Genomic DNA, 72,089 nt, shown 5'->3' on the forward strand with positions numbered 1-72,089 from the left:
GTAGGCATTGTAATTATGCTGGTCATTGAAACTGCACTGCCTATTATATTGCCATATTTGATCATGTCATGAATATTTACAAAGTAATAAACTAATATTTACTAATATGACTTAAGTACAGCAAGTTTTTCAGCTAAACATGTCTATTTCTGGAAATTCAAAATGGTGGGCCTGGAGAAGATCCTCCTTTACATATATGAAAAGTGCAGCCCCCTGAAAAGACCAGTCACCATTACCGCTAGGCCATGGCTGCCATGTCAACAGGTCAGGACTGATTTTTGGATGCAGGCAACATGTCTTCAGACTTGTAGAGTTGGTTCAGAAGTAGAGTAGAGTAGAGTAGAGTAGAGTAGAGTAGAGTAGAGTTGGTTCAGAAGTAGAAGAGAGTAGAGTTGGTTCAGAAGTAGAGTAGAGTAGAATAGAGTAGAGAAGTAAACTGTTTTTGAGCTCCCTGGGTTCACATCAGTCACCTATTTAGTGTTGTATTAGTTAAGCGAGGTAGGCCTAATCATTACACCACATCTGTACATAGGGTAGGATAAATAAAAAAGTGGTTGTTACTGTAAGTTAAATTGTGTTTTAATAGGCAACAGTTTAGCTCTTGTTAAGTGTGTTTGTAGTTCATGATTAATTTGATCGTTGTGTTGTCAAAGCAAGTACTAAATAAAAAAAAATATTGATTGGAGCATAAATGTGAAATGTGCTTGATTTCAGACTTGCTTTATTGTGTTGTACTCTATGTATGTATACAGGGGCGACACTAGGGTCAGCTGGGACCCCAGGCAAATATTCAAAAGAATGAACATTTGAACCAAAATCACAACTATATAATAGTAAAGTGTGGGCTGTTATTCACTTATCTAGGGGCTTGGGGGGCCCAAACAGCTGCCTGCTTAGCCTGGTGACAAGATGCACCTCTGTGTGTATAAGTACAACAGCTTCCGTTTCATTTATTTCATTTCATTTATTGTTTATTTGACAGGGACAGTGCACAAAATACAATTGAGCCAGATTATAGCCACAAGGCTAATTTTCATCTGTAGTCCCTGGACAGGAATTGGTGTTAAGCTAAAAAATAGGATTAAAAGGAATAATAATACAAGAATATGACAACAATACAATTAAAAGGTGCACAATGTGCAAATAGGCCCACAATATTACATGGCCAAGAAGGCATATCTAGTTAAAAGAATACACCAAAGAAACAAAAAACAACATATGTTCACTGCAATAACCAGTTATACAGATGGATCACAGCCAATTAAGCCGTTTACGATCCAATTCCAATGCCAAATTCAGTTTTTAACACTGCGACTAACACCCCGGCAGGCTCTCAAACATTATAGATTTATTGCGTCCTTATTATGAGAGTCTGTGTTTGTCGCATTTGGATGTGAGCAGTGGAAAATGTAAATATACAATTCTGTCTATCATGCATGGCTAGTACGTATATGGCTATTCAAATCAAAATACTCTCAAAGGAGACAGGTGTGCCTAATGACTTTTTTCCAGCCCATTATCTGCTGGCATAGTGTGATCCACATCACAGGAAGTTGGAGACAAATAGGTAAGGAGGAACACTATTGTTTGGGATTTTTTCACAATTATCTTTAATACTACTTTTATCTTGTGAATATTTGTTCATATCATTGCATTTTCAGGGTAATATTAATTTGAATTAAAAAAACTAGTTTGTTTGGATCGTTTTTGGCAATAATCAATGGAGGAATTGAACTGCCTTGCTATTGATCTGCAAACTGTCAGTGCTCTTCTAACCCTTTCATGTGCACAATCTAAAGGTGATACTGTACAATAGGTACAGTTATCACATTTCCATTTTAGAAAGGCATATTAAAACTAAAATAAAGATTTTTTTCCCCCAAATGTTACATTGGAAGTTCTTTATTTTAAGTGCAGTTACACTATACCCTTGTGCACCAAATATTAAGAGATTGATCAAATTGTGAGATGCATCACGTTTAAGACTGAAACTCAATAACTCCAAATATATAGTATATATTATCAAGTAGGCTACATTCAAAGTTGCCTGTAATACCCTATAATAGGCCTTTGAATAAAAGCATTAGATAAATGTTATTTAAAAGCTTTCCATAGTAAAGATAGTATTCCATAACACAGACAGTGATATTGTGACTACACCATTTTAGGTGACAAAAAAATGACCATGAGCCCTGCACCTTCAAACATCACCAGCCCCACCAACAGCACCGACTTTGACTACTACTGCACTGGGATGCCCGTTGGCACTTATATTTGGGCAGCCTTCAGCATTGCCTCTGCATGTGTGGGTGCGCCTGCCAGTCTGTGGCTCCTGTGGGTGCTCATTCAGAGACAGCGCAGCAGCAGCAGCAGCACGGGAAGTTCATCCAACAACGTCTACATGCTCAACCTCACCGTCATGGACCTGATCTACAACATTTTCAGACCTCCAGATGTACTCAATTTCTTTGTCTGGCACGAGTTCCAGTTTTTTATGGTTACCTATTTTTTTGAGGGTTTCAATTTTATTGGACGTCCTGTGTTCATGGCCTGTAGTTGTGTGGACTGCTACATGGCTGTGGTGCACCCCACTAAGTACATGAAGATAAGCAGGTCCAGATACAGGGAAACGGTGTCTACCCTAGTCTGGGTTTTGACGATGGCATATTGCCTGCTGTTTATTTTTGTTCAAAACTCCCTGAAGACCTGGCAGTGGGATATCCCGTGCATCTTGGCAATTTCCACCATTGCATTTTGTGACATTGTTGTCTTGTACACTCTGAGGAAGCCGGATCCTTCTGGTAGAACTGACGTCCATCCACAGAAGCAGAGGGCCCTGCAGACCATCACCAACAGCTTTGTCATGACCCTGGTGTCCTACCTCCCCACATTGCTTATTCAAATGGTAATACCAATTGGTGTGCAGGAAGTGTATTGCCAAATCTATATACCCTCCTCGATTTCCTGCATGCTTGGAAGCACCCTCCTGCCCATACTACACTTGAGGAATCTGGGAATCCTGAATGAACTAAGGGCTTGTCATAGCATCTGATGTACTGTACGGTTCAGCAAAGGCAAAAACAAAACCGATTATATTGCCAATGAAAACATAATGAGCAAGTCACATGACCACTAATTGTTTACTATGTCATCTAATATATTTTTCTTTAACTTTTCTTTGTATTTGGTCATATGATTTTTCCTGGTCTTGTCAAATGAAGACAGTTATTTGAAATTCCATTAACCAGCTGTAATTGCATTGCATTGCAATCTATTTTATTATATTGGCAAGCCTTTATTTGCAGTTTTCACATTTGGTAGCCCTTCTGCTACTGTTGTGAAGGTTCCTCAAAGAAACCTTAGCTGTTTTCGTGGGGGAACCCAAAAGGTTACCTGAGGAACCCCAAAGGTTCTCTGAGGAATGCAGGGCCAAATAATATTTGTGGTGCGTGTGTTTCTGTCCACCAGAGGGCGGCAGTGTGCTTTCTGTGTGTTTTTTCTAGTTGTTGTTGTTGTTATTACTATGGTTGTTGTTGTTATTGTTATTATTATAGTGCATCATTTAAACATTTTTGTCTCAAATAACCTATTCTGTGAAAATAAAGAGAAATGTCCACCCACTGCTCCTGTGTTTTTTTGTTTTGTTTTTTTCAAGTGAGCGCTTTCAAGCTAGTCGCTCTTCATCAGACTTGAGTTAAGATAGACACACGTCATACTTAAAGGTAAAATGGATCACATGATACATCAAATAGCCTATTCCACATAATGATACAGTGCGTACACAAGAAGCTGTGTCGGACAGTAGAATTGCTGACAGTAAAATTGCTATTTGCTTTGCAGTTTTCTAAATAAAGTTACTTTGGATAGGCTAGAGAATAATTAAGGGTTAAATAAATTAATTTTACTTTTGCACTCTTTGCGCAATGTGATGGCAGTCCAATAAAGAGGTAGTATATCTTAGTTTGTGTGTGCTGAAATGTTTACTTCATCGACTTTGGAGCTTTGGACATGGTGGTAATATAAATAAATAATGAGAAGCAGTTTGTGAATGCTATTTTTCTTCCTTAAAGGGGTATGCCACTATTTTGGGGCTTAATACAGTTAAAATCGTTGGCTGGGGTTTATAAAGGTGGTTAAGTGTCTTATTTTTCATGTTAAGCGTTGTCTTGCTTTAAGACAAGTTAAAAGAGGGAAAATGTCGCTAAGCTAGTGAAAGTCAATGGATATCATTGACTTTCACTAGCTTAGCGACATGCTCCCTCTTTTAACTTCTTAAAGCAAGACAACAGCTTACATGAAAAATAAGACACTTTACCACCTTTACAAAACCTGGCCAACGATTTTAACTGTATTAAGCCCCAAAATAGTGGCATACCCCTTTAAGCTTTGGGTCCAGCCATGGCTCTAACGGCTGGGCACTGGACTGCAAACCCTGGTTTGATTACCGGCCCGGGTCATTTCCTGATTCTTCCCCATCTCTCTCTCCCACCTCACTTCCTGTCTCTCCTCCACTGTCCTATCTGAAAAATGCAGAGTAGAGTAGAGTGTTTTTTTATTAATCCCGAAGGAAATTCAAGTGTCTTTCAGCTTACATAAATACACAATTTCAAACATACACAAAAAACTTATAGTACACATAATTGAATATTACAGTAAAAGTGTACTGCCACACACGCTCTCCCTCTCACACATACACACATGCTCTCTTTCTCTCCCCCCCACACACACACATTGTCCCACCCACACCCACACAAGTTCCTTTTAGTGTATCATGTTGCATACATACACACTCGCAAAAAGTCAAGATAAACGTGTTAAGTAAACATAAAAGAGCCAAAGTAGTCCTAATTATTGTGCATTCTAGAAGTCCCTCAGTTCAATTTAAAAAAAAAACAGATTTCCCGAGTTCTCCGGAACTCGAAAAGTACTTGCATTGCTCTTGACCTCACTTGTAGCAACGCCAAAGGTGTTGCGTCACTAGGAGGGCGCTGCCTGGCTACTATTTTGCTTGCCGTAGCCCCATAATGCCCCCGTAGTACCTACCGTGGCACGGTGTCATAGCCATTGAAAGTTAACTACTATAGTACTACACTACTATGACAGTGCATGGGGCCTTTAGTAATACATTACGACTTGGTCATTGCCATTCTGGTAACAGCTAATTTATAATGCCGTGTCTTAAGGGGTTAAAGAAGCTGGCTGATGCATCAGGTGAAGTGGGACCACCATTGCATCACGATTTATTTACAGGTTAAGTCACAGACTTTCTTGGTCAGCGAAGCTAAATACAAGATAGAAAAGGGGAGCACTGGCCCTGCCGTGGCAAACCGGTAGGGCACTCGCCACCCATGCGGCCAACTTGCATTCGATTCCCGGCCCGGGTCATTTGCAGACCCCTTCCCGTCTCTCTCCCAATTTGCTTCCTGTCCACCTCTCGAACCATCCTGTCAAATAAAGTCATAAAAGACCCCCAAAAAAGAAAAGGGAGCTCTATTTGCAGGGTCTTGCATAACACACCAGAGAAGTTATATAAGGCAACTAGGAAGGGGCATCAGCTGACCTTACGATACTCATGAACGGCGTGACGTTTTCCATGTGCGTTACGTCCATTTGTGGGGGAAAACAACCCATGCAAGTCAATTGGTGATGTTGGGGTTTAATAAATGAAAGATACGGACCTGTAGACTAGCGTTGTTCACGCGCAACATGCCGGAAACGTGTTGTGTTGCCTGCTGTTCAAATAATATAGCCAAACAGCCGTGGTTGAAGCATGGAATGTGTTCATTTAGGCTAGCCGATGTTGCATGTACTGTAAGTCAATGAGACATTCGGTTTGTTTTCACCCACAAAGGGGCGTAACATAAATTTAAGAGGAAAGTACCCGGATAGCCGTTCATGAGTATACAGGGGGACAATAGGGCACCAAAAGATCATATGAGCGTGTGAAGTGTGCAAGCAAAAAAAAAAAAAAAAAAAAGAGGAATGATGGATTGAATAGGCAAATTAAATACAGCATCATCGCAAGTAGCATATGCACTGTTTTGTGCGCATTCCGTAGATTCTCCGTATATTACACTTGAGCTAAATTCCAATTCCAAGGTAGCAAGGTTGTTGTTTTTTTTTGGTGAAACTCATACAGGGGCATAGCAGATCAATTACCGAGGCACATGCCCCTGTAAAATAGGTGTAACGACGCCCCTGCAACTGGGGTCAACATATGGGCCTGAAGTGGAAAATGTATGTACATTCAAGCCTTTCACACCTGGCTATTCAAATCAACCAGCAATTTATTCTGCTCAGATAGCAGGGGTGCATCACATTGTCATCTGAACGCAGTTAGAAGCAACAGGTAATGGAGTCTTTTTACCGTCAGATTTTTACATTTATATTTTTCACAGTTATTTTTTGACAAACGTACTCTACGTTTATTTGCGTATTTTAGCAATGGATATTGCATTTTAGAGATATTGAGATATGGTCATATTTAAGTGTTTGCTTGTTATTGGCTTACTCAAAACATTATGAACAGCTGTAATCAAATACATGTATTTTAGTGTGATTCAAAGTCTGCTTTGATTCGCTATTGACAATAATCAATAAGGGAACTGAGCTACCTTAGTGTAGCTTTGCTCACTCCCCTAATTCAGGCTTTTTACAGGACAGTTGTATTTACAGCACTGACGCTATATTTATTATCTAAAGATGTCTCTCTCATGGTTAACTGCTGCTGTCAGCCAATTCCTCTGGAACATTAGCAGCAGGGAGTAATTTAATTCAAATGTGATTCCAATATGTGCCATGTAATGAATAAATAGTCTATAGTCTATAGACCAGTGTTTCTCAAACTTTTCCTGCCATTCCCCCCTTCAGATGAAGGGTGTCTGTCTGCGCCCGCCTCGAGCAAAATGGTTACGAAAATACAAATAAATAGGCCTTCGTAAAGTTTATTAGAGCCTAATATACACGTATATGGCCTATGATGTTCTCTAAATATTAGTGAATAAATAAATATATTGTGATTGTAAAGTGAATGTGTTGACTTAATGGCAAAGCAGAAAAGTATTAAAAAAAGAAAAACCTTCTGACTTCACGAGCCCCCCCCTCCAATATCTCCGCGCCCCCCAAGGGGGGCTTCCGCCCCACTTTGAGAAACACTGCTGTAGACAATGGGTAGGCACTATTCACCTCCTACTTAAATATGATTTTCTAGCTAAGAAGGGCATTGCTTACTGTAGGCCAGTGGTTCTCAAAGTGGGTCGCAAGCCCCCCTGCGGGGGCGCGGAAGCATCGCAGGGGGGGCGTGTGACATCTGATTTTGAGTTTTTTCTCCCAAGGAAAAGTTTTCCTGAATTTGAATAGTATAGGAAATGAACACACGTCCCTCTTTGTTTTATGTCACCAGTCACCTTTCCGTTGATTCTGCGCAGCGCAGCGATCGTTTGGGGGGGGGCTTGGAAGCATTCAGACCCTCCGAAGAGGGGAATGATGGGAAAAGTTTGAGAACCACTGCTGTAGGCCTACCTGCTACTGTATTTGCTGATTACTGTCCAGGGCCACAGAATCAGAAAGAAAATAAAGCTTGCCAAATTCCAGCAGATAACCAGAGCACTCTTAAAATGATTCTATGTATATTCTAAAATAGTGCACAGTACATGTAGGAAACTAAACCCAGGCATGTAGATTAATTGTAAACAGTGTTGCCAGATTGTGAGGTTACATCGCCCAATTGGGCTGCTTAGGATAGCCGCCTGCAGGTAAAAACTGGAAAAATCGGCCATTTGGCGTTTCTTTCTCCAGTTTTATGCCCTTAGAAATCAATGCAATTTGTTGAAATTGGGCGGAATTTAGCGGCTCCAGGCAGTTTTGAGCACATTTTGGACGGGATTCGATCAGACACATCTGGCAACACTGATTGTAAGTTGTCCTTTGGGGTTCACCAAAATGATCAATATTAATTTTGGGTGACGCTGCAACCCCATTTTTAGGGTGCCAAAATGTCCACGACTCCTGTGTCCTCCAACATCACCAGCGCCACCAACAGCACGGGAGGAGGCATTGACTTGTACTGCACTGAGATGCCTGCTGGTACCATGGTTTGGGCTGCCTTCAGTGTAATCTGTGTATGTGTGGGCGTGCCTGCCAGTGTCTGGGTGCTCTGGGTGCTCATGCAGAGAAGACGCAGTAGCAGCACTGGAGGTTCACCCAACGACATCTACATGCTCAACCTCACCGCCATAGACCTGCTCGTTAATGTCATCAGACTTCCACGTGTACTCGATGCCCTTGTCTGGCACGACGTGGCGTTTTTAGGGGTTCTGTATTTCTTTGACGGGTTCAACTTTAAGGGCCGTCCTCTGTTCATGGCCTGTAGCTGTGTGGACTGCTACATGGCTGTGGTTCACCCCATTAGGTACATGAGGATAAGCAAGTCCAGATACAGACTAGTTGTCTCTGTGGTTGTCTGGTTTTTAATTTTGACGTATAGCTTGTTGGTATACTTTGCTAAAGCATTCATACCCGACTATGTCTTCAGCATCCCATCTATCTTGTCAATTTCCACCATCACCATTTGTGACATTGTTATCCTGCACACTCTGAGAAAGCCAGATCCTTCCGGAAAGACCGAGGTCCACCCCCAGAAGCAGAGGGCCCTGCAGACCATCATCAACAGCTTCGTCATGACCCTGGTGTCCTATCTTCCCATGGAGCTTGTTCTATTGATTAATGGATCATTTGCTACACAAGAATTGTACTGCCACGTGTATATGCCCTCTTTGATATTCCCCACGCTTGGAAGCACCATCCTGCCATTGCTGCTCTTGAGGAATCTGGGGAGCTTGAATAACCTAAGGTGTGGTTGTATCTGAAATGGGGCTGGGCAGACGAAAACAAAAACAAAAAACTTAAAAATGCACTCAAAGAGTACAGAACTCCGTCAAGGAAGCTGTTTCATAGAATATTTGACTTCTTTTTCAGGAGTTAGAAACTGGAATGTCAAAATTCGCCCTATCCCGAATCTTTCAAAAAATTCCTGGATCCGGATCATGATCCGGATCACTAAGAAAATGTAATCACTTTTTCCTTTTGTCATTCCCAACAACTCCACAAAGTTTAATTCAAATCCGTTCATAACATTTTGAGTTATCCTGCTGACAGACAGTCAAACCAACGCAACTGAATATACAACCTCCTTGGCGGAGAGGAAAAACAGAAAACAAGAATGCAGTCGTTGATCTGTGTTGTACATCTCAACAGCGTTGTTGCTGACTAATGTGGCCATTGCTATGAGAATACTCATAGAATACATTACTGACTATGCCACTCTCATTTACCATGGTGAGAGAACCTGAACATTCAGAACTTGATTTTACTTCCCTGCAATAGGTCAACATAAATTATACAATTGTCATACAATCAAGAGCTTGTATTTTCTTTTAATTTGTTATTCTTCAAAAGCAATTATGCATGGGCTCAAGCTAAATGTGCAAAGTTGACAATAGGGAAGCATAAACAGCAATAGGATGAATAATGGATGAATCGAAGGATGAGGAAGAAGAAGCAAAATCAACAAAATGGAAAAACAGCTCATTCATTTTTTTTGTTCTTAAAAAACAAAAACAAATAACCACTTGTTTTATGTATTTCATCAGTGCTCTCAGTGCTATTCTAATTGAGTGTATACAGTCTGTATAATTCTTACTCTTTGCATTGTAAGTTCCATAATAATGCTACTTTTGGTAGAGAATAATTTTGCCTGAAATAAATAGGAATATGAATGGGACTATTAAATTATTTTCATGATGTAAACATTGATTCTAATTCTAATTAAAAAAAAAAGTTGTCCCTTAATCTGTGTGGTGCAAAGTTTGTTCCAAATGGTTTTCAAATGACAACTGAATTGTTCTCATTCAGTTGTGATTCTCATTCACTCTGGCTATATTAATCAAAAGTGGTACAGATCCGTGTGCAGTACCGTGGCTGATATGGTAGGCATACGTTTACCACTCGGCCGACCCGGGTAAGATTCCCGGTTTGGGTCCTTTGCCGGTCCTTCCCCGTCTCTCTCTTAATTTTGAGCCCTGCATACTACGACACAACCCAACAACAGTGATTGGTTAAATAAAAATTAAATTAAATTAAAAATTAAAAATCAGCAGATAGACCATCCATTCCACCATAGTAGAAAAATTATGTCATTGATCATACACTGTTGGGTGTTCCAGTAGAGGGGAAGAACACTTTTGAAGTACGCAAATGCACATAAAAGTGAACATAAATCAATACGGTGTGTGTATGTGTGCGCACACCAGTATTTTCACATCATTTTTGTCATCACTCCTACTAAGTTGTCAGGCTAGTTTGCATGGCCAAAGCGAACACCTGTTTCATCTCAGTTTAGGCAGCGACGCGAGGGGTGCGGAGGTAATACAGTACATAACATAAATTGACTTTCAATCTGTCATACACAGTATGACACTAGACTAGGTAAGCCTGCACTTGGCTTCACATACACACAGGAGGAGACAGAGTGAGTGCTGGTGTCATTATTAGCAGCCAGTCACGTAAGACGACCATTTAATTTAAACCCAATCTGTACATTCATAACACCAACATCCTGCTATGGATGATGCAGACAGTGTCTTCAATGCGACCTGCATCGTTAACAGCACTTGCCACGTCGTCCTTGACTTCTTCTGCCGAGAACACTCTGAGGTCACAATGGCCGTGTACATCCTATGCCTACCCATGGCCTGTATGGGTATTGCAGCCTGCGCGTGGCTCCTGTGGGTGCTTGTCCGGAGGCAGAAAGCCAGCAGCAGAACTAATGACATCTACATGCTCAACCTCACAGTCATGGACCTGATCTACTCCACCTACTCAATACCCTCCAAGCTCAACTACCTCCTCTGGCAGAATAGCAGTGCGATGAGGGCGGGCAAGTTTTTTAAGGGCTTCGGGATGTACGGAAGACCCCTGGTCATGGCCTGCATCTGTGTCGACTGCTACCTGGCTGTGGTTCACCCCATCACCTACCTGAGACTGAAGCAGACTCGCTACAAGCAGGTGATTGTTTATTTTCTTTTTTTGGTTACACCTTATAGATGGGGTTTTTTGTTTATCAACTCGGTGTTGTGAGGAGGGGAAAGACACTGGCAGCCAATCATGTGATCTATTCTTTTGACCGAAAGCGGTTTCCAACAATCAGAGGTTGAGTTGTGCGCAGCTAGTTTCGAGCAGTCAGGAGAAAACGAACATTTAGAGCCCATGTATTCCAAGGTCCCTGTTACATGAATTAGCAACACTTTAGAGCAGTGGTGGTCTTCAAATATTTTTCCCCAAGGGCCAAATTATGTTGTGCTCATGAAGCTAAGGGCCCAACAAAGCACCCGACCATATGGCCACAGATAGCATAGCATACATGTTTTACCATTTGTTCCAGTCTCACTTCCCTCTTCACTATCCCATCTGCATTAAAACACGGGGTGTTCACTCATGGAACTAGCTACTAGCCACAACTAGCTAACCCTAATCCTACCTAAGTGCAAAATGAATGGGTGTCAATGGAGTTTTCTACTATGATAATTTTTGTGATTTTTAAAATAATTTTTTGCCCTGCACTATTAATATCCAGTTCGCAGGTGGAAATAATAAGACCTCATATGAGTAGCGTTTCGATTATTTTGCGCCACTAGATTATTATATACTGGGTCACAAAGCTCAATTTTTATGAGGCCAAACCCATAAACATTAGCGGGATGTTAGCGGTACAGGTCGAAATCTTCTTCCCTGCTGTAAAACTACACACCTGAAAGATTTGTCAATACAGCCTATTGGTAAACACCACCCATAGTGCTTACCAGGAATGTTTTGTTGATGAGATTTGTGACTGGAAATAGCAGTAGCAATGTATTTAGCATATGGGCTCCCTTTTCCATTCCATACATTGTCCCACATGAAGGACTTACCAACGCTCGCCAACTAGTGGACACTCCATAGGAACTGCAGTATGCATGCAAAGCTAACTGGCTACAATGGGAACCAATCAGTGTGAACATTCTCCCTGTATTCTAATTTGTCTGATTAAAGGCAAAAAAGCCCATAAAAATATCTAAAGGAAGCTCTTCTGTCTCTGAACGGCTCTATTTCTCTGTGTCTGAACTCTTGTCATGTCTGCTATTCTGGCCATCTTTCAGTCCAGTGGTTCCCAACCTATGGGTCGGGACCCCCCTTATGGGTCGCCAAAGATCCACAGGGGGTCGCGGAGCCCTCTTGATTTCAAGGGGTTTCGTTTTAAATATATATAGCCCATGTTGAATAAAAGACAAAGCATTGAACTAATAAATGCATAGACGCAACAAATTGTAAGTGCTACATTAAACATTTATTCTATATTTGACCAAAGACGAATTGAGGAATAAAATAACTAAAATTAGTTTTCGCAGGAAACAGAGGGCATCTTGTGACTCCGTCTCGTGAGGGCGCTCGCGTGGTTGGGTCACCAAAGCTTACAATAGTAAAAACATGGGTCCCTTAAGAAAAAGGTTGGGAACCACTGCTCCAGTCCGTGTGTCTTTAGCTCTATTCAGACAGACCATTACTGTAGGTCTGTTATTCTATGATTTAACCCATTGATGCCTGATGTTGCGTTGCGCCCTGGCGCCTGGAGCTGCATTACGCAACATTCAGGCTCACAAGATTTGAGACAACTTTGTTTGAGATGAATGAAAACATTGAATGAATGGCCACAGATAGCATACCATACATGTTTTACCATTTGTTCCAGTCTCAGATTTAAATGCCATGCTGGTTCTGGCCCGTGGGCCTAGCCTCGCGCGCCATCCTACGTACTTCCGCCAAGAGACTTGGCTCTGTACTACGTCTGGCAACTGTTTTCTGTGGAGCAATGTTGGCCGGCAGGATCTGGCTGGCCAACCCTCCCCAAAAAACAGCCAATAAGCGAAGAGACAGATTGGTGGGAGCGAAAGGGGGAGGGCGCTTGTGACGATGATGTAAACGCCTGCGCTATGTTGTTGAGTAACTGTCGGCGATTGGGTGAGAGCTGTCCAATCCAGGGGGGCAGGATTTGGCTGGTTAGCTTCGCCGATTAGCAAGGCACTTCCTCGTCGCCATTTTCACAAATTCGCTCATTTCCGACGCCACTTCGCTCATGGTGATTGGTGGGTGCGCGAGTTTAGTGTTGGGCACACAGACCTACAGTAGGTCTGTGGTTGGGCACCTCCATACATCCAATGCCTGTCTTCCATATAGCTTTCTGGTCAACTTTACTTCAGTCAGTAACGTGGCACGTAATTGGCTGAGTAAACTGGTGTTGGAAATGAGGTCCATGAATCTCCATTTTGGAAGCTGAAAAATTCTTTCGATTTTGGCTGAATTCACTAGCCTATCATTTCCCATTGAAATGAATGGGGGCAGGACTTGTTCACTGTCTCCAGGTCTTATAATACCTCCATGGTCCAATCATTTCTAACCAGAACTGAGTGCAAACTTCCCACCTCCTGCAATCGCGTCAAACAATCTCCAGACCATGAATACGAAATGAAATGGTAGTATTATGGGATGATCAGGACCAGGTTAACGCGGGCCGCCATTTGGAGATCACTGCTTTAGAGATTTGTAACAGAAGGCACCTGCACTGTAATAGGGCTATGGTTAGGCTGAGGCTCAAACAGACCCGCTACAGACAGGTGGTTATTTATTTTCATTTTCTTTTCCACCAGTACAATACCAGGTTTGTTTTATTGTCATTATCTTCTAATGAAAGGGATGTTTGTATTTGTTTGCGCATATGTTGCTGGCTGTTATTATGCCTTCAAATACCTATATTTCTGTTCTCACTTTATTTATATGATCAATGATAGGCCTACTGTATGTAATATTGTGGACAGTATGTGAAACTCTAGTGTCTAGTTTGTTTCCCAACCATTTCCCGTCACCTCTCCTGTCACTATCAAATAAGGGCATCAAAAAAGCCCAAGAAATACTTACATAAAAAACACATGTTGAATTTGAAACTATAATATTTGACATATCCAAACAGGTGTGCTGTGCGCTGGTGTGGGTGTCTATCTGTGTGTTCTACCTGACATTGGACCCCCAGCTCTCCGAGTTGCCGATGTCTGCATTCCCTGGCCTCCTCGCCGTCCTCGCCATCGCCGTCTGCGATCTCGCCGTTCTGCGCGCTCTGAGGAAGCCGGATCCTTCCGGAAAGACCGAGGCCCACCCGCAGAAGCAGAGAGCCATGCAGACCGTCACCAACAGCTTTGTCGTGACCATGGTGTCCTACCTTGCCCCGCTGCTGTTGCTGGCCATCTCACCGCTATTACCTCTCAGCGCACAAGAGAAGCTGTGCTACGTGAAGAAGCCTGCTCTCTTTGGCGCCACTCTGGGCTCTGTCGTCATGCCCCTGCTCCATCTTGGCAACCTGGGAAAGCTGAAACCGCTCTGGGAGTACGTCAGGAAGCGCTTCACTGAAGGGTGCTGTGGCGCAGAGCGCTAAGCCAGAGATACTGTTGCTAAGGGGAGATAGAACACTCGGCGGCCATATTGGCTATGCGTCGGGGCTTCTAATTCAGATTAGTAAGACTTTTGTGAATGGGGAGTAAATGGGGAAATCAAAAGTGGGACAACTGAACGGTACAAATCTCATATGGTTGGAATCACGGTGAAAATCAAATTGAAATGACTATCTTAGAATTACCGTATACATGACAGTAACGCTATAAAATACAGTTTTAATTGAGGCAAAACTTGAACTGCGCAGAGATGATTGGATCAATGACGGCGCAGCTCAGCAACCGATTGGCTCTTGTTGTAGGCGGTAGGCGGTAGATAAGCTGGCATTCGACGTTTTGGCGTTGCGATTTGACACCGTTTATTCCTATGGAGACATTCGTCAGTGTTCTATCTCCTTGTTAGACCATCTCTGGCTAAGCCCCACACATACATATGGGCTTCCCTTTAGGGGAAACAGTCAACAGGGGGCGTTTTGAGTCAGTTTTGGGTCAAATCCACCATTCTGGAATGAACAGGCAGTCACGTACGCCACTCTGGAATGTACAGTAGCCATAGGAAAGAACGTGGATCTAACGCTAGGCTAGGCATAATATGGCTAGCTACTTTGGCAACTTTAGCCTTATAGATACTAACTTCTGCACTGATTGTGCCGGAAAAACTCGAGATGGTATAAGCATTCATAACTGAAGAATTTCCAATAGCTACATGAATATATTTTTACCATATTGTGTAGAAATCCAGTATACATTCCCAATGCATTCCAATGTAATTTGTCCGATGTTCATTCCAGAATGGCGGTCATGCCAGAAAATCATGGGGCCGAATGTTGCTATGGACGTTGTATTGGCCTTCGCTCCTTGTTAGAACCACCTTCTTTGACGCAGGTTCAAATCCGACCTGGGTCGTTTCCCAGCCCTATCCCATCTCTCTCTCCACACTCCACACCTGTCGCTCTTCAATATCCTATCTGCATTAAAGGCAAAAAAGCCCATAAACATATCTAAAGGAAGCTCTTTTGTGTCTGAACGGTTCTATTCCTCTGTGTCTGAACTCTTGTAATGTCTGCAATTCTGGCCATCTGCCAGTCTGTGTGTATTTAATTTGTCCCTCTTCAGACAGACAATTAGGTTTGTTATTCTCTGATTTAATTCAGCAATAGCCCTTGTTGCCATTAGCCTGGGCGAAAGCGACAGTCTGGCAAAAGCCAAGAGGAATCCGTCTTCGTGGAGGGTGGAGTGGTCTTATCCTACTCTGACATTTAAATTCATTGGCGTTCCGAATTCAAATTAAAACCCATATTGTGCTTTATTAGCATGACTGTTATGATATAGCCTCGCAAAAGCATACAAAAAACAAAACAAAAGTGTGAAAATAGTTACCCTAACCAATCAGTAAAGGACTTTGCGGGTGAGTTCCGTGTCACCACTGTCAGCTGTTTGCTGATTGGCTTAACACTGAGAGAACCGAGCTCGAGGCTTTTGCCAGACGATGTACGGAATGTCTATTTATGTTTTTATACAGTGAGACGAAAGGCTTTTTTCATGCTAGCATGACAATAAAGATTATTCTATTCTATTCTATTTACACACTTAAAATGGCTGTAGGAAGGCCAAGCAGCACTATATAAGGCAAAATAAAATATTGCATTTAATGTCAGCTGGGCCTGTATTTTGAACACTTTTTCACAGTAGTTAATACACACACACTACACAGTCTCATGTGATGATTATTCTGTTTTACATTTGAAAAAACCTGATGTGATGCTCACAGCATGCCCTAAAATGTGTAAAAAGTCACAATCAAAAATCTATTAATGAGTTTTGGGGCAGCCATAGCTTAATGGTTAGGTATCTTGTCTAAAGATCAGAGAGTTGCAGGATGAAATCCCACATCAACCCCACCCTCTCTCTACACCTCCAACCATGGCTGAAGTGCCTTTGAGCATTGCTCCAAGGACTTTAAAGGTGGGGTTGCAGGTATGACATCACGTTGGGGGAACTCCCCCAGGATTCTAAGGTTCTACATAGACTCCTATGAGCCTGCAGAACCCCCAACGTGATGTCATAATAGTACATTTTCTTAAAATGGTTAACCTGCAACCCCACCTTTAACCAATGCCCTTTAACTAATTACAAGTCTCTAAGTGTAATGTAATGTAATGGTATGAGGATAATTTCATTGTAACAAGTGAAGAGCTCTTTTCCAAAATGAGATATATCCATTTTACAGAATGTTGGGAAATTGACATTTTTGTATTGGGCAGTCCATTGAAATGCATTGCAAAATTTATTTTTTATAAAGGTTTACTATAAAAGTATGTTCTCAAAACATTTGAATGGCAAGAATTCACAGATGATAGGACTTCTTAACAGTCAATTCCAATATTAAAATGCAAAAAGTCAAAAATGGTGGATATAGCGTTTTGGAAAATAACTCTTCAAGTGCAACCAAAACAACAACCTTGTTGCACTTGTGAGAGTGGACAAGGCATTTCCAGGCCAAGTCAGGTCAAGTCAATTCGGCTTTATTGTCAATTTCTTTACATGCACTAGTGGTCATACAAAGAATTTAAATTACGTTTCTTACTTTCCCATAGCAGACATAGACATACTTTAGGTATAGACATAGACAGTTTAGACATAGACCAGGGGTGTCAAACTCAAATTGATTGAGGGCCAGAATCAAAATCTGGAACGAAGTTGCAGGCCAAACTCAATTACAGCGTGGAAACATACAGTGTGGAACCATACACAGAGTGGTCAGCAGCGCGCTAAGCCCCCCACATTTGGGCTTGCATGCCCACCCACGGGGACCCCGGTTCGAGTCTGGCCAGGGTCACTTCCCGATCCTCCCCTGTCTCTCTGTCCCATTCGCTTCCTGTCACCATCTTCGACTGTCCTGTAAAATAAAGGCATAAAAGCCCCTAAAAATATATTTAAAAAAAAAAAAAAGAGTGGTCACCGGGCAGGTTTCTGTGCCAACCTAAGTGCCCTACCAACACCCAGATCCAACATCCAATCGCCGTACCTGGCAAATGAAAATTATGCTGCTGTGCACAGTCATCATGTGGATTTGGCTAAATGACAGGGCACAGATTGGCATGCAAAAGTTATTTCTATTTAAAAAAAAACACCACTGACTAGGTGTCACAGCCATTCTGCGACAGTATATCCAACAAGGTGATACTTCTGCAGCCTTTTCTATTACAGTACGCCAGAGACCTCAGAGCATCCAAATAATCCTCCAGTGAACATTCTTTGTGTAAGCCAGAAGAGCTATTTAACTTTTTAAAATTGTATTTTTTGTTATCAATGGCAAAAGGAAAAATAGCAATCGCTCTGAAATATTTGTGTATCTCTGTTTTTGGGCTATCTTTAGTCAAAAATATTTGGAAACAAAATCCATTTTCTCAGTACACCTTTTCATAACTCTTTCTAATTCTGTTTTTAAGTAATGTTATGTTTCAATTTTGTGCATGTTATTTAGAATTGACATTTAATTTAACTGTGTTTTCTGTCCAGAACAAATTCACAAGCCATGGCAGCCAACTCTTCCCTAAGTAATGGCATCAGCATTATGAACACAACTGAAGGTTTTGACCTCTTTTGTAAAAAGCTGATTGCGGGTCCTATCATTTGGGCTGTCTTCAGCGTCCCCTCTGCATGTGTGGGTGTGCCTGCCAGCGTGTGGCTGCTGGTGGTGCTCATTCAGAGACAGCGTAATGGCAATGGTTCATCCAACTACGTCTACATGCTCAACCTCACCATCATGGACCTGACTTACAATGTTTTCAAACTTCCAGATGTAGTCAATTTCTTCGCCGGTCGTGACCCACTGTTTCATGGACTTAGCTATTTTGTTGAAGTGCTTAACTTTATTGGACGTCCTTTGTTCATGGCCTGTGTTTGTGTGGACTGCTACATGGCTGTGGTTCACCCCATTAGGTACATGAAGATTAGCAAGTCCATGTACAGAGTAGTTGTCTGCGCTCTGGTCTGGGTGGTGACCCTGGTGCTTGGCCTGATGCTTACTTTTGACAAATTGGAAAAAACCTCTGGGTATACCCCAAGTGCCTTGGCAATTCTCACCATCACCTTTTGTGATGCTGTCATCCTCCGCACCCTGAGGAAGCCGGATCCTTCTGGAAGGACTGACGTCCATCCACAGAAGCAGAAGGCCCTGCAGACCATCATCAACAGCTTCATCATGACCCTGGTGTCCTACCTCCCCACGATGCTTGTTCAAATGGTTAAGAATGTAATTCCCCTTAGTGAGCAAGACATTTACTGTGATATTTATATACCCGCTTTGATTTTCTCCATGCTTGGAAGCTCCATTCTGCCCTTGCTTTATTTGAAAAATTTGGGGCACTTCAATAACGTAAGGTTTTGTAATTGTGTCGGAAGAAAGGTGTAAACCCCAGAAAAAAAAAAAAGAACACACACAACAAAAAACAAAGAGAGAATGGCTATGCCTACTACGTACTTGCGGCAGTGGTTACTTTATGTCTCTTGTTATCAGGCTACATTGTATATCTTCATATATGTACATTTCAACTTGAACTGTGTATTACGGGCCCTGTCCAGTGGGGAACCGATTCTGAATAGCTAATCCTTCTTTTCCAAGTTTGTGAACAACTGAAAGAATGGCTATTCTGCATACTGGTGTCTGACTGTCATTATTTGTTTTTGTGCTTTATGTTTGATGCAATTATTGAATAAATATAAATGACTTTTGAATTCTTTGTTTGATTTAAACATTTATGACAGTCTAATTGGTGCAATGTTTATTCCAATAATGTTTGTGATAAGTTTCTCATTTTCAGAACATTTCAGTCATTAGGTGAAAAGAATTAAGAATTAAGAATTAATTAACTAAGTCCACCAGTGTGCGGTGATCCTTCTTTTCTTACTATGGATTACTGATAACTGCACTTCACCAGCACCTGGAACCTGGCTGTGCATAGGTGTTCCAGATCTTTGGTGAAAAGAATTACTTTGATACATTGACTGCCAAAAATATACTTGTATGGTTTTGGTTCCGATGCGTTGATCTAGTACCCTTCCACCCTTTGTTCTTCTAAGGCCCTCAATACGCTTGCCGCAAGCTTTAATTAATGCACACGCGTGCAACCGACTGCACAAACTTGCTTTAGAAGCAGTAGACCAACACGCACAATACTGGTGGTGTCATCCAGGGGGCAGAGAGATAGCAGCATTGCGCTCTGTAAATTGGAAGCACAAACTGTTAGGAAAACAAAACAATAAGCTGTCCCACCAGGAAATCGCGGGCATTTTCTCAAAAAATCGCGATCTGAATTGCCAGATGGTGCACGAGGATTTCCAGAAAATCGCGCTAAAAGTTGTGGAGCTTCTTACTCTGTTGTTGCGATTTTGTTGCGGCATGAAGTGAAAGGTGCGTTTTTTGTTGCGATTTTAAATAGCCTATGTTTCCCCACGCTTGAAAGTAAAGGTCACTGCCACATTCCAGTCCTCTGGTGTTTTAATATTATTTTCAGTGGTCATTTTGGTATTTTTGAGGTAGCCTTGGTAGCCTAGGTAGTAACCTCATAAGAAATTCGATGGCCACTATTAGAATATTATTCGAAAATCGAAAAAAAGACGTGCGTTTGCTGACTTAAGGACTCCCACCGTCATCCTTTGAAAACATCTACAGTACGAGGAGGGAGCGTAGGCCTGGCTACAGGGCTGGACTGGGAGAACAAATCGGCCCGGGCATTTTTTGGCACAGACGGGCCCCACATACCGGTAGCCTAATTAGCGGAGCACTGCCATTACATTGATGTAACTAATGTAAAAACCCTCTCTTTCAGGTATCAAAAAACCCACCATACGTGCAGTGACTTCACGTTCAATTCTTTTTTACAATAAATCTATGAATTGGTCATGTAAGCAAGCAGAAAACCTGGAAGTTGAGAGAAGAGAGCCCCTAGCAGCTGGGGATGAACTGGTCATATCTGCACTCTTCAGTCCAATCAGCTCCTTGGACACACATAAAGAAAGGGGGGCACATACCTATCAGGCACATAGACCTTCACTATTGAGTTTTGAGCGTCTTGCTTCAGATGGTGGTTTAAAAAGGTTGGAATGGACAGTGTGTGGGATTTCTTTACACTTGAATGACAACCCCACTGGGATAATATCCTATGCACCAGCCTAACCACAGAGGTGCGCAAAATCGTCTTCTTAAAATATTTATTGGTTGGAAGTAACAATAATATGCTTAGTGGCTACTCACTGGCTACTCTACAGAATCACCAACAGCACCATTCCCCCACAAAGACAGCAATTAGGCCTAGTGCATGCCAGTGAATATTTTGGCCTTAAAAATGAGCAGAATTTACAGGAGGATTGAAATGAAATGTCAGCTATTAACCATAAAGTTTACCATTAATCTCCATTTAGCCTATCAAAAGAAATATATATATTTATCATATGGACTATAGAGCATAGGCATATACTTACAAATCTTCATTGGTACACATTCAACTTGGAAAAGGAAAACCAAATGAATGAAATACAGTGCATTTTCTCTGAGACTTTGTCTTCTTCAGGATATAAAAGCATACATCTGCTTCTATGTGTCATTGTTGTCGTAATGTACATGGCAACTGAATATCCTGCACACCATTGGAAAGAGGAGAATGTAGGCTTTCGAATGGTACCCCACATGTCCCATTTCACAGCCGTGATGTCTATACAAACATGCATCAAAGAGTGTGTGGGAAAAAAACGATGTTTTGTGGAACCGCTACTTGCGATTTCGTGGGCGCGCTACGAGCTCCGTGTATCGCGTTTTTTGCGGGGCTAGAGTCTATTATATCTGAAGGGGCACCTGGGCTGGCATATCATATTTCTGGGGGGCAAATGCCACCCCTTAAAACCGCCCTGGCCGAGGGCCGTCAACATGACATCGTGGGCCGCCGGTCTCTTTTGTTTAAAAAAAACAAAAAAAAGTAAAATATTTTAATAAGAGGGCTATCGGCCCTCGAGGGGCGTCGGCCCACAATGCCCGGTATGCCATATTGTCAGTCCAGCCCTGCCTGGCTACACCTCTAAACGTCCAGCAGCATGTTCACTGGAGGAGGGAGTCTGTGTGATGGAGGTGGCAACCGCATCCGTGCCGTGAAATATTTCTCATTCCCTTCCCCTCCTTCCATTCTCGTCACGGCAAGGGGAATAATAAACTCCACTCGAACAACTGTGTTGAACAATTGTGTTGTTCGCTAGTTGGGCTGCATTAGTTAGCAATTGACATTGTTGACATTATCCCGATTCGCACGGCTACAGGGGTGGCTTTTACTTTGGAAAAGTTTGTTATCCAAATACGAAGCAACTTCATATGAAATTACCCCCAAATAGTTGCAGATTATAGTTCATGTAGTGAGCCAAATAAAATCGCCTCAGCTAAGAGTATCATGTTTACCTCGCTTGTTAGCTCATTATTATTAGCGTGAGGCATATTGAAATAAGCTGCCATTGTTGACACTGACATTGGCGTAGCTTACCTTGCAAAAGTTTACGCTGACCAAATCAGATGCAAATTGTTCCCGCGCTTTCAGACACTTGCCTTACGTGTTGGAAATGAAAGATGAGCATTCGTATTTACTAGGTCAATTTAATGAAATCCTGCAGAAGTTTTCATTTGTCACTTAGGCCTAACACAGCAAAGAGGCCAACACAGATTTGATTTTATGTGGTCTGCATTTTATGAATGTCAATGTGGATTTTGAGACTGGCTCGATTTTTTTTTAGATTACAGCAATAGATAGATTACAGTTTTTGAAAGGAAGTTTGTCGATGTCAGTGAAGTCAGCGCAACGGATGTGGATTTGCCGGAAATCGCGGTGATTGGTGAAAGTTGCGCTGTCGCGCAGAATTCGTGGGAATTCATTGAAGTTGTGAAAAAGTTGCAAATCGCAACATCGCGAATTCCTGGAGGGTCTGAATAAGGACTCCCCAGATGAGACGATACTGCTACTGCTCCTACATCTGCACGCTCCTTTATCAAAGTGCAACGGGGAAGTATGGCCGCACAAATGTTTGTAATTTTGAACAAGCTCAATGAGGCGCTCTTGAAAAGTTGCCGCCATCGTCGTTTTCACCGGAATCATTGAAGTGGAACTGTACAGTCTTAGGGCCAAAACATACCAAGGCGGAACGGAACGGTCCCGGGACGAACGCGGTCTTTCTGTTTCGTTTTGGCCGGCGTGTTTTTCTCTGCCTTTCACACTGACAGCGTCGGCGTGCGCAGCCAGTCCTATTCAAAACCCTCCCCACAGCCAAAGCTAGCATGCTACTTTGCCATTCATTTGAATGAGACACCGCTGGTCGCCGGCGTGAAAAATACGCTCGAGTTCTATTTTCCAAATGCAGCGCGGCGCGGAGTCGGCTCCCGCGTCGCTGAAGCTCGACTACCGCTGGTTGGTGTGTAAGGACAGATATGTTTCAATGTATTTTCACAGACGCCGGTAAAAAACGCGGCCGTTCCGCGACGCTTTACCGCCCTGGTGTGTAAGACCCCTTACAATGGCCCCCAGCGATTTTGATGAGATTGCACCGAACGCACGTCTCTGCGTGCAGTATCTAATGCGAGAAAAATTGCCATGATATACGCATGGTAATATCATACTACTAATGTTGTAATTACACTTGTAAAAGTACTTTTACTTCATACAACTCTGGGGTGCATTTCTCGAAACCAAAGTACCTTACTACATTAGCTACTTTGTTGTTTTCAATGCATTTTCCCATCGGCAACTATCCAAGTTGCTAACAAGCTAACAACTTCTCTTTTGAGAAATGCAGCCCTGGTACATCTGCGCTGGCCTGTGACTAATCAACCACTTTCCATTACCTGTAGCCATACAGCTGTCTCCACGGCTCGGCCAAAGCCTGCAAAAGAGCTGTCATAAACTTCATGTCGTTAGCCCCCCAGGCTCAGCGTTAGCCCCCCATGTGATTCTCTCCCACTGTTATTGGCTAAAATAGTAGTGATGTAGGACGGGAAGTCTAACCCCTATTTTTCCATCGTACCATCAGTAAGAAATGGTTTGCACCAGAGATGAAGTCAGTATGTCATCGATCTGTAGTCAGTTTGTGGTTCAGCACGTACATACATCACGACCAAACAGAAGCGATTACATTTTAACAAATACATGGGTTCACTGGCCCTCATTTATCAAACTTGCGTAGAAACCATCGCAGAAATGAGCGCAGATCTTGTCGTACGACGAGGCTCACGTGAGATTTACTAAACATGTGTACGTCTCCAATCTCATCGTAAGTGCGAGCGGCTGTTGATAAATCCAGCGTCTGAAAACCATCGTAATTAGAATAATCACACCTTCTCTAAACTGGCGGGAAGGAGCCGCACCCCTGAGTTTGCGACATGGAGAGACGCAAACCGGCTAAAACATCCACGTTTCTGGTTGATTGACAGCTTGAAATTAGGCTTTACGCGAGGTAGACAACAAAATAACACGTGGAAATAATCAACAGCAGTAGCCTAGTCAACAGTGTTTCGGTTCTCAATATGGAAGGGGTAGAGATTGATTTCCAAATAATGATGGTTAGTCTAGAATGAAATGTTTGACTGACTACAGTAGACATAATGAAGATATTTTTTAATGAATATTATTTAAATATTTAAATATATGAAAATTAAATATGATGATATTTTGTAAACGAGGTCAAGAAAAGGGTCCTACGTGAAACTGGCCAACAAACAGTGCCCAAACAATTGGTTGTCAAACAAGTGCGCTGTCCTTCTCGCGCTCATGTGCGCCCTGCTTCTCTCCAGCGCTCCAGTCCTTCGACCGGACAGCCCTTTTACCACCTATGGAGTGGACGACTATAAAATGTTATAGGACACACACGTGTCAGTTGTAGCCTATATTCGGATATAGTTGTGTGCGATCAAACGTCGAAACTCAAACCGGGAGATTATTAGGCTACTGCAGAGACTTTGGCTACTGTCTGTAGGCTATTGATTGATGTGCGCATGAACTCCCAGCTGTTAAAAAGAAGGGACGACTGAAGGCACATTCCAATACGCGGCTGTAGGCCTATATTGCACAAATATTCACACATCACTTCAAATCACAAATTAGAAGTCTCTTGTTCCAATGCCAAATTAACGCAGCGCTCCCAGGAAGGGTGCACCAATTCAAACAGGTAGACGTTGGTTTATAGCCAAAATATACAATGTAAAAACATTTTGTAATTATATAGGCCACATATTTATGATAATGAGTTGTTGCGCTACAACTGCTGCTCAAGTTGGTGATCATAGTCATCTCAAGTCCAACTTGAAATCGGCGTACACCATCTGAGAGCAGTCGTAGGATTTCATCTTTCCTGCGCTTACGATGAGATTTGATAAATACCAACTGGTCGTAGAAAACGAACGTACGCACGACGTACGTATGATTCTCGTCGTACGCTGCTTTGATAAATGAGGGCCAGTGTGTTTATCAACACGATGTTGTGAGAAGGGGCAAGACACGGGCAGCCAACCACATGAGCTAATTATTTTGACTGACAGCTTTTTCCAACAATCAGAGGGGTGAGTTGTGTGCAAACAAAAATGTAGAACCCATGTATACCGATTTCATGATGTGAAATGAAACAGCCCGATGCTAAAGGTTATTGTTCTACCTGGACAACCTCAAATGATGAAAGGTTTTGGGTCTGTGTTATGTCAGAGGGAACTTCACACAAAGAACCCTGCAGTAGACAGGAGCAGAGTAGTTGATTTTAGTAAATTAGATGAGGATAGAGTTGATTGTTGCTACTTACAGGTGAATTTTATCATCATACTAATCATTGCTATTCTTGTGCTTGATGTTTTAAGAATATGTGTGAACTGCTCTTGATGTATTGATAATTAATCTTGCACGTATTTCCAAACTGCGCCACAAGGAGTTCACTCAGACCAGTGCCCCAGGTTCAAAATGGAGGCAAAATGCACAGTCATCTTGTTGATTTAGTTCAGTGACAGGTTATAGATGGACATGCAAAAGTCATTGTAATAATAATGGTTACCAGAATGCATTGAAATGGCAAAGTGCGCATGCACGCTGCAGAGCAACAGCAGAACATCAAAAACAAGTCCCTTAGTTAAAGTTCAATGACCTCTAGAACTCAACAGAGGCCGGATAGAGCTTGGCATATTGCAGATTTTAATTCAGCACACCCACATTGACAAAATAAGACAATTAACTCCTTAAATAAGCCCTGTTCTCAGTTTTTGTATCAGTCTATAAAGGTTAATGTTCTGCATGGTCAACCTCAAATTATGAAAGGGTCTTGGTATGTGCTGCACCAGAAGGAACTACCCAAAAAAACACAGTAGACAGGAGTAGTTGATTTGAGTTGATTTTGAGTTAACTTGAAGAGAGTTGATTGTTGCTACTTACAGGTGGATTTTATTATCGTCGTCGTTGCTGTTGTTGTGCTTGATGTTTTAAAGGTACACTGTGCAAGATTTTTAGCTGTTTATTTCCAGAATCCATGTCACCCATTCACTAATGTTACCTTTTTTCAGGAATACTTACCACCATCAAATTCTAAGTATTCATTATGACTGTGAAAATTGCATTTTTCTTACATGAAAAGGGAAATCTTCTCCATGGTCCGCTATTTTGAATTTCCAGAAATAGCCATTTGTAGCTGCAAAAATGACTGTATTTGGACCATGCTAGAAAATATGTGTTTATTACTTAGTAAACATTTATGTTAAGATCAAATTTGGCAATAGGCAGCCCAATTTCAATAAACATCATAGTTGCAGTACCCTTTTTGACCATTTCCTGCACAGTGTCCCTTTAAGAACAACTCATTACTGTTGGTGTAATGATAATTAGTCTTGTGTGTACTTCCAAATTGCACTACCCTAACTAGCAATTAAGGGGTTTCACTCGGACCAGTGCCCCAGGTTCAAAATGGAGGTGAAATGCACAGTCATCTTGTTGATTTAGTTCAGTGACAGGTTACATATGGACATGCAAAAATCATTGCAATAATAAAACAAATTTGGCCAGGTGTGACGACCTTTATGTTTTGACAGGCGGTGTCAGTTGTGTTCACGGTGTGCTCACTCACCTGCTTATTATTCAAATGAGATATGAGCATTTAAGTGAAACATCAAGACAACCGTGCACTTCTGCAACCTTTCCTCTTAGAGAGACCTCAGACTTCCAACGATCCCTCAAGAGTAAGTAAGAACACCTTTTTACTTTTTTTTAATGTCATGTTAAGGTTTAGGCTATATCTTTATTTTGTGAATGTTGGAAACAAAATCTAATTTGACTCCGCTTTATTCAGGACAGTTCACAAAGAATGGCAGAAGCAGCTTTCTTTGGTAATGGTACCACTGTGAACACAACTGAATACTTTGACCTCTTTTGTGTCAATCTGCCTGTGGGTAATCTGATCTGGGCTGTCTTCAGTGTCCCCTGTGCATGTGTGGGTGTGCCTGCCAGTATATGGCTCCTGTGGGTGCTCGTTCAGAGACAGCGTACGAGCAGTGGCTCATCCAACGATGTCTACATGCTCAACCTGACTTTCCTGGACTTGATCTACAACATGTTTAAACTTCCAAACATACTCAATGTCTTTATCTGGCGTGACGTGCAGTATTATACAGCTACCTCTGTCTTTGAGGTCCTCAACCTTTTTGGCCGTCCCTTTTTCATGGCCTGTAGCTGTGTCGACTGCTACATGGCTGTGGTACACCCCATTAAGTATATAAGGATCAGCAAGTCCAGATACAGACTAGTTGTCTCTGCTCTTGTCTGGGCGTTAACATTATTGCTCGGCCTCTTGCATTTATGTGGTCACTTGACAAAAATCGCCATTTGGTATAGCCCATGTGTCTTGGCCATTTTCATTATTGCCTTTTGTGATATCGCCATCCTCCGCGCTCTGAGAAAACCTGATCCTTCCGGAAGGAGCGATGTCCATCCACAGAAGCAGAGGGCTCTACAGACCATCACTAACAGCCTAGTCATGACCCTGGTGACCTATCTTCCCATGTTGCTTGTTCAAATGGTTAGGGATGTAATTCCCCTTAGTGTGCAGGAAAAGCATTGTCTCATTACTATGCCGTCTTTGATTTCCTCTACGGTTGGAAGCACCATCCTGCCCTTGCTTTACCTGGGTAATCTTGGTAGCTTCAATAACGTCAGGGTTTTCAATTGTATCTCAAGTCTTATCATCAATCACAAAAATTAATGAATGATCAAGCACACAAATACTAATCCAAGTTAATTTTCGTTATTTACTGTATGCTGTATCTTTTCGTATTGTGGAGTAATGATAAGTAGACTGTAGATCACAGGGTTGCAGGTTCAATCCCCACCCTTACCAATAACTTCCTCCCTCCATGGATGAGGTGCCCTTGAGCAAGGCACCTACTATCCCCACACTGCTCCCTCGCTTCACTACTATCTGTAAGCTGATTTTGGATTTAAAAAAAGCGTCAGCAAAGTGTAATATAATGTAAATGGATATATTTCTGTGTCACTGTAAAATGTTAGCTTGTAAGCCTACTAGCACATAATGAGATTCTGTCCTGTCCTGTCAGTGAAAGACAATTAAGGTCTATCTCCCACACTGAATGAATCTCCCACACTGTTATGAAAATCAATATAGGACAACATGGTAAAATCACTAGTAAACAACTATTACTACTACTACTACTACTACTACCATTATTATTTGTTATTGTTATTTATTCAGGAAAATTTGAAAGGATATCTACCAAATTATATTAGTCCACTGTGTAAAAAAGTCATTGCTTTCCTTTACAATGTTACATTTGTTTTACAGTGATGTTGCCTAAATAACTACAAATATGAATGCTGGTAGCATAAGCATTGATGGTAGACTAGTAAATGTATTTCCCTTAGTCTGTGTGGTGCAAAGTGTGTTCCAAATTGTTTTCAAATTACAAGTCAATATCATGTGTGATCACTGTGTTATGATTCTCAGTTGTCCGCACTCTCAGAAATAAAGGTACGGAATATCCAACAACAACAACAAAAAAAGGCACAAAAGCTCGCCGCTGAGGCAGTACCCTCAAGGGGGACATCATTTCACCTTATGGATGGCTACAGATATATAATACAAATACATGTGTCTGACAAAAAATCACATACCCACGCCATGACAATGAAATGTACAAATGATATGTAGCCTACCTATGGACCTTTACATCCAACATTCAAACAGAAAATGTATGTGTGAATTCACATATAAAATGCATATACATTAAAAACTAGTATAAACATTATATGAAGAGCTTAGAAGGAAAGTAATTGTATCATACACATTATTTTACAAGGATTTACCACTAATACAGTGGTAAGTTCTTATTAATTCTGAACATGTTCTTCCCATAAGGACTTTGTATGAATTTTGTATATCTTTTCCGTATGGGCTGTCCCACCTCCCATCCTCCTCCATGAGTGAAACACCCTTAGCATGGGACCATTCTGCCATACTGCTCTCTTGAGGTGCTGTTTAGATGCATGCATTGAGTCTAAAATCTATGTTTTGCTCTGTGCAGTACTATACCACAATGAAAGCAAGAATGTCAGTTGAGCTTGAATGAACTCATTTTAGAGGGATTTCACATCCGAAGTCTGCACAATGGAGCAAGCAAATGAACAAGTACTGTTACAGGCTTGCTCATGAACAAGGCACAAGATGTAGCCAGTAGAGATGCAGGTTTTTTTTTCTCCGTCGCTGAATTCAGTAGTTGTGAAGACAGAGGACAAGAAAATAGACAACTGTCACAGGTGCTTTACTTTAAAGAAAATATTTGCTATGCTAACATTGACATTATTGTGGTAGTCATGATATTTCTCCTCGACATTTCCTCCTTTGCTCTGTGTGCTCATGCCCTAAAAGACTGCAAGGAAACTTCTGCCACCTACAGGATCAGTTCCTAAATGAGCAAAAGTCTGACATTTTTAGACAACACAGGAGAGATTATCCCCAAGGCATAGCCAAAGACATTGAATCTTTGGCATAGCTGTGGGGAAAAAAAAGTAATTGACAGCGACAACCGTCAAGGCAGGGGGCGTTGCTTTTCGAAATTATGTCAGCAGCCGCCAAAGGCAGTAAATGAGTTAAAGGGACACTGTGCAGGAAATGGTCAAAAAAGGTACTGCAACTATGTTGCTCATTGAAACTGGGCTGCCTATTGCCAAATTTGATCTTTACATGACAGGTTACTAAGTAATAATCAAATATTTCCCTAGTATGGTCCAAGGAGAGTCATTTTTGCAGCTAAGAATGGCTATTTTTTGAAATTCAAAATGGTGGACCATGGAGAAGATCCCCCTTTTCATGTATGAAAGGTGCAATTTTTGAATCATAATGAATACTTAGAATTTGATGCTGGTGGTAAGTATTCACGAAAAAGGTAACATTAGTGAATGGGCAGCATGAATTCTGGAAATAAACAAAATAAAAATCTTGCACAGTGTCCCTTTAAGGCAGAGATATTCTAGACCAGGTGTGTCAAACATACAGCCCGCGGGCCGTACAGTATCTGGCCCGCCAGAGGGTTCAATCCGGCATTTTCAAAGAAATAACCGAAATACGCAATGCCGCCACTGGGGGCAAAATCGAGACCTGCATGACATTAAACCAATGGTCCTCTCTCTCTCTCTTATATATGTAATACAGTGCACATCACACGTGAATTTGTACTGTGACAGGCATTTGATAAAGCTTGTATATAGATCTCATATATAGAGATCAAATGTTAATACTTCTTATTCGTTATGTATTGTTTTGGTTATAATTAAATGATAAATATAATTGTATTTGTATTGGTTCATGTTGAGCTGAACCAGGGACGTCGTTAGACCTATTTTAGGGGGGCTCAAGCCCCACCTGGATTGGTATTAGCCCACCCTAAAATTATTTTGAGATTTTGTATTATTATTATTATTTTTAATTTATTTATTTTTTAAACCAAATGCAGTAAAACAATAAATACGAGCCACCAAGGAGGCACGTTAATCTGAACACAAGTTCCTGTTTGCTTATTCATTGTTTAATACAATTATTAATATCGTGCCTAAATATTCCTCATTGGCTCCGCGTTCAGTTTCACGTCACGTCACGTGGTACGCGGGCATCAGCTGGACCATTGTTGTGATAGCAGGCGCTTTGCAGTGCAGCATCGGAAGCGCGTCCTTTTAAACCCGGTGAGTTTGGAATTTGATGTCAGCGGTTTACATTTGCTTAACTTTACCTACTGGGCTGTATTGGGCTACGGGCAGTAAAGAAAGACAGTATGGAATCTAGCTTGTCTAATTCAACAGTAGGAATGACGTTATTACCTTAGTGAACAAGCTAAGCGGTGTGGGAAAACTGTTGTAGCCTGCTATCATTGGTTTTGTCATGGGAGTATAACTCTTGGTTGGCTAGATGGGTATACGAAAGTTTTTCAAAAAGCGAGAGGACACAGCAGAGGAGGAGGAGAGGAGAGGAGGAGGAGAAGAGGTCAGTAAAGATCTAACCAACGAATTTTGGCCACAGCATTGTGCAACTTATAGGGCCTAATGCGTTGCAACTGTTGCCTAGTTTCAGAACGTTGTGGTCACTTAAGTTAACATTTCCTTTTTTCATTTTTGGTTGAAGCATAGTAGTTTATTAAATCGATTTCAGTGTCTGAAGTCATGCATGTCAGTGATACATGCCTCCTTTTAAAGGTTGAAATTCAATCTATTTGTATTAGCCTACCAATCATCAGTCCCCCACCTAAACTACAGTAGGCTATATGGAAGGGAAGTAAGTAGGTTGTAGTTTAGGGAGAAAAAAAGACATACATTATGATATGATCAGATATAAAATTAACTTCAGGTTTTAACCAATGCGTTTGTTTTTGAACTCCATGAAGGTTGAGGCAGAAAGACAGACAGTGGACGAGAGTGAGGAAGGGAGTCCAGGTTCAGAGGAGGTCGAACAAATAGATCTGCAGGGAGACATAGAGGGATCTGAGAAAGAGGCAGAAGGTGAACAAGCAGGCCACCATGAGGAAGAAAAAGACCAAGCAGCTGCTGCTCCCCTTTGTGATTTAGGTAACAAGGACACAGGTCCCAGACAGGTGAAGCTGAATAGCTATCCACAGGAGAGCTTTGGTGCACAGAAAAGGGCATTTAACCACAGCTGGTTTGCTAGGTACCATTGGTTAGAGTACTCAGTTAGCCGGGATGCTGCATTCTGCTTCCCATGTAGAATGTTTGGAAAAAACGTTAGAAATGACACTTTCATTAGCAGTGGTTGCAGACAGTGGAAGAAAGCTTTGGCTTTCTTCAACAAGCATGACTCTGCACAGTCCCACAAGGACAGTGTAGCAGCATGGAGGGGATACCAGGCAACCTCCCAGCATGATTATGAATGGCGAACCACTTGCCCTCTTCCATTGCATTGTTTACTCTTGTTATTTAGCATATTTTAACAGGTGTAGTTCAGCTGGTGAAGTAACATTAGTGAGCAATTTAAATAATGAAAGCTAATTTTCAATAGAATAGAATTGGGAAGTGATTCTCAGGTATGATGCTCTTAAAATTATGAATTTATAGACATCGCCTTCGCAAGTGAACTCAAAAAAAATTCGCAATATCTTACCTCTGGGGGCTAAGCCCCTCCTGTCTCTCAAACCTAGTGACGGGCCTGTTGAGCTCAAACGGGAAACGGGATGTTAGTGCATTAAAATGCAGGAAATAACATCTAAGAAATACAACATTTTCTGGGGGAAGAGCCCCAGAACCCCCGCAAAAAAGAACTGTCCCGTATTTCAGTCATTGGCGGTGGGCAATGAATTAATGAACTCAACAAAATGTTGCATAGGATTATCAATATTGCTTTGCTTTCTACTTTTAATACATGCTGAAAAGATAACGCGATAGTACTGAAAACTAATCTCCTGCTTTAAGGTTGGGTTTTTTTTTGTGATGATGTTACTAATGCGGCCTGCTTGAGGTCCGCATGGGTTGTATGCGGCCCCCAGAACAAAATGAGTTTGACACCCCTGTCCTAGACAGAGATACGTCATTTGGTTTCTTTTCCGGTATCCACTTTATATCTTTTCCGGTATCGAGCGAACGCCCCTTTAGGAGACCTTCGGTTAGGAGACCTTCGGAGTCCTGAGGTTGAGAATAAATGAAGTCCCCATAGCACCGTAGATGGCGGTAGCGCATGTCTTGTGCAAACACCTCAAAAAGAGAAGAAGAAGGAGGGGACAACGTCCCCTTAGGAGACCCAACTGGAGCACACGCTTTTGCATTGAGTGGGCGTGTTTTGCGATATCTTGCTCTGATCCAGTATTTTTGGTTAAGGGGTTCACTCAGAGCAGTACCCCAGGTTAAAAAGGGAGGTGAAATGCACTGTCATCTTGTTGATTTAGTTCAATGACAGGTTACAGATCGATATGCGAAAGTCATTGTAGTAAAAAAAAAAAAAAAAAAAAATTTGGCCAGGTGTGACCGTCTTTCTGTCTTGACCAGGAGGTGAAAGGAGGTGTCAGTTGTGTTCACGGTGTGCTGCTCACTCCCCTGCTTATTCAAATGAGATATGAGCATTTAAGGCAAACATCAAGACAACCGTCTATTTCTGCAACCTTTCCTCTTAACCCAGAGAGACCTCAGACTTCCAACTATCCCTCAAGAGTAAGTAAGAACACCTCCTTTACAAATTTTAAAACATTTTTTTATGTAATGTTATGTTTAGGTTATATTTTTATTTTATGAATGTTGGCAACAAAATCTAATTTGACTCTGTTTTATTCAAGACCGCTCACAAAGCATGGCAGGAGCATCTTTCTTTGGTAATGGTACCACTATGAACACAACTGAATACTTCGACCTCTTTTGTGTCAAGCTACCGGTGGGTAATCTGGTCTATGCTGTCTTTGGTGCCCTGTGTGCATGTGTGGGTGTGCCTGCCAGCGTATGGCTCCTGTTGGTGCTTGTTCAGAGACAGCGTACGAGCAGTGGCCCATCCAACAATGTCTACATGCTCAACCTCACTTTCCTGGACCTGATTTACAACATTTTTAATCTTCCAAACATACTCAATGTCTTTATCTGGCGTAACGTGCAGCATCATACAACTACATTTTTCATTCAGGGTCTCAATCTTTTTGGCCGTCCTTTTTTCATGGCCTGTAGTTGTGTGGACTGTTACATGGCTGTGGTTTACCCCATTAAGTACATGAAGATCAGCCAGTCCAGATACAGACTAGTTGTCTGTGCTTTCGTCGGGGCGTTAACATTATTGTTTTGCCTTTTGCTACGTAATCGTGACTTCACAAAAAGCCACATCTGGTACAGCCCATGTGTCTTAGCTATTTCCATTATTGCCTTTTGTGATATTGCCATCCTCCGCACTCTGAGGAAGCCGGATCCCTCCGGAAGGAACGACATCCACCCACAGAAGCAGAGGGCTCTGCAGACCATCACCAACAGCTTCGTCATGACCCTGGTGTCCTATCTCCCCCCATTGCTTGCTCAAATGGTTAAGGATGTAATCCCCCTTAGTGTGCAGGAAGTGTATTGCTACATTTTTGTGCCATCTATGATTTCCTCCATGGCTGGGAGCACCATCTTGCCCTTGCTTTACCTGAGTAATCTTGGTAGCTTCAATAACGTAAGGATTTTCAATTGCATCTCAAGTCTAATCCTCAATCAGAAACAATAATCATCAATGGTCGAGCACACTACTACTTACTACTAATCCAAGCTATTATGTTTTTTGTTATTTTTCCTATAAAAAAAACCCATCTTTTTATTGTGGAGTAGTGATAATTGGACTGTAGATCACAGGGTTGCAGTTTAATCCCACCCTTACCAATCCCTTCCATAGCTGTGGTGCCCTGGAGCAAGGCATCTATCCCCACACTGCTCCATTGATTATAACTAATGTCTGTAAGCTGCTTTTGGATAAAAGCATCAGCAAAGTGTAATATAATGTAAATTGATATATTATAACAAGTCCTGTGTCACTGTAAAATGTTAGCTCGTAAGCCTACTAGCATGCAATGGATTCTGTCCTGTCCTGTCAATTAGAGATAATTATGTTTTAAGTTCCATCTCCCACACTTAATAGTTATGAAAATCAATATAGGACAACATGGTAAAATAACAATTACTACTACTACTAACATGAACCACCAATACTACTCCTATCATTATTATTATTATTAAGTTTATTATTGTTATTTATTCAGGAAAATTTGAAAGGATATCTACGAAACTACGTGTCTACTGTGTGGGAAAAAAAAGTCAATGCCTTCCTTTAAAATGTTACTTTTATTTTACAGTGTTTTCGCCTATATAACTACGAATATGAATGCTACTGTCAAATTATTTTTACCGTGTTAACATTGATGACAAATAAAAGGATCCCCCTTAGTCTGTGTGGTGCAAAGTTTGTTCCAAATCGTTTTCAAATTACAAGTCAATATTGTAATATGATTCTCCGTCATCCAGGTCATGTTGTTAATCAAAGGTGTTTAGATGTAAATTAGAGGACTTGGAGCTTGACAAGGTTCATCCAACAGGCTTCATCATTTGAAATGTTGGTTGATTACACTAACATGTGTAGAGATGCCATCAAGATCAGGTTGTAAGCTTCTGTGTTTTCTCGTTTTTTATCTTTTTGGATTTTACATAGATGTCAGATGCACCGAGAGGCGCGTCTTGCCGCTTGGGGCCCCTAGGTCAGGGATGGGCAACGTTTATGATGAGAAGGGCCACATTTTTCATTTCGCCATCATCGGAGTGTCACAAGACCACGGTTCTGACTGCAATTTGCAGAGTAGGAGGTGCTGTGGGTTGCTTACTGACTGCCCATAATGTTTAATAAAGACGCTTTTGCACACCTCTGTAGTTGGGCAGGTGCGTAGGATGTTATCCCAGCCGGGTTGTCAGTGAAGTGAAAAGAAATCCCGCACACTGTCCATTCCACCAACAAACTTTAATACAACGTTTCGGTCATCCGACCTTCTTCAGGTAAAGTTCTTTTCCTTAAGAAGGTCGGATGACCGAAACGTTGTATTAAAGTTTGTTGGTGGAATGGACAGTGTGCGGGATTTCTTTTCACTGCACTGCCCATAATGTTTGAAAGGAATAGAATAATCTATACTCAATACTCTTTTGGCCAGCAGTATAAATACAACAGATTGATACAGTAGTGGTTTTTAAAAAAATAAGGCAATTCTTTTTTTTAAATTAGGCCTACTGTTTTATCTACTGGCTAGTGAAGGGCATGGCGATTCTTTCGCGCCAGTTCGTTTTCTTCGTTCANTTCTGCTGAGGAATTCGTTCGTTCACAGTTCGTTCAGTCGTTCATTTTGATTACGTCACGCCACAATGCAGGAGAGCAAGGGGTGAATGACGAGCGAACTAGTTCAGTGAACGAGAGGAGGAGGGGGGCATTCATACTTTGCCTGTGTGCTTCTCATGTCCAAACATATCAACTTAACTCATTTTGCCTAGTTATATTATTTATTTAACAACAGCACACATTTAAAAAAGCCCAATTACAAGCTGTTTTAACCAAAAAGTATGCCTTAGTCTCTGCCACGTTAAGTTGTTTATTCGTGGTCATGGAGACTGTTGCTATGCGCCCAGGCTGGTCTCTCGTTCGCGGGCTCAATACAGTTCGTTCTCGCTGTGCTGTGTAGATCTAAGGTGCTCCTCGTGTCTAAACATATCACCTGAAACCTATTTTGCAGATTAATGTTATGTATTGAACAGTATCACCCATTAAAAAAAGAATAAAATATAATTTACAAGTGGCATTTCCAACTAGAAGTATGCCTTTGTCTCTGCCACGTTAAGTTGTGTATTCGTGGTCATGGAAACCATTGGCTGCAGTTCACTGGCTCCTCGTTCAGGAACGAGAGCTCAGCTCGTTCAGAGCTGTGAACTGTGGACTATGTGAACTGCTGAGCTCTTCTAAATTATGAACTAAATACCCGGTATGTGTAAAAACTCTGGTAATATTAAGATATCACATTAAGAGATAAAGTGGTGCCCCTTTGCGCAGATTAAAATGCTCATTGGACGACCACTTCTGCTACTGTCTGACTGACTAGTGACAGACCGGTGATTCACCAACGAACGAAGTGAACGAGAGGCGGGGAACTAGTTCGCTTCGTTCACTTCAAAGACTCGTTCAAAACGAACGGTTCGTTCGTGAACGACACATTACTACTACTGGCTGCATTGACTGAGGAGGCTGGCCGCATGTGGCCCCCGGGCCTCCAGTTGCCCATCTCTGCCCTAGGTAGTGAATAGCAGCCCACACTTTACCACAGTAGTGGCGATTTTGGTTCAAATGCTCATTCTTTTCCATTTTCGCTTGGGGCCCCACCTGACCCTAGAATCGCCTCTGGATACACCCATATTATGGCCTCGCGACGCCATCCTCTGTACTCCACCCAAAGAATTTAGCTCCGCACATCGTCTGGCAAAAGCCTCGAGCTCGGTTCTCTCAGTGTTTCGCCAATCAGCAAACAGTTGAGAGTGGTGACGTAGAACTCACCCGCGAGCTCCGTTGTTGATTGGTTAAGGTAACGATATTCACACTTTCGTTTTGTTATTTGTATGCTTTTGCAACGCTATAACGTAACAGGCATGCTATTAAAGCATAATATGGGTTTTAATTAGAGTTTGGAACTTCAATTAATTTAAATGATAGAGTAAGATCAGACCATCGTCCACGGAGACGGATTCCTCATGGCTTTTGCCAGACTGATTGACGGAGTCAACAGTTGGCTATTCGCCCAGGCTACCCATATTAAGGCCTACACATTGTTGTCATCATCACAGACATGCATCATAGGTACCTGTTTCTGACTGCACAAACTTACGCAAGAGGATGGATGACCCAGAATTAATGTCATGTCATCTTAAAGGACCACTCTAATAGAAAACCATTCTTACATGTTATGTGCACCATTATTCAAAACCCATAAACCTGAATCATTAATTAAGTAAAAAAATAATTTGGGTTTATAATTTTATAGGTTTTAGTTAATTTACAAAATAAACATTTCTGATTGGATATCACATATGTGACGTCACAAGCCGAATTTCATGACTCCGTAAATATCGATTTTTACAAGAATTAAAACAAGATTTTTTGTAATGCTTCAACGCTGTTTTATATGGCATTGTAGGCCTACTGTGGGTACCGGTAGTTGTTGTGCCTACATGTTGGCAAACCACTAGGTGGCACCGTTACCTCATATTTCACAGAGCCGTTTATAGAGATCTCTATATACGGCTCTGATATTTCAGAGCCATGGGGACTGTTGTTTACTCTGAGACGAGGCTACAGCTGAGCTAGCAAGCCAAAGTGCGACTCGAGATAAGTTGCAGACATGACGCTGTCCTGACTGACTATAAAGTTTGAAAATGTACTTCTGAGTCTACATTACAACTTAGTTCTTACAGATTTGATCACTTTTCAAACAGAGTATGTTGATGTAATTTGTTAAGACCGCGATTGTTGTCCTGGCCATTGCAAAAACATACAGTAGCAGCTGGAGAAATGACAAGGCTAACAATGTGAAACGATAGCAGCACGAAGACATGGGATTGACGGCAGGCAAGAATGGGGTGTTCGATCGTTGAAATTATAATTCATAGGAGCCCTGACAGATACTGTATTTGGAAACGGATCGTGAGACTGCTAATGGTGCTCGCCTGGGTCTCAGTCAACACATCGGTGAGTAGGACTAGCTAGCCTGCTAGCTTCGTCGACCTACTGTGCTTTCAGGGTTGGGTGGGTGGAATAGCTGTAAATATGATACAGTATGTAACAGATGAAACACTTTCCGCTACTTTGGCTCCCTTGATTGACCGTTCAGCTACCGTATACCGGTGTGAACATAGATTGTAAGTGTGTCAGATACATAATCTCCGTGTGACATGTTCTACTCTTTTGGTGCTACTGGCTATTCCAGACTGTTTAGAAACCCCATGTTGCTACTACTTGTCTTTTGAGGTCAAGCTTACAATGTAACGGTGTTAGATATTCACCCCAACAGCGAAAATGTCGGGGGGCAGATTTGGTATTAGAGCTATTTGTTTCACTCCATGTCTGTGGACGGTGTCCTATATTTTATACAGTGGTGTTGTGCTTGGAAGTTTGCTTGGTAGTGTGGAGACGTGGGGAAAGCTAATAAGCTAGCCTTGTAGTTGCAGAGCTCGTGCTGTTAGACTTTCTATTTCATTGAAATTGAAAACATTTCTTTGCAAACTGTTCGCCGTCTTGGATAATGAACACCATGCACTCTATAACACAAAGAGATAGTATATTTGAACTATAACATCACTATCGTATCCACACTCAAGGCCAAGGCGCTGCTAATGACCCGGTGTGCGTTCCATTCCCCGCACTGTGCACTGTGTACTGAGATGCAGTGCACTTCCCACCCTCAGCTTAACAGCAAATAAGTGCAGATATTTTGGCTGACACAAGTGCGTGGATTGAGACGTGATTTTTCATCTTTTGACATCAATTCCGGCTCGTTTTTGTTTTTGGGGGGCGGGACTAAGAGTGTTGAAAAACGGTTAAAACAACGTTTTCAAACAGTTCTTACTACTGAACAAAACAACTTCTGTACATTAGAGTTCTGTTTCTGGACACATGAAAACACGTTTGAAACCATGTAAACTTATAGTTTTCTATTAGAGTGGTCCTTTAAGGACAGTTTGTGCCTAGTTCTCTCCACTAGAGGCCCCATGCCATTCTAGGTGTGGCACCCCCGTGACAAAATTAGACACTAAATTATATACTTATCCTGTAATTGCACTGTCACTCTCTCCACTTCTGCTCATGTAGCAACATTGTTGCAAATATCTAGCCTAGAAATCTAGACGCCCCTAGCGACCGCAAATTGAATTTGCTCCCGGGGGCAGTCTAGCGGACCCCGGTCGTTTTGCAAGGCTGAAAGTTATCCGATGACAGGGCCAATCAAATCGCGAGGGGGGCCGGGCTACCTAGTAAACAGGAAACTTTCTAAGAAGAAACATGGTGGTCGTCCGTGCTACGTACAGCACGAAAGTGTTTACCTAATTTAAAAAGCCTGGATGATAATACATTTCGTGGCTGACATGGATTGATGTAATAATACACCATGAACTTATCGGACACAAATAGATCACAACACATTACCATTTGATCATTCAATGTTTTAAACTAGCTCGGTAAGCTAATTTGAGCATTTTACAGGACCAGATAGTCACACGCTAAGCTTATTATCAGACCACTACTGTAGGTGTAGAATGAAATTGCAGCCCCAATTTCTTATAAGACACATGCCATTAAAAACGAGACATTTGGGAGCTAAGAAAGTCTTTGAGTAGCTTACTAAATAGATGGGAATGACTCCTAGTCTACCAAGCTAGTGGCTAGCTAACCTGTCGTCAATAACACAGAGCTAGGTATCCAGCCTTGAATTAGTTATGGGTATACAGCTAGCTAGCTAACACCGAACATGCCATGTTGACAACAATCATAAATATAACCATTTAACAAGCCCCAAATTGCTCAACATTTCGCTGGTTGATCAAGGAGGGCCATGTGGTTGAAAATGAGGCATTTTTGAACTGTGTAAGTGAACACAGGATTTATTAGGAAACTTGTTTGTATGGGGATTGGTTGTTCCACCATCCTGTTGCGTGGCGTTGAGTGCCAAGGCATTTTGATAGACAACCGTTTATCCCGCCCACACTCTCTCCGAGCTCACCTAGACCCTTGTACAGCTTTTTGCTGTATGGGTCTGGCTCGCTAGGCTAGCAAATGTCAATTGAGTTAGAACGTTGTTCACGCGCCTTTACGTACTTGCAAGAATTTTAATGTAGCGTGTAGGACTGAAGGCAGAGTAGTTCTGTTATTCATTTTCCCTTTTAAATGGTTGTCTTTCAACTCCCTCCTGGTATGCGTTGGCCTTAGCGCAAACGTGATTGGTTCATTAGGCGCTGGCATCTATATGGGCACCTGGGGTCCTTAGGCAGGTAGCATTCCTCCGGTGTTAGCTGGGAGCTGTGTGGCTGGCGGCGTTTGGTTGGCGTTTGTTCACCCTAAGGGGGAAATAGCCGGGAGCCTCTTGCCTTGTGATCGCAGCGTTATCTGCTGCCTTGGTACAGCGTCTGACTGAGCGTGCAACTGTTGATGGAGGCGCGACTGCCTAGGCATCCGTCAGATGTGCATCCAGTGCCGGTCTGAGTAGTGGGGTTGCCTGGGGACCCACCCCAACGCTTGTGTCTGTGTGTAACACAAGATAGCCACAGATCCATATGCTGCGCAGTTCAGGTGCTGTTCTCTTTTAAGTTCTTTTGAGTGCATGAGTTGTGTGAGTGTGTATGTGCTGCTAGCTGCTGCCTGTTGGTTGGCTGAGTCTGACCCTGTTAGTTTTGTTTCGGGTTATCCCCCTCTGTCCTGGTGGCCAGAGGGACAGGGGACTAAGTGTATAGTCGGTCACAGGCTGAGGGGGACTCATCTATTTTCTTGTTTACTTTTTGTTTGTCTTATTTGTTTGGTCCCCTCTTCCAAATCCCCTTCAACTCCTGGTCCGCACCAGGCCCTATTGGCTAGGCCTACTAGCGGTAGCGGGCTTAGGGCATACAGTCTCCTCGTGTTACCAGTCACCAATAGTAGAGTGAAATAGTGAACTCTGAGTGATCAAGTGTGTTTATGTAGAGTTTTCTTGGTTTTGTGCTTCTCTTTCCATATCGATCAGCAGCACATTTTCCTCATCCATGAATCAATAAAGACGGCAGCAAACATTACCGTGATTTTCTTCGAGTTGAAGTGTATTTATTTTCCTTCATATAACATCATTTTTGTTACAGCAGCGGCAGCTGAAGTGAACCGTGCCGCATTCACTTCACAACTGAACATTGGGATACAATAAACTCCCATTTCCTGTAGCGTCCACATGTGTCATAGTAAAAGTCCTTGTTATGACGCTGACATATCACATACAAGTGAAGACATTTACATGGCCGCATAATGGCAGAAAATAACAGTAAAATAATCAGAAATAATATTCACATGAGAACATAACTTAACACGCCCCCTTGTTCTCATCTTCATAAACCCATATAGGCCTACAATAATGTAGACCCTACTGGAACTTAATTTCCAAAAAGGACATTCTTAAACTGAAGGATCCTAACTTTAGTTACAGATTTTGTCAGTATGTCCGCGACCATGGTTTCTGTAGGACAGTACTTAATATTTATTCTTCCTGCCCTCAGTACATCACGGATAAAGTGGTATTTCACATCAATGTGTTTACACCTTGACCTATGCACTGGATTTTTACTCAGTGCTATTGCTCCTTAGCCTAGCGCAGCCAGACCCGTACAGCAAAAAGCTGTACCAGGGTCTAGGAGAGCTGGGCAGCAGTGTGGGCGGGATAAACGGTTGCTTCAGCACTCAACGTCACGCAATTGGATGGCAAACAACCAATCCCCACACATTTCTGTGTAACGTCACAGCTGTCTCGTGCACGCGACACGCCCCTTTGTAGTTGAAGCGGCAATTTCGAGCCGTCGTAGCAGTGAATTCGTGTGATGACCACAGCCACAAACAAGTTTCCTAATAAATCGTGTTTTCACTTATACAGTTCAAAAATGCATCGTTTTCAACCACATGGCCCTCCTTGATCAATCAGCGAAATGTCGAGCAATTTGGGGCTTGTTAAATGGTTATATTTATGATTGTTGTCAACATGGCATGTTCGGTGTTAGCTAGCTAGCTGTATACCCATAACTAATACATGGCTAGCCGCTAGCTCGGTAGACCAGGTGTCATTCCCATCTATTTAGTAAGCGACTTACAGACTTTCAAAGCTCCCAAATGTCTCGTTTTTAATGACACGGAGCTTATTAGAATTTGGGGCAGGCATATAATACAAGGCTGGATACCTAGCTCTGCTATTGACGACAGGTTAGCTAGCCACTAGCGAGGGCCTCTTTGTAGCTGAAGCGGCAACTTCCAGCCGTCGTAGCAGTGAATTCGTGTGATGACCACAGCCACAAACAAGTTTCCTAATAAATCGTGTTTTCACTTATACAGTTCAAAAATGCCTCGTTTTCAACCACATGACCCTCCCTGATCAATCAGCAAAATGTCGAGCAATTTGGGGCTTGTTAAATTGTTATATTTATGATTGTTGTCAACATGGCATGTTCGGCGTTAGCTAGCCAGCTGTATACCCATAACTTTCCCGGACTGTCGCTCCCAATGCAGGACGCTCCCCGGTCAGCTCGCTCCCACTTGCCAGACCGATCCCAACGCCATATAACGGAGCTAGTTATCTTTTTGATGTTCGTTTTTTGTTTCTAACCCTAGTTTTTTTTCTAAGACTAACCCTAACCTAACATGGATACCTAGGTCTGTGTTGTTGACGACAGGTTAGCTAGCCACTAGCTTGGTAGACTCGGTGTCATTCCCATCTATTTAGTAAGCTACTCAGACTTCCAAAGCTCCCAAATGTCTCGTTTTTAATGGCATGTGTCTTGTTAAATTGGAGCAGCAATTTCATTCTACGCCTACGGTAGTGGTCTGATAATAACGTGTGACTATCTGGTTTTGTAAAATGCTCAACTTAGCTTACCGAGCTAGTTTAAAACACCGAATGATCAAATGGTAATGTGTTGAGATCTATTTGTGCCCCATAAGTTCATGGTGTATTATTACATCAATCCATGTCAGCCACGAAATGTATTATCATCCAGGCTTTTTAAATTAAGTAAACACTTTCGTGCTGTACGTAGCACGGACGGACACCATGCTTCTTCTTAGAAAGTTTCCTGTTTACTAGGTAGCCCGGCCCCCCTCGCGATTTGATTGGCCCTGTCATCGGATAACTTTCAGCCTCGCAAAACGACCGGGGTCCGCTAGACTGCCCCCGGGAGCAAATTCAATTTGCGGTCGCTAGGGGCGTCTAGATTTCTAGGCTAATTGCTCCTTGATTGTCACCATAAATTGTTGTGCAATAATACACATTCGAATCCAAGTCATTCATTAGCTGCATTAGGTATAAGCTTTCCTGAGTTGTGTTAGCTAAACCAATATATTCAGCTTCACAGGTGGACAGTGCCACTGTCGGTTGTTTCTTGGACTTCCAAGAGATAGCAGGGCCTTGTTTTGTCAGACTAAAGCAGTAACCTGTGGTACTACGTCTATCCTCTACTGAGGATGCCCAGTCAGAATCACTGAATGCTGTCAGATTTAAGGCCTCATCAGATTTCTTGAAACACAGCTCATAGTGGGAAGTACCTTTCAAGTATCTTAGAACATGTTTGGCTGCTACTAAGTCTTGTACAGTAGGTCTCGCTAAGGATTGTGACAGTTTGCTGACAATCCAACTGATGTCAGGCCTGGTGCATGTCATTGCATAGATCAAGCTTCCAACAATTTCTCTGTAATCCTTGGGGGTTTCCAACTCAGTGTTATTTTCTTCCATATTTTTGTTACACTCCATTTTCAGCTCATTTGGGCTAGCTCTAGGCTTACAATCAGACATCCCAAACCTTTCCAGCATTTTTACAATGTATTTTTCCTGGCTCATTTTGATTTCTCCTTCTTTCTGTTTAAACTGAATGCCCAGAAAGTTTGATATTTGACCAAGATCTTTCATGTTAAATTGGGACTTCATGGCTTCTTTAAATCTGTTCAGCTGATCTTCACTGCTTGCTGCAATGATCAAGTCATCTACCCAGATGATTACAATGATTGTGTCACTTCCAGTCTGCTTCCTGTAAACACAGTGATCAACCTGATTTCTCACAAAATCATTCTGTTCCAAGTGATCGTTTAATAATTTGTACCAATTCCTCCCAGATTGTTTGAGGCCATATAGGGACTTTTTCAGCTTGCAAACTAATTTCCCACCTGTATTTGACAGCTCTTCGAAACCTTCTGGTTGATCTAAGTATATCTCTTCATCAATGGGAGCATGTAGATATGCTGTTTTCACATCCATCTGATGTACAGAAAAGTCATTCTGTACAGCTATCTGCATCAGTGCACGTACTGACGTGAGATTTGCTGTAGGAGCAAATGTTTCATGGTAGTCTATTCCTTCTGTTTGTTTGTACCCTTTTGCGACATACCTCGCTTTGTAAATGTTTCCAGTATCTGCATTTTCTTTTAAAGCATAGACCCATCTTCCCCCCACTGTGTTTTTATCCTTTGGCAAAGTCACCAGTTCAAATGTGTCGTTTTCTTTCAGTGAAGACATCTCTTCCTTCATAGCCTGTTCCCACCTAGAGGCTTCAGGTGACATGATGGCCTCCCTATATGTTTGAGGAAGTCCAAACACTGCCCTGCAACAAGAATCAACATTCGCATTGGTCATCTTATCTTTGGAGCATGTTATGTAATCTTCTAAGTATTTTGGGGCTCTCCTTTCCCTTTCTGAATGGTATCGTTGTTGATGTGTTTCTGTTGATGTTTCTGCAGTATTTTCACAATTTTCATCCATTTCTATCTCTGTGTGGTCATCCTCTTTTGATTTGTCTTTGTCACCTGTGTTTGTCACCTCATTGTCTGTATCTATGACCTGGCCCTCACTTTGTGATTTCTCATTTTTGTTTTCACCATCACATGTTATCTCTGTGTATTTTGGGAGCTCATAGTCACCATCGTCAGTTTGGGTCTCTTGTTCCACACTGCTCTTTGTGATGAATTTCACTAATCTGTGTTTTGAAACCTTTCTGGTTTGAGGGTGGTAGACCAGATACGCAGGGCTGTTTCTGCTATAGCCCACAAATATTCCCTTGTCACCTCTCGAATCCAATTTGCTGTGGTCCTGCCTGTACGCATAGCAGTCGGACCCAAAAACCCACATTTTTGAGAGGTCAGGCTTCTTTCCTGTTAACAGAAAGTATGGGGTATTTTGTGTCCTGCTATTAAAGCACCGATTTCGAATGTGTGCTGCAGTTTGGACGGCGTAAGGCCACAGAGTTTTTGGTAACTCCTTCTCTAGTAGAAGGCACCTCCCCATTTCAAAAATGGTTCGCCACTGTCTCTCGGCTGTACCATTCTGATGCGGGGAGTAAGGCGATGATGTCTCATGTCTTATTCCTCTCTCTCGCAGTAGTGACTGGAATTCATTGCCTGTGTACTCTGTGCCGTTATCAGATCTGATGCATTTAACTGCACCATAAGGTGCTGTGTCTGCGAGGAATTTTTCTGTGGCTACAGTAGTGTCGCTTTTATTCTTAAGGAAATAAACAGACACGGCACCAGAATAATCATCTGTGAATGACACTGCATATTTGTACCCCTCGTGAGATATTGGTTCAATAGGGCCAGCTAGATCTGTGTGTACAAGCTCTAGAATTTTCGTAGCTTTAGGATCAGGCTTCCTGTTCCTGGTGTTTGTGAATTTTCCCTCAGTGCATACATTGCAGTCTAGCTTTGTATTGCCAGTAATTTTCATACCATCTACCACTTCAGGTAATTTTAACACGTCATCAACATTGCAGTGCCCCATTATCTCATGCCATGTTTTAACATCACAAGTTAAATTGACCTTATCTGGGGACATCATATCATTAACAGAGGCACTAACATTGTGTTTGAGGTGGTTTACCGTTTTCAGGTAGTACAGTCGTTCGTGCACTTCAATGTTGAACACTCGCCCATCTCTGTCTATCAGTTCATTCTGTCCTTCTTTGAAGATCACGTTGGCCCCGTCATTGGTCGCTGCTTGCACGGAGATGATGCTCTGGGGGTATGTTGGTATGAACAGGGCCTTCTTCAGAGTGACTGTGACGTTTCTTCCTCGCACGTCCTGCAGCTGCACCTCTGCGTCTCCTCTTCTCAACGCGACGTTGTTCATCCTCGTTCCATCCGCCAGTTCCATGTAGTGGGAGCTTGGGTTGAAGCCGTCTTCAAATCGTGTGAAACAGTTCATGTCCGTCAGGATGTGGGAGGTTGCTCCACAGTCCACCATCAGTCCAAGATTTTTGCTGTTCTCGGGGAAGGTTGTGTGACTGACAGTAAACACAAAAGTCTTTTCTTCTTTGTCAGGTTTTTGTCTTTCAGCTGTTTGTTTTGCGTCATCTTTGTGTTGGTCTCTGTTTCTGCATGTCTCGTCGTTGTGTGTAGAGCTTCTATGGTAGCTGCACCAGTTGCCACGGTCCTGTCTTTCTGCTGTTTGCCTCGCCTCATCTTTGAATTTTTCCCTTCTGCACGTCTCGTTGCTGTGCGTTGAACTCTTGTGGTAACTGCACCACTTCGACGCCCCCTTCTGTCGGCAGTCGCGAGCTACGTGACCTCGGCCTCCACACCCGTAGCACGTGACTGTTGAGACATCCACTTTCATCACGTTGTCGGCTTTGGTTTTACTGTCAAACTTTTCTGTTTCTTCGTAGCTTCTTAAGTTGCTTTTGAACTGTGTGAATGTGATTTCTTCAGTACTCTGTGCTGTATGAATGGCGAAAGGTTTGTAAGATTCTGGCAAGCCTTTTAGAATCATGGCTATAATTAGTCCATCACTGATCACTTCTTTTGCATTTCTCAGGGAAGTCACTGCTTTCTCAGCTCTGATAATGTAGTCTGTCGCCGTCTCGTTGTCAGCTTTCTTTAAAGACGTTAATTCCGTGTACAGGGCTATGATTCTGGGCTTACCCTGGCTGGCGTAATGATCTTGTAGTATCTGTAGAGCCTTTCGGCCGTCATCTGTGGCATCGTGCATGACGAGAGATAAACTCTTATCGTCAAGAAACTGAATCAATTCAGCGTAGCATTCCTCATTCTTTTCTCTGTCGACATTTTCTTCTTTAGACAGTATTGTGTCTTTCAAACCCAGCATTCTCAAGTGTCCAAGGAATTTTACTTCCCACAGTTCGTATTTGTTTTCGTCTCCGTTGAAAACTAACCTGTCCCATTTTCCTCCTGGCGTTTTGGCGCGCCTGGGCCCATAACCTGTAGAGTTTTCTTGGTTTTGTGCTTCTCTTTCCATATCGATCAGCAGCACATTTTCCTCATCCATGAATCAATAAAGACGGCAGCAAACATTACCGTGATTTTCTTCGAGTTGAAGTGTATTTATTTTCCTTCATATAACATCATTTTTGTTACAGCAGCGGCAGCTGAAGTGAACCGTGCCGCATTCACTTCACAACTGAACATTGGGATACAATAAACTCCCATTTCCTGTAGCGTCCACATGTGTCATAGTAAAAGTCCTTGTTATGACACTGACATATCACATACAAGTGAAGACATTTACATGGCCGCATAATGGCAGAAAATAACAGAAAAATAATCAGAAATAATATTCACATGAGAACATAACTTAACAGTTTAATTGTAAACTTAAGGTTGCAGTGTACACTTCTCTGACTGTGTTTTACCATAAGGGTTGTTTCCCCTCTCGTGTGTAAAAAAGGGTGCAGTGCTTGAATATTCTGAATTATTTGCGGTCTGCCTTAAGGGGTTTGTTTCCCGTCACGTGTGTAATGGAGACTGTCTGCTCTAGTCTGTCACCGTTCTGCTGAGTTGGCTGGTAACCGGCCGGGTACTTGGGGTCCCCCCTGTTATGTATTTGTTTGTTTATTTTCTTTCCCCTTCTGCAACACTTCCAAAGAGTCTTTTTATTGTGTAATTTAATAAAAGCTTGTATTTTTCTACTTTTCTAAACAACCTTGTCGTGTGGATTTCTGACAGAGTTCCTCTTGCTCTAAGGGTGTTAATCAAGGGGTGGCGTAGTCTACTGCAGAGGGCGCTGTCGCTACATGGTGTACTGTAGGGGGCGCTACATTAAAATGACTCGAAATGACAATTAAATACTGTCGGAATGGCGGTATGTCGGTTGCCCCCCGTGGTGTCACTGGCCCTAGAAGACAAAGGACCTTTACTTGGTCACTTCACCGGTAGCCTATGAATTTGATTCCTCCAGAATGCGTGCGCAGCCAGGAATCCCAAAATGCTAAGTGGCTAGGTGTTTAACATTGGAAGTGCCATTGGACCAGTGTAGTGCGTGGTTAGAAGCCTGTTTTCTAGTCGGCAGGATGTTGTTGTGGTTTCTGTACTCATACCAACTCCATTCTGGGATAAAATCAATTCCTATTGTAACAGTGCAGAGAAGTAGACACTACTTTAAGCACCAATTTGTGTAACTCAATGTTACCTTAAACACACAGGTTTGTGGGTATAGAAGACAGAGACGTGGGTTACAAACAATTACAAATCTTTATTTTTCTTTAATCATTAACTATGTAATATTTTTTTTAAATACCGGTATGAGAATCACACCCACACATTTCACAATGACTTGGGCAACAGGTAGTGCTCCACCCTAGTGGAGGTATTCACAAGAGCAAAACCAATGATGCAGCACAAGCGAAGCACAAATATGGACGAGGACCAATGTGGACAGCAGGAACAAACAATTAACACACAGTACAATTCACGGGACAAGTGACGCAGCATAATGGGCAAGCGTAGCGTCATGCACCCCGCAACCCAACATCGTGTAACCAAGCAAGCAGCAGAATTACTAGGCAGCAGTTTGCGGGAGCAGCAGTCACCGTGAGCAGCACGGGAGGACAAAGCGGCAACTCTGACCGTAATTGGTTGGAAGCCCCACGGGCCCGTTGTAGTCGGCACACGCCGTTCAGAGAGGCACACGCTGCCAAGGTGGAGAGACTTCGATTACCGAATCGTCTCGTGATGTATGTTGGATAAAGGTCAGCGAGCGCGTCGGAGGGGCAGAGATGGAGCCATACAGCTATGCAGTTGGCAAACGATTAGCCCAAGCGAGCAGCCAGGGGAACGACGAGTTCCCTCCGCCCTCCCGGGGCAAAAGCGATGGGGAGCATACAGCCAAAGCTGCTAGCCAAGTCTGTTCCTCTCAGCAAAAGCGGAGAATGTTTGCGTCATCATCTTCTTTGTGCATGTGTGACTTTCGGTCATCCAATCGTGAGCCCAGGTGAAGCCCTGTTGAAGTGTCAAACGTGCACCTGGAGGAAGCAGAAGTGACGGACAGCAATAGAAAGCTTATTAATAAAACATTTATTAAATCAGATTTAAAAACATAATTGGTACGTTTACATGAGGCATTTAAATCCGATTTAACTCACTTTAAATCTCATTAAAACTTAATTCCACTTTAAAAACATCATGTAAACACTTACCGAACAGGATTTAAGTTTATTCCGATTTAAACTTAAGTCCGATTAAAGTGGGTGGTTTATTCCTCTTTTGAATCCGATTAAACACGTTCCTCTGTCATGTAACCTTTTAATCAGAATTACTATTAATCCGGTCGTTCCACGCATGCTCGTTGACCACACGATGGCGCCAAGAGCCCGTGCTATGCCGTGCTCTTTGTCAGTGAGAAAAAGATGGCGGCACTTCCTGTTGATTTTCACATGAAAGTTTTGCTTAATTTAAAGTCCCTAAGCGACTATAAATGTTGTGGCTTCCATATATTGATGTAAAAGTGCCCCACGAAGTAATTAAGCACAACAAAGTTACTCCACATCACCCTTTCACCAGTTCGTTTTTCTAAGCTAGGAGGGTGCTAACTAGCATTTGAAAGAACCAGACCCAAAGGGGATTTTACCAGCCTTGAGTCCACTGAGGGAATTCATTTTCGGGCTGAAGATAAGCTTGTGTCCCAGTAGTTCCCTGGAGGTTTGGCGACCACGCCCCCACGCCTTATTTGGCTCACTCAGCACGTGCGTCCTCAGTCCAATCGCAATGCTTTATTTTCCCCAGACGTTTAATCGCATTTAAGTGAAAGTGCCATGTATACACGTCGCAAAATAACTCTTAATCTGATCTACTTAAATCCGATCTATTAAATCCGACTTAAAAACATCATGTAACCGTAGCAAGTGTAACCGTAGCCAGTATAGCGTTATTTAGGGAGCATGCCAAAGCATTACCAGCGACATGATAGTATTTTCATCTAAATGTTGTCACCGACTGTACAGCGTGCAAGCAAGTGGATAAAACCACCAGCCGACAAGACAACAAGTTCTCCATAGAAGTCAATGTAATTTGTTGAATTTGGACGGAATTTAGCGCATCTTGGCGGCTTTTGAGAAGCTTTTGGGCGGGATTTGGTCAGACACATCTGGCAACACTGATCATACACTGTCCAGGGCTCCAATGCCGTGTCCAGACCAAGTGCGAACTACGCTGCCTGGTAGCGTGGGTAGCAGAAGAAGTTTCGCCTTGAATTCGCTGTATTCGCTCGAGACGCTGCATTGACATGTTTGATTCAGCTAATCACATAACGGCTCTGGCTTGACAGCCTGGGACATTCGGAGATATGAACGTTCCGATTGGTTTTCGCCGAACAGCATCAGAGCGAATTCGCCTGCGATTAGATTTAGTTTAATCGTCAAAATTCGCTCTGGTCGCGCAAGAAGCTTCGCTCCTGGCGAATTCGCTTTGGTAGCGCAGGTCGCGTGCCCTCCATAGAGAAATAATGACTTCCGCCGCTTCATTCGCTCCTGGTCTGTACACGGCATAATGATGAACACCAAGCTGCCTAGCATTTTGGAATCCCTGGCTGCGCACAGACTCAAAAGTTAAGAAATATTTAGAATGTATGTATAAAAGCCCATGATAATGAGTTGTTCGAGTAGTCTCTGCTCACACACGTGCTGTGTGTCTCTGTCTTTCCCTCCAAAGATTTTGAGCTTATTTTGGCTATCTTTGGCTTGACTTTGTTATTCCTGCACTTTACAGTAGCCTTGATATTCAAGTTTCTTGTGTAATTTCGTTCATTTTTTGGGGGGATTTGTAAAACTATATATTTTTGGAATCCTTAGACTCTGGGGAGTAAGAAAAGCAATGTTTGACCATTTTTAAAGGTCACTATGGCAACAATATAGGACTTTCAAAATGGCCGCCTTCAGATGCTCATGTATTAAATTTAATCAATTCATTCAATCTTACAGATACATTCCTGGCAGTCAAAAGATACATTTTGGATGATAAGAAATCTAGTAAACTATATTTAGGAGACCACTAACCTAAGTTAGTAGTTCTTTGATTAATATTTCTTTGTTTTATTGTGTCAAAAGCTGCCTAATAGCCATTTGATAGCCTGCTTTTTGTCGTTCCACTACCACTCCCTGATAGAAGAAACTTTAATTTATTTCTTAATATATTCTTTTTGTGTTTTTATGATTATTATTAATTTTATCACTTTCTTATACATTTTCCTAATTTGTAGCATCGGCCTCGCTGTCATCATCACTGTCACTGTGAAGTGTTACATCCTGGGAATCATCGTCATTTTGGCTGTCCGTTCCACACTGGCATAGCTCAGTGCATGGCAGTCCCTCTGACTTGCATGAACACTTGAAAGAAACACAATTCTTTTTGCACTGACACCTAACCATTTCAATGATGGCTTCAGGAGCAGGGACAGCCTTTTGTTGTAATTGGTCTAATCTGCCCATCTTCGTCTGTGAAATAGCCATTGAGTAAGGGGTCAAGAAACTCCTATTGCGCAATATCTGCCTGTCCCCATATAGGCCGGAAGGTGACCCTCGAAAAGTGCTTCAGAAACCGAACTTCGCTCCACAGCCTCCGAACAAACAGACATTCAGTTCATAAAAAAGAAAGACTTATATAGAGGATTTAAAACCCTATTCAAATTCGCAACGTGTAATGACGAACTACTGTCTCCGAGGCGTATGTAGATATTCGGCCGGCGTAATAATACTTTTCGCCTCGAGAGGTGCCACGGTTGCAGCATCATCAGAAGGAACGAATCAGCTAACTGCTATGTCAGCTGAGATGAGGAGTAAACGGAAGTAGCATGGCTACCGAAGGAGCTGGTCGATCATCTAGTAGTACCGAGGAAGACGAAATCTCGACCGAAAATGTACAAAAAAAGACATCTTCGAAACGCAAGTTGTGTTACATGCATATATCTTCGGTCAAGCATGAAGAAACACAGCATTTCACCAATATACGGTGGAATACATATCGAAATTTTCGGCAGCGGCTAGAATTGAAGGGTGAGTGCAGAGACGTAGCAGAACATTTTAAGCAATGTATTGAGTTGGAGTTTGACGAAATTCCCGAGGATGCGGCTCTCCATCCCACATGCTACCGGAGGTTTATTGACAAGCGGGAAATTGAACGAGTCACACGGCGTGTCTTGCGAGAGGCAGAGAGGGGAGATGGCCAACAAGACCCCCGAACTAGCCAGGCTACCTCCGCTTTATCGGCTGTGACCACCACTCCGACCAGGAAACTGCGATCCAGATCAAGCTTGGCCATCACGAGCTCTGGCCCCGTTCTTCCTGCTGTCTGCATGATTTGCAAGAAAGACAGCAAATTTATCGTCGCGAGTGGCAGACGTCAAAGAGAACGAAAACACAGACCGCAGGTAAGATTACTCTCACCCCCACCACACAGTCTATGCGAATGCATCCCATCCCCCAAATCACACACACACACACACACACACACACACACACACACACACAGATGTTAGTAGAAGTTGACTGACTATCTAGCCCACACTGCTGCACAATCATTGTTTTTTTGTCTAATTCTAATATGAATGCACGTGTGAATTGGCATAATGTGTTATGTGTGTGGGTGTGAAATTACATTCCAATAGCCTGCAAAACATCCCCATGCCTATAGTACCCCCAGTGTTTTAGGTTTTAGATGTTTAAATGAATCACACTTTGTCTTAAATAGGATAGGGTATGTTTATATGGATGTCAAAGCATGCCTGATGTTGATATGACTCTGAATATCTGTTCAGAAATGTGGCTCCTCAGCCTGATGGCCTGTCTGGTTAAGACACTGCTTCTGCCATCCCATCCCCCGTGCCATTCCCCTACCCCCCACTGCCCCCCTCTCTCACTTGTACACTTGGGATTTTTCCGCTTCTGTCCCTGGGCAGCCTCAGTGACCAGGCTCAAGAGGTGTGTCCTGGCTGTGCTGTACATCTGTGTGCTTAACCCCTTAGCACAGCACCTATGTTATAACCTTACTGTCACCAAAATTTTAATATGTATGTCTTAATCTGTTACTCTGCACTGTCATAGCAATGTTGTTATGATGTAGTTTTCAGCAAATAGTGAATAAGCCCGCTGGCAACCCCATCTGCACTGCAGTAAGAGGCTACGGAATCTTAATTTTATATAGAAACACAGTACAATGTGTGTCCTATGATTGAGACAGTTTGTTCTCACAACATGGATCTCACAAAGAAAGCTCTCACAACACACATCTTCTTCTATATTTTTGTAAGGATTGGGCCAACATTTGATCTGAGCTACAAGTTATTCTGCGAGAGGGTAATCCGCTAAAGGCTACTGATCAACCAAGAGGTGCTGAGGATGAGCCAACTGAGGAAGGCCTTTATTGCCCTTGTGCAGTCAAGTGAAGGTGTTGATGCTTCAACCTACAGGTAATTGCAAGTCAGTGTATTACGAATTTGTCAAATCCAAGGGAAAGTTCACGCATGTGACTTAAAGGACCACTTCAGTCAATTTCAATATGCTGTTGTATTGCTCATACCCTTAACTTGTCAGTACCCGGTGATGGCACATTTTTCGGCTCAGCCCTTTCCGAGATATGAGCTATTCTAATGGGGGCAGCATTTGTTTACATTGTTTACAACATAGGCCTACTCCAAATATTTAAAGGGTGTCGCTGTTTGCTAGTTGTCGGCTGATGTTGTATAACCTTTTGGATGTTTTTGGGAATAAATAAAAATGTTTTTTGAAATGTAAACAAAGCGCTGCCCTCATTACAATGACCAGAATCTCGGAAAAGGCTGAAGAAGAAGAAAAAAAAATCTCTAGTACTGACATGTCCAGGGTAGTGTGAGCATTACAACTGCATGTTGAAATTGACTGAAATTATTCTCTAACACTCTGCTTGTCATCTGCACATACTGTACTTGTAATATTTTGAAATAAGGAGGATGGCAGTATTCTTGATAGTGTGATGTTCGTTACAGTATGTGCTTCCCTTGGGAATACTTGGTATTATATCTGTTGCATAGCAAGTAAACTCCACCAATATTATTTATTCACTCCGAGTTAATGTGTGAGGGTGGCTATTGCATATCAGCGACTACATGAAGCCCCACTATGCTTGTACTGATATGCCTCTTTTTTTGTTGATTTGTGTTTACAGACAGGATATATTGAAGAAGAGGCTCAGTCGTGATTTTCCTCAGCTAGTGTTCCACACCCCCGCCAAACGCAACACATCTGAACTGGTTTTTGCTGAGAACTTGTCGACGAATGCAGTCTTGGACTTGTTACCATCAGGTGCGGAGACGACTCAGTCCAGCGAAATGAGCCAGACAGACAGCGACACAGAAAGGAGGAAGTCAAAGCAACCAACCACAGCAGAGGAGACACGGACACTTTACACAGCAGCTTTGCTTTTGAAGAGGCTGCTTAGTCACAGTCCTGGCATGTCATGCCCATGGCCCCCAACTGCAGTAAACTTCAATCTCACTGAAGTCATTTGCTGTGGCATGCGCAAAAGATGTGTACCTGGATGCTTTCACACAGTTCATGAAAATGCCGGTTCATGTGTATGCCACTTGTTTTGATTTTTTTATTTGTTGTATAGTTATTAGTGAATAAATGAATACATGAATACCTGAATGGTCCTTATCATTGATCATTAGATTATTTCCATTTATTAATGTGAATATGAAAATGTAACCTTATCATCCACTTGCATAATAGTTGTTGGTGCTATAAACAAAGCACTGTTACAATCACTTAGAGGGTTATCAATAGCCTGGGTTATCTATAGCCTACTTATTGTAGCCTAATTGTTTCCATTAATTGCTCAAAACCACAGTATGAAATGTCAATTGCAAAATTGTGCCTTGTGCTGTAAATAAAGCACTGTTTATGATGTATTTAGAACTTATCCCAATCCAGAGATATATGCATGAGTATTATTTTTGATAATTGTTATTATATGTGAACATGAAAAGGTAACCTTATCATCCACTTGCACAATAGTTGTTGGTGCTATAAACAAAGCACTGTTTGGAGTTACAATCACTTAGAGGGTTATCAATAGTCTGGGTTATCTATAGCCTACTTATTGCATTTGTTTCCATTAATTGCTCAAATCCACAGTATGAAATGTCAATAGCATAATTATGCTTTGTTCAGTAAATAAAGCATTATTTATTATTTATTTAGAATTTGTCCCAATCCAGAAATGTAGGCACGAGTATTATTTTTGATAATTGCTATTATATACCCTCTTCAAAAGGGTATTTTGGGAGATTCTTATAGGTAGGTCAGACAGACGGCTTGTCATTATTTTCAGTTTTTCAAACGGCTTGCCACTTTTTCGCCGTAAATCGGCTACGTGATTGGTTTAAAACGGTCACATGGTGTCCAGTGACGTAAAAATCGTCATTCCCTACAGAGGGTAAGATTTCTTACTAAAATGTCACCGTTTTAATTACGTGCACGATTACATGAAGCGGACATTTCACGGTAAGTTGAACATAGCTTTGGTCGTTTCATCATCTAAGGGACCTGCTGTTCGGAAGCTGTGGAGCGAGGTTGAACGAAAAGGGCTGTCACCCTACGGCCTAATACTCTGGCTTGAACATGAGCTCTCAGTAATTGCTCCTTCAGTGCAGAACATGTTGGTGGAAGCTTGTCACTCTCTGCCATGTGCTTGCAGAAAAGATACCACCTCAATTCTGGGATGTTATCAATGTGAACCCCCTTTGGCAAGTATGCAGCACATACAAATTTGGCCAAAGTGCATAGCTGATCCTCTGTTACTTCAATTGTTTGTGAAAGCTTCTGGAGAGCACTGAGAACAGAATCATCTGCTTTCATGAAAATGTTGAACCAAGTGGTCTTTCCTATTCCAGAAAAGCGTCCAGTGTTGTCTGTTCCTGTGAAAGCATGAAATGCCGGCAAAGACTTGGCATGCTTTTGACCTAGAGCTGTCCAAATTGGTTCTACCTGCAGAATCCCAGATGTCATTGAGATACAAAAGTGATCTTCAGAGATCTTTCAAAAGCTTGTCATAATTTGCTATGATCAGTAACAGAACATCAGTGTCAGGAGAGTAGATCATCAACTTTGCATCAGAGGGGTTACGCTGTGATGCCAAAATGGCATGATGAATCACACAAGGTGTCTGCTTCTTCATGGTTGTTTTTTTTTTCAAACTGCATTTGTAGTGCAGCAAATACCTCAAACAATCTTTCACTTGGTGATGCAAGCATCAAATTTGGTTCAGAGGTGCTTCAGACCCTACCCTTTTAGAAAAGGTCGCTATCCAGGTGAAAAAACAAAATGGCGGCCATTTTCCAAGATGGCCGCCAATTGAACTGCGTTTAAATGGCTTTTATGTATATTTTGATTGACTGGTCGTATTTTGAATATCTATGTATGAAAATATATTATGTTGAGCATAGAAAATTCCATTATACACTCAAGAAAAAAACAAAATATTGAAAGTTATAGTATTTTCATAATTACATATAAATAAACTAACACTCACTGAATGATTCTAAATATTACAAAAACAGAAGTAGGCCTATAATGATTACATGTTTGTTGTTTGGGTAGGAAAACACTCTGATGCACATGTTGGATTAGTTATTTTTAGTCCTCACATTTGCAGGAATATAACTGTGTACAGTTGAGGCTAAAGCAATAGCATTTGCATCTTCCTCTGCAGTCAGTCTTGCATCCACATTTTGTCAGTTGCTGGCAACTCTCCGCAATTGCAGGAAGCTTTGACCAGAGAACTTTCCAGGCCTCACCATCTTTTTGGCGGAGGCACCTGTACCTCTTTCCAGAGGGCAGGAGACTGAACAGTTTGTGTGCAGTGTGACTCATGTTTTTGGTGATCATCAGTGCTTTTCGGGTGAGGCGGGTGGTGTAAATGTCCTGCAGGGAGGGGAGTGGCGCTCCAATGATCTACGCTGTGTTTACAATGCGCTGGAGTGTCTTCCTGTTTTGCTCTGTGCAACCTCCTCCCCACACTGTGATGCAGCTGGTCAGGATGCTCTTGATGGTTTCTCTGTAGAATGCTGTCATGATGGAGGGTGTAGCACTTGCCTTCTTCAGTTTGCAAAAGAAGTAGAGGCGCTGTTGGGCCTTCTTCGCCAGTGATGATGTGTTTGTGGTCCAAGAGAGGTCGTCGCTGATGTGCACTCCAAGGAATTTTGTGCTGCTCACTCTCTCCACAACATCATCGTCGATGGTCCGTGGTAGCGGATGTTTTTGGCCCCTCTGAAAGTTGACAACAATCTTCTTGATCTTATTGACATTCAGCAGGACGTTGTTGTCCTTGCACCATCTGGCCAGCAAGTCTACTTCTTCTCTGGAGTGAGTCTCGTCACCCTTAGTGATGAGGCCCACCAGTGTTGTATCGTACGCAAACTTCATCTGATGGTTAGTGCTGTGGGTCGTTGTGCAGTCATGTGTCAGCAGCGTGAACAGCAGGGGGCTGAGCACAAAACCTTGCGGGGCCCCCGTGCTCAGGGTCAGGGTGCTTGAGGTGTTGTTCCCGACACTTACTGCAGCTCAATGGATTTTTAGCAGACATCTTGTGTAATACGGTTAAAGGCCGAGGGGCTATCCTTTTACCACCCAACCATTCAAAATATCAAAGCACATTGAGATATGGGACACAACAAGGTTCAGTCATCTTCTGCCCTAGCCGGGCTCCGCCCTACTGGTGACGCAACGCCTTCGGCACAGCTACACACAGTAGGGCCAGGAACTTGCTCAATACCGCTACAGCGGGAACTCCACCCACTTTGTCTGGAACCAATCAACTGAGCATTTCCAACCGTCCTGGGTTGAGGCGAGTTGGCAGTGACGTGGTTTAAGCAGAGACATTCTATTGGGCTAAGAAATGTTTGGTTTAAACTTCGGCACAACCCTCAACCAGTAACAAGCCGAGGGAGGCGGGTTAACCAGGCCATGGAAACAAAGTTCGTCCGGTATGGAAACGCTAATCGTTATAGTCCTAGTCAGACCAGAATCGCGGTACGTGATCTGAAGTCTATGAAAATCAGGCAACTTCTGCCCTACACCCAGCCCGATCGTTCATCCAGTGTCATTTAAGTCCCGTGCGATCTGTACACCATCCGGGTAACTGAAGCCCCGTTACCCTTGGCTCGGCTCTCCCGCGCTGGCACATCCTGTCAATTCTAACTACGCTAACTACATTTCTAGTTAAGCTATATACAGGGTCTTATTAGGTAGCTTATGGGAGACTATAAATACTAACAACTAAAGTGAGTATACTACTAAAAGAGTTAGTAAACTACAACTACAGCTATTGTACCACAATCCGACACTGAACCCCATGCTGAGTCTCACAGCAGTGATGTCACCAGTGTGCCCTGGTTGTGCTATAACATCACTCTAATACAAAATAATGTAAACAAAATATTTTTGTAGGACATTGTATTCCAACAGTGATGGCAAGGTTAGTATGTATTATTGAATACCTGCTATCGTACAGCTGTATGTCATAAATATACATTTTCAGTCATGTAAGGGCTGCCATTTTGAAAAGTGGTGGCCATTTTGTGATGAAATATTGATACTATTTAGTTGTCCTGGTCAGAATTCATAGATTTTAATATTTCCATCACTCAGATGTCTTGATTACTTGGCATTCTAAGATGAAAACAGCTTTTTTCACCTTTAATGAGGCGGCCATCTTGAAAAATGGCCGCCATCTTGTTTTTTCACCTGGATAGCGACCTTTTCTGGGAGAGTAGGCCTTGGAGCACCTGTGTACCTGATTTGGTGCTTGCATCACCAAGTGAAAGATTCTTATGGAATATTGACTTAACACCCCTCACTATGTGGGAGTTGCTATGCCAGTGTCCTGCAGCAGAGGATATGATGAGCTTAGGGGAGTCCTTGCTGTATTCAATGGCCTTTGCTGCCAGATACAAATGTCATTTAGTTTAAGTCCATCACTCGGTGGCCATCTTGGCTACACTTCCGGTATGACTATTTGGGATATTATTTCAGATTAGTCATGCGCGGAATTTCACTACATACGTTCTGCTTCACGTCTGGGAGATGAAGTGGCCGCAGACTCTGTTGCAACCCAATGCGAGTAGCTGCCCGATGTGAACCGCACATGTCATCAGCAACCGACCGGCTGAATCAGATTCTCAGGGCATGCCGCTTGACTACGAGCAGTCGTAAAAGATTTCGTCGAGGCGGCAAGATGATTGGATAAGTGACAGCGCAGCTCAGCAAGCAATTGCATGCAGGCAACCAAAGCATCGTAATCTGGGCTGTAATTTGACACAGCAAGTCTGAGTGAAGGGCCATACACACGTGGCTGCTATTTACTCGCTACTTGCTCACTCGCCTACTTGCCACTCGCTCTGGGTGATTTTGTTTACTGGTTGTCATGGTTCCCGCTGTCCGCGCCAATAACGTCCGTACGAAACAAAATGTAGGTCTACGCTGTTTAACGTTGATCATGTGCTGTGCACAACCATGCATATGAGCCTTTGATGGTGTACACTGTATGTATTTTCCTCAACACTTTTAACCAAAGTGTGATGGCGTGCAGAAGTTGGGTGGTCAGAACACCACAGGGGCAACGTCACCTGTCAATAATCTGTATTCTGCATTCCAATTGGTTACTCGCTTAACTCGCGTCGCTCGAAGATAAAATAAGTTTATCTCGGAACCCGCCCACATCGCATCGCTTGTACTCTCCTCGCCTACTCACCAGCGAGACTCGCTGGAACACTTACACATTCTATTGACTTCACCCGCTGAGCGAGTAACTAGCAGCGACGTGTGTGTACGGCCCTTGAGTCTTGCAGATGTGCATCAGTGAAGCGTGTTCTGTGTTCGTTTTTTTAATGAAATTCATGCCAGAAAAGGCTGATTCACAAAGATAAGTAGGGCCAAACAGACTGTAAACCTTCATTGCTGCTGTGCATAGACCACTATATGTTTGTGTATCAACAAGGCCCCAAAAGTTTGCCGTTTGAGGGCTTTGAGGTGAATGTCATTTTGCAGTGTCACCATTTCTATTTCCACCTGGCCAGCATCCAAGCTGAACATTGCACTTATTTGCTCAGAAATGGACGTTGTGTCCACATTCATAAAAGGATTCGAAAAGAAAGGACCCACATGGCTCAAGTTTATCAAGGTCACAAAACCTATTCTCAAACTCTTGCCCAACCCTGTTTATGACTTGAGAGCAATTTTCGGCAGCGTTGTCAAAAATCTCAGAGGCAGAGGCATTGCCGTTCAGCACCATCTGCAAAAAGTGGAAGTGCAGCATCTTTTTTTCTGTAAATGCACAGAGAAAATGCTGATCTGTGCTTTAAACGCATTTAAAGCACTGATCATGTCGGCAACAGTCTTACCTATGCCTTACAGCACACGATTCAGATTGGTCAGTTTTTCGGTAGTGTCCGTCAGAAATGCCAGGTCAAGTAGCCACGCAACGTTCTCCAGCAGTGATGTGTCTTCGTGGGACTCACTAGTTCGACGCCCCTTCGGTACCTACTGCTTACGTCATACGACCCTAAACCTAACCCTAACCTTAACCCTAAACCTAACCTTAACCCTAACCCTCAATCGCTTGTTTGAAATGTTTGATTACCATGTGAAGTACCGAGAGGGCGTCAAACTAGTTGCTGCGGTAACTAGACAGATAAGATAAGGTTTTCAAGTTAGGAAGTTTCTGTAATACGCCCCCAGGGTCCTTTGCCGACCCTTCCCTGCCTCGCTCTCCCCACTCACTTCCTATCCTAGTGGTATATTTTAAGAAATACCAATATAAGCCAAATGCGGAGCAACAAAAGTTAATGTTTAAAGGTCAGACGACTTTCATGAAGTGAAATGAAAGCAGCTAATGCTAAAGATTACTGTTCTACCTGGACAACCTCGAATGATGAAATGGTTTGGGTCTGTGTTGCGCCATAAAGAACTACACCAGGGGTCCCCAAACAAAGAAATAGCAAGGAAAGTTTAGAAAAATATGGAGATTGACAGTTTATGAGTGATAGGCTACAATAGAAATGGTAGGCCTGTTTATATTACAGTGAGATGAGAAACTATCAAGACAAAAAACTTCGGGTGATTCACACTAGGTTAGTGAAAATTAAACTGTAGGAAGACCTGTTGATAAACAAAATGAAATATTTTAAATATATACATATATATATATATATATATTATTATCATTATTTTTGGGGACCCTTGAACTACACCAAAAAATGCAGTGGAAAGGAGTAGAGTAGTTGGTTTTAGTCAACTAGAAGAGGATGGAGTTGATAGTTGCTACTTACAGGTGGATTTTATGATCATAACAATCATTGATGTTGTTGTGCTTGATGTTTTAAGAGTATGTGTGAACAAATCAGTACTCTTGATGTAGGCCTATTGATAATTAATCTTGCACGTACGTCCAAATTACGCAACGCTACCCTAACTAGCAATTATGTGTTTCACTCAGACCAGTACGCCAGGTTAAAATGGAGGCAAAATGCACAGTCATCTTGTTGATTTGGATCAGTGACAGGTTAAAAATGGGCATGCAAAAGTCATTGTATTAATAAAATAAATTTGGCCAGGTGTGACGGCCTGGTTTGATCAGGAGGTGACAGGTTGTGTTCACGGTGTGCTCACTCACCTGTTTATTCAAATGAGATATGAGCATTTAAGACAAACATCAAGACAACCATCTATTTCTGCAACCTTTCCTCTTAATCCAGAGACCTTGAACTTCAAACGATACCTCCAGAGTAAGTAACCTTTTCTACTTATTTAATTTTATATACTGTATTTTTGAATGTAATGTTATGTTTAAGTTATATTTTTATTTTGTGAATGCTGGACAAAAAGTAATTCGACTCTGTTTTATTCAGGACAGTACACAAAGTATGGCAGAATCTGCTTTCTTTGGTAACGGTACCGCTATGAACACAACGGAAGACTTTGACCTTTTTTGTGTCAAGCTATTTGTGGGTCCTCTGATCTATGGTGTCTTTGGTGTCCTGTATGCATGTGTGGGTGTGCCTGCCAGCGTATGGCTCCTGTGGGTGCTCGTTCAGAGACAGTGTACGAGCAGTGGCTCATCCAACAATGTGTACATGCTCAACCTCACCATCATGGACCTGATCTACAACATTTTTAAACTACCACACATACTCAATATCTTAGTCTGGCATGACATGCTATATGATACAGCTGCATTTTTCTTTCAGGGTCTCAACTTTTTTGGCCGACCATTTTTCATGGCCTGTAGTTGTGTGGACTGTTACATGGCCGTGGTTCACCCCATTAGGTACATGAAGATAAGCAAGTCCCGATACAGACTAGCTGTCTGTGCTTTAGTCTGGGTGTTAACACTAGGGTGAACATTGGTAAAGTGGGACAACTGGTAAAGTGGGACAGTTAACATTTATCATCAATATCTTCATATTGCTTTACTGTAGCCAATTAAATCTTTTGGATATATTTTCTCTAGCATGTAATGTTTTAAAATATAATATTAAGTGTGGTTGTGATGTCTTCCTGGGGGGCGTGATGACATGTCATTCAAAGGCTGAGCCAAAAAAACAACGATTTTGAAAATGACATAGCAATCTGAGGTCAATAATGTTAAGGGCCTAGCACTTTCAAAATTGATGTTAGGCCTCAACAACTGTTTTCATATGAAAGGTGACTTCATTAAGTATCATCTAGTTAAAAATTCATTAATTTTTTAAATAAAATATTTTAATTAGGGGCACATTTTCCACTGTCCCACTTTACCAATGGCTATTGGTAAAGTGGGACAGGGCACATTTTTTATGGTGAAACAGCAAATAGTGTATTATATTTCAATAAAATGTTGCTTATAATTGCTTAAGAAAATTACCAATAAAATCTTGTATTAGTCTCTTTTTCAGTAGTAATGTGCATGCTGTATCAGGTTTATGGGTGCATTGCATGTAAACAGGTTTATGCAACAAATTCTTCATATAAAGGTAGCAAAATGTATGTAAACAAACAGTTTTTACATAAATGTACATATAACAAACTTAAATATCCATGTCAATTGTGTAATAAATAAAATAAAATGTAAAAAGCAGCGATGTCCCACTCTACCAGTGGTCAGGAAGTTCATTCTGAACTTGGCCAGAACTGTTTAAAGCTAAATAATTTCTTCTGTGATGAAAATATTTTCAAAATTTCTGCTTAATTTTGTTAAAGACACCCTAGATTTTGAAAATAACATAAAAGTTTGACATGTGATGTAATGGCATTTGCCTACAATGGCAGAAAACCTGAAATTTCTAAAATCGTCCCACTTTACCAATGTTCACCCTATTGCTTTCCCTTTCGCTATGTTTTGGTTACTTCAGAAAAATCTCCATCTGGTATAGCCCATGTGTCTTGGCTATTTCCATTATTGCCTTTTGTGATATTGCCATCCTCCGCACTCTGAAGAAGCCGGATCCCTCCGGAAGGAACGACATCCACCCACAGAAGCAGAGGGCTCTGCAGACCATCAACAACAGCTTCGTCATGACCCTGGTGTCCTATCTCCCCATGTTGCTTGTTCAAATGTTTCAGGATGTAATCCCCCTTAGTGTGCAGGAAGTGTATTGCTACATTATTGTGCCATCTATGATTTCCTCCATGGCTGGGAGCACCATCCTGCCCTTGCTTTACCTGAGTAATCTGGGTAGCTTCAATAGCATAAGGGTTTTCAATTGTATCTCAAGTCTAATCGTCAATCAGAAACATTAATCATCAATGATCAAGCACACTACTACTAATCCAAGTTATTATGGTTTTTGTTGTGCTTAAAACATATATTTTTGTATTGTGATGTTGGACTGTAGATCACAGGGTTGCAGGTTCAATCCCACCCTTTCCAATCCCTTCCTCCTTCTATGGCTGAGGTGCCCTTGAGCAAGGCATCTATCCCCACACTGCTCCAGGAACTTTTAGCTAATACCTGTGAACTGTTTTTGGATAAAAGTGTAAGCAAAGCGTAATGTAGGCCTAATTTAAATGGATACATTACAAGTTCTGTGTCACTGTATGTTAGCTTGTAAGCCTACTAGCATGTCATGGGATTCTATCCTGCCCTGTCCATTATAGACAATTATATTTTTAATTTCCACCTCATACTATTATTACCGTATTTTCCGGACTACAAGTCGCACTTTTTTTCATGGTTTGGCTGGACATGCGACATATACTCTGGTGCTACATATATATGTTTTTTTTCTCCACCGGAGAGCAATAGTGCGCAACTAGGCAACTATGTTGTGTTGCTTAATACCACCGATAGAAAAAATGTTACAACTTCCCACAACAAAAAATAGCATTTACAATGATGACTGAATAGAAATATAGCCTACCACCCAGAATAAGTTAATATAGCCTACTGCTGAGTTCAAGCTGAAAGTAATTAAATATGCAGCCGAAAATGGCAATAGGGCAGCTGAACGAAAGTTTGGATGCAATGGAAAACTGTTTGGGGACTGGAGAAAAGCGGAGGAAAATGTGCTGATGAATAGGCCTACAGGACAAATGTGTTCTCGAACAACGCGCGCGCTGCGAGTCAACGGTCTTGTTACGGGCTCCATGACATTGCCAAAGAAATGAATAGGACTTTTGCGGAAGTCAGGGAGCTCGTGGATGTATCGCGTTATGCAATGCAATCCCCTCTCGTGGATTTATTTGCGCTATGCAACGCAATCTCCTCTCTATCCGAGAACGAGCGTCTGTGTTATTAAAGACAGTCAGCCGACTTCCAGGTGAAAATCGGTCATTTCCGCGAGTTTCTGACAAACAAGCACAACGTGACACTACCATAGGCTACACAACATGGATGAAATCCCCCTCACCTTTGATACCGTCATGGGCTGAAGTCTCAGAAAAGGGGGTAAAGAAAGGCGTGCTCTGGAGACGGAACAAGTTGCCTCGAACCCTCCCACGGTCCAAACGCAAAACAAAGCCGAAAATTGAATGTTGTTCTGACTACAGGGCAACATGGCGCGTTATCACTGTTTCTTCCTCTTTTTCTTTTTGTGGTTTTATGGCGGTTGGCAAACCATCTTAGTTGGTGCATTACCACCACCTCTGAATGCGTTGCCACTGCTTCAGATGCTGGTTTAAAACAATGCCGTCTTTGAGCAGCAGCTTAGTTCTACCATGCGCCAGTTATCACAACATAGATTCCATGGATAGAATAACCTTTCAAAAATGTGCGACGATTAGTCCGGTGCGACGTATGTATGTTTTTTTCATCTTCAAAAAGCATTTTTGGGCCGTTGCGACTTAAACTCCGGAGCGACATATAGTCCAAAAAATACGGTATGTTTGTTATTATTTATTCATGAAAATTGAAAGGACATCTTCCAAATGGCATTTGTCCACTGTGTAAAAAGCCATTACCTTCCTTTACTGATACTTTTGTTTTATAGTGATTTTGCCTAAATAACTACAAATATGAATGCTGCTTTTGAATAATTTTTACTACGTAAACATTGATGGTAGACTAATAAATGGATTTCCCTTAGTCTGTGTGGTGCAAAGTTTGTTCCAAATCGCTTTCAAATTACAAGTCAATATCATGTGTGATCACTGTGTTACGATTCTCAGTCCAAAGTGTAGGTTTAAACATGAGGACTTTGAGCTTGACAAAGTTCATCCAACAGGCATCATCATTTGAAATATTGATTGTTTCAACTAACATATGTACAGATCCTGTCAAGATCAGTTTGTAAGCATTTGTGTATGAGACGGCACATTTTATCTTTTAGGCTTTTTCATAGATGTCACATGCACCCATATTTACACATTTTTGTCATCACCACAGTAGCATGCACGCGCTCGCACACACACACACACCTGTGTTTATCTGTCTAGCTATTTTGCATGGCCAAAAGTAACACCTGGGTCATTTCACGTGAAATCAGACACTTTAGGACCCCACCGACACAGATTTCAATCATACTTGGTGTGCTTTTTTAGTTGCAAGGTAGCACCCTCCAGAACTGAATTTGTGTGAATCTGACACCAATATTAGGGGAGAAACAGACTAGGAATGGTTTACATATGAGGGAAGGAGACAATACATTCAGCCTGGATTATATCAGTCCGTGTAAGTCACAAAAAGATGTCTGGTGTGTTGTCCTTTTGTGACTTACACGGACTGATATAGTCAAGGCTGAATGTATAGTGTCGTACCATCGTATGTAAACCTTTCCTAGTCTGTTTCTCCCTTAATATTGGTGTCAGATTCACACAAATGCATTTCTGGGGTGCTACCTTGCTAATAAAAAGGCACACCAAGTATGATTAAAATCAGTGTCGGTCGGGTCCCAAAGTGTCTGATTTCACGTGAAATGACCCACCTGGGTATCGTTGGTGGGGGGGCATAGAATCACTGTTTACGTATCTACTAAGGCAGACAGGAAAGATAGAAAAGCCAGGGTCATCAAAGACCTGAGGGCCACACAGCCACTGTTACTTCCGTGCTCCATGTTGGATGTACACTGTAAAAATAATAAAAAATAAGAAGAAAGGTTGTTGTTTATATTAAGCTGTTAATCAAAATGTATACAGTCAAATATAAAACAAATTATACAATTGAGGCCCTACCGTGGCGCAGATGGTAGGGCACTCTGCTATGCGGCCGACCCGGGTTCGATTCTCCATCTCTCTCTCCCCACTCACTTCCTGTAATAAGCTTCATTACCCTGTCAAATAAAGACAAAAAAGAACTAGAATGGGCACTCGGTAGAGCGCAAACCTTCGCCTACACCACTTATTTTTTTCTGGCCATCTTCAGAGTGTGGGGCATAACATTCTCCAAATTTTGGTGTTAGATTCATTTAAATCTGACCGGAATATTGTAATATTACATTTTTGGCCCATTCTTGACCTCTTAATCAATTCAGCATGCACACGTTGTTCTGGCATATAGTGCTTGGCAAAGAGAAACGTTTTTGACCTTTTCGTGACCTTGACCTTGAGCTTTGACCCAATCACTCCCAAAAAGTAATCAATTGTTCCTTGGGTCATGACCAATCATCCCAGTAAATTTCATAAAAATCCGCTCAATGTACGTTTTTGACCTTTTCGTGACCTTGACCTTTGACCCAATCACTCCCAAAAAGTAATCGATTGTTCCTTGGGTCATGACCAATCATCCCACTAAATTTCATAAAAATCGGCTCAATTTACGTTTTTGACCTTTTCGTGACCTTGACCTTGACCTTTGACCCAATCACTCCCAAAACTAATCGATTGTTCCTTGGGTCATGACCAATCATCCCACAAAATTTCATAAAAATCGTCTCAGTTGTGTGTCAGTTATACCAGAAATGTTCTAAGCTATGAGATAGCCGTCTCTCATTGGCTCCCATTATAGCAAAGTTGGCGCACGCAGCCAAGTAAAAGATGAATGGGAGCCTATTGGGCTAAATGGCTCAGCAGGGATTTGTGACGATTCTGTTCTCTGGTTTGTAAAGATGTGTGCACATTCTGTACCTTATCATGGAAGTTGTATTAGAAGTGAAGTTAAAGGTTCCTGACATGGCTTTGTTCTCCCAAAGACGTGTTAGTTTTGTCCTGCAACACGCTAGCATTCGGCTAATACCTGCTGGCTGAGGAATCTCTGCGACTATTCACGACCAGAGCTGACGAGAGACGTACTCTGACTGATCCTCCTAGCAGAGACATCTACGGTCACACACCTCAACCCCCACCACCGTCCAACATGTTAATTGAAGGTGCCCAAATTCTTAAGGATGAGCGCAGTCATTTCCTTTACCCCATGTACACATGCCGCTTTTCCACCAAATGCAATAAATAACAGGTGTCCGCAACAATCCTAACATAACTTTAAACACATCGACATCTGAAGTCAGACTTAAAACTACAAAACAAATGGCGTATGCCGTAAAGTCGATTGTCACGTGTTATGTCATTGCTATAGTTGAAATAAGGGTCATTTTCACGAATCTAACACTTGACAAGATGCAAACGTGTCGGCAAATGCTTTCACTTACTCATATCTATCGAACGCGAAAAGGGAAAAAATCACACGGGCAGATAGTTCTATGAGAAGCGTACAGCCCCATTGGCACCCATTCATTATTTACTTGGCTGCGATAACATAGCTGCAGTGCCACTCCTGGCCACACCAGCTAGTTGTCGTTCTTGTACAAGATTCCATTTTCTTTGGTTATACGAAGTACAAACAAACATTTTGACATTGACCTTTGACCTTTGACCCAATCACTCCCAAAAACGAATCGATTGTTCCTTGGGTCATGACCAATCATCCCACTAAATTTCATAAAAATCGGCTCAGTTCTGACTGAGTTATACGAAGTACAAACAAACAAACAAACAGACATATTCACAAATAAATAAATAAATACACGGCGGGCAAAACATAACCTTCTGGCAAAGGTAACAAAAAAGCTTTAAAAATTATACAATTAAAAAGAGTACATATAAGTTTCCACAGGCCGAATTGCCAAGCAAATTTCATGTGGTCACCATGAGTTCGGGATAACCTACCAAAATAGCTATTGATTTTCAGCCGAGGTCAGTCATCACATCGTGGGTCCGTGGCAGAAGGGCTTCTAACATCCAAGACCCAGCAAACTAGCTTAAAGGTGCACTGTCTAGGATGGTGGCCAGAGTAGGTATTGCAGTTATGCTGCTCACTGAGTTGTCTACTGCCAAATTGGATCTTTTCATGAGTGTTTACTAAATTATCCTTCTGGCTAGACATTTCAGATAAGTTGAAGAAACAGTTCAATATGCATGTCGATATCAACAAGGTGGCCAATAAATGGACCACCCTAGAAGGCAGTGTTAATGAATCATAATGAATCATTATTAACGAATGTGTTAATTAATTGTATGGTTAAAAATAAAGGTGGTATGAGTGAATTCACTCAGACAAATGTCTCAGGTTCAAAATGGCAGTTAAGTGCACAGTCATCCTGTTCATTTGGTTCAGTGACAGGTAACAAATTAATATGCAAAATGTATTGCTTTAAAAATGACCATGAGTGACGGCCAATCAAGCAAGAGTTGATATGAGGTGTCCATTGTGGCCGCGGTGTGCTCACACACCTGCCTATTTAATTGAGACATGAGTATTTAAGACATCATCAAGACAACCATTTAAAAGTACTTCTGCACTGCAGCCTTTCCTTGTGAACCACAGAGACCTCAGTCCTCCAAGGAATCCTCCAGGGAGAACCACTAGATCCCATGTAAGTCAGAACACCTTAACGTGTTGAAATAGGTTTAAAGGGACACTGTGTGACATTTTATTTTTTTATTTCCAGAATTCATGCTGCCCATTCACTAATGTTACCTTTTTCATGAATACTTACCACCAGCATCAAATTCTAAGTATTCATTATGACTGGAAAAATTGCACTTTTCATACATGAAAAGGGGGATCTTCTCCATGGTCCGCCATTTTCAATTTCCAAAAATGACTGTGCTTGGACCATACTAGAAAATATTTGTTTAATACTTCGTAAACTTTCATGTAAAGATCAAATTTGGCAACAGGCAGCCCAATTTCAATAAGCAGCATAGTTGCAGCACCTTTTTTGACCATTTCCTGCACCTTGTCCCTTTAAATAATAATAAAAAAATACTGTATGTTATGTGTAGGTTTTTTTATTATTATGTGCATGTTATTCATAATCGACATCTAATTTATGTGTATTAAATATCCAGAACAATCTGCGAGCCATGGCAACCAGTGCTTCTTTTGGAAGTAATTCCACCATGATGAACACAACTGAAGGATTGGACCGCTATTGTATCAAGATGTCTGTGGGTCCTCTGATCTGGGCTGTCTTCAGTGTCCCCTGTGTATGTGTGGGTGTGCCTGCCAGCGTGTGGCTTCTGTGGATGCTCGTCCAGAGGCAGCGTAGTAGCACTGGTACATCCAACAACGTCTACATGCTCAACCTCACCATCATGGACCTGATCTACAATGTTTTCAAACTTCCAGCTGTACCCAATTATTTGGTCTGGCGTAACCCACAGTTATTTATTGTTGGCTATTTTTTTGAAGGGCTTAATGGTATTGGCCGTCCTCTGTTCATGGCCTGTACCTGTATGGACTGCTACATGGCTGTGGTTCACCCCATTAGGTACATGAAGATAAGCCAGTCCAGATACAGAGCAGTTGTCTGTGCACTAGTCTGGGTGGTAACCCTGGTGTTTGACCTGATGTTTGGTTTTGGACTCATAGAAAACATGACTGTCTGGTATAGTCCATGTTTCCTGGCAATTTCCACAATCACCTTTTGTGATATTGCCATCCTCCGTGCTCTCAGAAAGCCAGATCCTTCCGGAAGAAGTGAGGTTCACCCACAGAAGCAGAGAGCTCTACAGACTATCACAAACAGCTTCTTCATGACCCTAATGTCCTATCTCCCCATGGTGCTTCTTACGCTTATTCCACATGGTTCACAAGAACTGTATTGCCATGTCTATATTCCATGTTTGATTTTCCCCATGCTTGGAAGTACTATTCTGCCCTTGCTTCACCTGGGTAATCTGGGCCGTTTCAGTAACCTTAGGGCTTGGGATTGTATCCGAAGTGGGGCTGAGGGCAAATGAACTAAGCAAAACGACAATCTATCTGTCACTGAAAACTGTCTGTGATGTTTATTTTACTGTTTTGATTTTATTTATTTATTTATTATTAGAGCACTTTGGTCCTTAGTTTTTAAATGTGCTGTGTACAATAAACAATGACAATGAGAATAATACTGAATTTGAAACATGAAGTGAAAATGATCAAGTGTATGACTGCTTATTGTTAATTATGGCTAATGTAATCTATTTTCTGTATAGGTACTGGTGCCTTCCAAATTGTGTCTGTATGTAGGCCTACTATGTACTATGTACTGCTTAGTGTAACAGCCCCCTAGCATATTTTGCAAAAATATCTTGTCATCTTTTTCATTTGGTTCACTGACAGGTTACAGACATGCATCAGTCATTACAATAAAAACATTTGTGAGGACTGATGACCATAGTGCTACCATAGAGGTGTTCATGGTGTGGTCACACACCTGTGTATTCAAATGACACTCACATATACAGTAAGCTATACATCGGCAAGAGAAGACTATTTTACAGCAAGCGGACCCTCAGGCTTCCAGGCCCCTCTGTAGAGCACACCTGAAGAGCAGATCTCATGTAAGTCAATGACTCCTGACTAGCAACTTGTTTTTTTGACTTTTGCGGCCTTGTTGTTTTCCAGACTTGTGGCATTATCAATCTATATTACTTTGATTGAGTGGTTTAAAACATGGTGAACATAAACTATGCACCCTGGCTCAGGCAACTCTGCAAGGATTGTGCAAAACAATTGACATTTCTGCTGGTACTGACAAGCCAAGGGTAGCTTGAGCAAAACAAATGCATGTTGAACTTGTTGAGCTGAAATTCTCCTTTAGCTTGTGGT

Source organism: Engraulis encrasicolus, chromosome 17 (assembly GCF_034702125.1).
Source record: "Engraulis encrasicolus isolate BLACKSEA-1 chromosome 17, IST_EnEncr_1.0, whole genome shotgun sequence".
Classification (NCBI taxonomy): Eukaryota; Metazoa; Chordata; class Actinopteri; order Clupeiformes; family Engraulidae; genus Engraulis; species Engraulis encrasicolus.